This window comes from Hevea brasiliensis, chromosome 8, assembly GCF_030052815.1.
Source record: "Hevea brasiliensis isolate MT/VB/25A 57/8 chromosome 8, ASM3005281v1, whole genome shotgun sequence".
Lineage (NCBI taxonomy): Eukaryota > Viridiplantae > Streptophyta > Magnoliopsida > Malpighiales > Euphorbiaceae > Hevea > Hevea brasiliensis.
Window position 1 is genome coordinate 70160301 of NC_079500.1, and position 72089 is coordinate 70232389.

Here is a 72089-nt window from a genome sequence, read left to right on the forward strand (position 1 = left end):
GAATCAAAATCCCACCATAGAAAATTGTCCTACCATAACTAGATTTTGTTTGGGCAACTAGGAAAGAAGATTCAAGGAAAAGAAAGAAGAAAATTTTGAAGAAAGAAAGAAAGAAAATTATGCACTAAGGTTAGTGATCCAAACTTGAAACTTTTAGTTTAATCATTGTGATTTTAGCTTAAGGAACTTAGAAATGAACATAAAATCAAATGAAAACAAGGGTTGGAGGACTATATGCAAATTTTGGCCAGCTAGGGTTTGAGATAGGAATATACGAATTTGATTGAATTAAATGTGTTAGGAAGCTTGAATGAGTTGAGAAATGGTGTTTGTATGTTTGGAATTAATTAAATGTAACAAAGTAGTGAGTTAGGGTTTGGACCTAGGGTTTTGGAAAACAAAAATTGGAGAATTGGTCAAATGGTGTGTTTGACCTTGTTTGAGCTGAAAAATGGTCATATGTGACCAATTGTGGTATGTTGGAAGTGTTAGAATTAGGTTTAAATTCGGATTGCTTAGGGCCATTATGCAGGCAGCAGGACCAAGGTCCCTTTCAGGAATCAAAACTGAAAATTTACCAACACAATTAGTGTGAGGCTAATTGGGAATGAAACTAGAAATAAAATGACATATTTTTCATTCAGGAATCATGCCTAAAAAGTGACCATAGCATAGTGAACAAATTGGCCAAATCCGGAATTGGGTGTTTTGACCTGTACAAAAATGACTAAATGAACAGTGTTTGTTCATTTGGCCATAACTTGGGCTAGGCAGGTCCAAATGACCTGAAATTTTACCAGTAAAAAGCTGAGATATAGACCTACAACTTTTATGAATAACACAAATCCAAATTATGCTCTTAACCAAGTCATTTAGCCACTCAAAATTAGTGACTTAAAACTGCCAGAACCAGTTTTGGTGCCCAGAAAATCTGGGTTAGGCCAATTCGGCTAGCCATGTTAAAATGGCTATAACTTGAGCTAAAAAACTCCAAATGGAATGATTCAAAAAGGAGAATAAAGTTAAGACAATAAGGAACAATTTCTATGAAGAAAACTTAGTCAAATTCTAACAGCAACATGACCAATGGAACAGTACAAAATAGAACACCAAAACTGAAAATTTGCAATTTTGCCTAAAAGACCTAAGTTTTGAGAAAACAACCAAAATCAACAAAATTGGTGACCAAAATGTGGTATGTCAGTATAGTTGGAATTCTCATATCATTTAAGCATAAGAAAGTCAATATTTTGACTTGAATAGTAACCTCAACATGAAAATTTTCAAGAATGAAACTTAAGCATATATGAATTAATTATTAGAATTATTGTGAGGTAAAGATACTGAGACACTATAAATTTTGTGTTTCAGTTGAAAAAGACCCAGAAGGTCTAAAAGACTGAGTCAAGGCCTAGAGGCGACTCACGTCAGGTTTGTACACAATAAACCTTAATTTATCATTTTCTCATAGAAAACTTGTTCAATTATACATTGTGAAATTATTGTGTTAATTATGGGTTTTGAGAACTACTGTGTTGCCACTTTGAGAATGGAAATTTGACTTTGGAAATTAATTGTGTTTTGCATAAAATATTTGAATAACTTGATTTAAATTGTTTTTAATTCACACTTGGCATGATAATATTAATATGTTCCTCCTCCACTTGTGGGGTGAGTTTGATATTTGATCACTTTCCTCCCTATCTGGCTTCCCAGTCTAAGGGGTGAGTTTGGATGAGTACTCATTAACTAGCTAGCCACCTCCCTCATTGATTTCGATTAGTGGAGTGAGTTTGCCTTGTCATGGTGTGCAACACGGCATGTTTGGAAATTTTGTGTCATGGCCTAAGTTGTGTTATTTATTGGCAACACTATGTTTATTAAATTGTTGGATCAAAGTTGTGTTATATTAAGTTTTGAAAATTATGATTTGTTATAAATGTGATTTGAAAAAAAATTGTGAAATGCAATTATGAGATTTTTGAATTATAAATTGTTCATAAATATTTTATATTATGCATTTTATACTTTATTATGTACCACTGAGTATTTTTATATTCAGCGATAGCTTTAACTTACTGTCGCAGATAGAGAAAAGGACATAGCAGCGAGTGAGCTGCCATAGTCAGAGAGGAGTACAATGAAGAATTTTTGTACGGGTATTTGTCTATACCCTAGTAGTTTAGTTTGATGTAAATATGATAGTATGCATATGTATCTCTGTAGTTTGAGCAATTGTACAGATAAAGTTGTAATAATATTATTTCGGATTTTCTTTCTATATATTAAGATTGTGTATGTAAAATTAATTTTAATGCCACGTTTATGGATAGAATTATTTTAACCATATTTTGAAAAGCGAATTTTGATTTAAATTGTGGTTGACTGTATTGTTTGGGATATTATTGGAAATTGAGGCTGTGAAATGAAATTATTTGGAAGTGTTTTTCGCTGGTTTTGAAGAACTGTTTTCTCAAAATATAGACGGCACTCTGCCGAAATTTTTATAAAATTTATGAAAAATAAAAATGGATAAAAATTTTTACTAGTTTTGAAATTTCAATTAAATATTTTTAATTCCTACCAAAACGCTCACCACTTCCAAAATGTACGAAAATGGTTTTAAAATCCCTTGTAGTGTATTTAATTGGTTATCTGTAGGCGAAGTACGGTAATTCATTAGATGTATTACGGGATCATGTTACATTTTACGGAGGGGTAGGGTGTGACAAAACCGACACTAGGACTTAGGCCAGCGTAAAGCCCTTGAAACTTATAGTAAGCTTTATTGTTCACAAACTCACAACTAGAGCTAGCTTTGTAACTTATCATACAAGACAAAAATAAAATATTATAATTAAAGTTGAGTCATCTTAGCCCAAAAGCCATCATACATACACAACTAAGGGAGCCTAACTCAACCCTAATACACAACATAAATAATCCATTAATTAAAACAATATATTTATACACCAGTGTCATAATAGAGCTCTAAGAATTAAATAAGTAAATCAATAAATAATCTCCATAAAAATTAGTAATTGAGCAGTATAATAACCTGCGGAGGAAAATGCAGGTTAGACTCTAAAATAGAATTTCTCCTCCTGCAAGAGTTTACCATATAATACACATCCAAGACATATAACAAACAATTCACTAATATTAGCACAAAAAGATAATTTGGAGCTACACATACTCATCTTGTGTATTACATCAATACATAAAATATGTGAGTTGATCTCCTATATAGCTTTCTAGTCCAAATCCCATCAGCGAGCTCAACTCAAACAAGACTTTCTCTTAAATTAATGTACAAAAACCAGTGAGATCAACACAAAGCCGTGCCTCACCTCGACTTTCCATAACCATAAAGATCGAGTTCTAACGAGACTAGCTCAAATTGTGACTACCCATTCAATTCATATGCATCATATACCATGTATATATAACACACAGCTCCAAATTATCATTAGGGGTAAACACAAATAATTAACGATAATTAAATATACAATAATAAGAATGCTCTTAATTTATTTAACTAAGTGTGTAAATATATTTATAAAATGCTTGAATATGCCAAAATATAAATAATATAGAAATTACAAAATACAATCAACGTCTAACTCACAGAGCTAATGACCCAACTGTAACTGGTCCAGCTAGAAGAACATAATCAACCTCGATCACCTATCTACACTGACCTTTATTATTTGATTGATAGAATTAACCTATTAATTTAATCTTCAGATCCTAAGATTTTGTCGAAATTTTGGCAAAGTCTCCTCAGTAATTAGACCTAACCCCTTGCAACAAAACTCAACCAAAAGTAATAACAGACAAGGCCTCAAGCCCACAATAACAATTATAATACCCATCCAAGGCCTACAAGAAACTTAATCTAGGTCTAAACGTCCAAACTCTAGCTTAGATCCTTAACACTATAATCCAAATAATTATCTCCAATACTCCAAAAATTATGAAAATATTCCTGGAGGTCTTCTATTTCATTCTTGTGTTAATTAAATTCATTTTATTTAATTTCATTCAACCATAAATATTTTACAGAATAACCAACTAGCTTAACTAAGGTCAAAATTATACAACTTGAGTTTGGGATTACCTTTGCAAATTCTACTACATAGAATGCGTATAGAACGTCTAAAAATATTGTAAACAACTGTAATATTGACAATGTTCCAAAACGGGCTGCTGGACATCTAGATTAGGCCAAAAACTCGATTAGGGCGTCGATGAGTTATCGCCAATCTGAGTGCATATCTAGGATACCCATGAATTACTGGTGATGAATCTGTAGACTGTTCGCCAAAATTCCAATCTAGCTGTTCGATATTGATTTAGTTTAGGCTTTTCGATGAACATCTTCTCCATCTGACATTTGATCAAGGCATAATTGGTGTCAAAACGAAGTTTGAGGAGTGTATATCATGATCCCTAGGTCTGATAATCCAAACTGGTTGCCAATTGGCCAAGATCTGATCAGAGAGTCACGAAAACTAGAAACTTCTCTTCCCTTAATCTCACTCATCCAGCCACCAATCAAAGCAAAATTGGTCCCAAAAGAAAGCTTATAAAATAAGCTTTCCAATGCCATAACAAATGCGTCGATCGAACTTCAGATGAAGCTGGAATCATGCCTGGAAAATGTCTCCCCCGCATGCACGTTAAAGGAGAAAACGCCTTGCTTTTACAGCGCTATTAGCACTGCTCCGGCTAGCCAACGACTTGCTGGCTTTCCTGGGTGGTGGAGTTTCCTCATCGGCCATTGTAGGTGGCTGGATGCTCACCAGTAACAGCAAAATAGAGGGAGAAAGAGAGTGGTGAGAGAGAGAGGAGAGAAAATGTGGGAGGGAGAGAGAGTTGCTAGGTTAATTCTTTTTTGTTTTTCTTTTAATTTCAATTAGATCTTTATACTTTTTAAAACATTTCAATCGAGCCCAAAACTTTTCAATCAAACCCTTTTTCTAATCTAATACATTACAACAATAACAACAACAACAACAACAATAACAACAACAATAATAATAATAATAATAAACAATAATAACAACAACCAAACTAAATTTAGAATCAAAATTAACAATAATGAAATAATATACTTTATTACTTGATTTAATATGAATATTTAAAACTAATCATTTAAATTAAAATTCAAATTATTAAATAATTCATAAAATATGTTTAGAAATAAAACAACATTAAAACAATATATATAATGAAAGTATTACAAAATTGTAAATTAGTTACACAATATTAAAAAAATATTTAAATACTAATAAAATTTGTAAAATTTATATTTTAAAATATAAGTTATTACACCATAGATCTGAAGAGGTCATCCATCCTTTACTGTACCCCTTTGATGACATGCTTATCTCAATCAATGTGTAATCCATTAAGTTAAAAGTCAATGATATGATACATGAAGGCATGGATGCATGAGCATGCATGATATCTATACTAATGAATTTACATGTAAAAGACTGAAAAAGGTCCTAAAAATAAAACAAAATTTGGAACATGGACTTTTCGACCTTTAGATTTTGAAAATTTACTTTTAAAATCCTATAAGAAAGAATAAAATCTTAAACTAGAAAGATTTTGAACCATGAGAAATAAAAAAAAAATTACAAAAAAATTATATAGCTTCACCTCCTTATACCTCTAAATTCTCTTAATAAAATAAATAATCAAGTCCATAAATCTGTTCCTAGGTATTACTACATTAGGCCCAATCAACAGGAGATTAGCCTAAGGTGAACCTTCCCTCACAAACAAAATGGTCTATAAAACCAAAAGTCCAACATGCAAGTGGGCTTTCATTTCCATTTTGGGAAGATAAAACGGACTTAGGCATGAATTTTCCAAAGGCAACAAAGGGACTCAAGTTCTAGCCTAAATCAATCTTATTTTCCTTTAAAATTACATATCTAACACATAGATTTACAAACCAAACACATCACATGTAACAAGCATCCTAGAGCCACATGTTTTTAAGACTAGCATGACTTGAATCCATCCTTATATATTTGTCTTAGGTAAAAAAATGTTCCTAAAAAATAAGAGCTTAACCATTATGTCTCCCATTAACCTTAAGAAAGTCAAAAGTGCAAACAACTTGGTTCATGCATTTTTTATACCCTAAGGTACATGCCATGGGTTGTAGAGATAAGTTGACTTGCCAGAGCTCGAATGAAATAAAGGCCTCCTCAATCTTATCCTCACAGGGCTACATCACATTATGTTGATTATGCTTTTACAGTTTGTGCAAGTGGCGTGCAATGCAAATGAATTTTTTAAAAGAAATAATAACAAACTAAAGAAACTAAGTTGGAGTAACTAAATCCCCAGTGGAGTCGCCAAGCTGTAGAACCCTCGAACGTGATTTAACATTGTCTTCCTTTAACACTATTATAATATTTGGATATTAATATCATAAAGGCAGAGGAAAGGAGTCATTACTCAAGTAATAACTAAGATAAAATCATAAAAGAGACATGAGTGGCAACTTACCTCTTGCAGAGGTCTACTACCTTTCTTTTATTATGAGCCTAACAACTTAAGTTTAGGATAGTAGGTGCAAGAGAGAGAAGGTATTAGGCAACCTCCCTACTTAGACTTACCTTAGAATAAGGGTCAACCCCTACTTGTATTGCTTATAACCTATCTTAGTTTTTCTTTATTAAAGTTCTCGATTATTCAAATGCATATCTAAATTAAACATGCACACTTTGTACATGCAAACACATCACACCTATTACATATGCATATTGTAGCTCTAATCATGCTCGGTTTCTATGTTTAAGATCATGTTACCATATTCTTTTCATGCCTTGGGATTAATTTTCACATATCGAAAAACAAGTAGGAAAGTAAACAGCCCTAAGCATGCATACCATGTAATGAGTTTGTTACTTTTATTTTTTAATATCTTTATTCTTTCATACTTTTGTTATATCAAATTATTTATTTTGTTGCATTTAAGTTAATAATTAAATTAATAGTATACAAAAATAATTAGATTAATTGTACGCATAATATTTTAAAAATTAATAAATATTTTTATAAAATATATTAAATTAACATTAGAATTAATATTTTAATTTAAATTATTATATATATAAAAATAAGGGGAAAAGTAGATCGAGATGTGTAAATAGTGAAAAGGTTGGGGTTGAAAATGTGAAGCTGAAGACGAAAGACGATGAAAGAAACGGAGTTTGCTCATCCTTTCACAGTTCCACTCTCCTGCTCAGGACTCATCACTGCTCCAATCCAACAAATTTCAATACACACACCTTCTGTCCAAACTGAAATTCAAAGGAAATTATAGATTTCTATTTTTTGAAAAAATAAATAATCACAGACCAGCTTGAAGAGGAGAAGAGAAAACTGCTCCCTCTAAGGTCAGTTTCATTTCCTTTGTTCGTTGGTAGAAGATTAGGGCTTTCACTTTCCAATGTTTTTGGTTTCGCCAATTCCTTTATCTTTCTGTTTACAACGCAAATTGATTACTGAATGAGTATTTTGATATGCTGGAAATTGTTATAATTTCATTGCTGCGACGCCAACATTTGCATTTGCCTGCCTTCTACTTTTCTTAAGAAACCCAAGAATGAGAAACTTTTTTTTTGTAAATTTTATTTTGGATTACTGCCAATGATGTACTTATTTTGATGATTTTTGTCGTCTAAAATTTATTGTTTATCGTCTTAGAATGGAATTTAATAAGTCAAACTTGATTGTGCTGAATGGTGATGAAATTCTGGAAACCCAATATCAAAGGTGCTCCAAATGAAGTAAAACCCCCAACCCCCCTCTATGCATATGCATATATCTTATACATAGGTTAGTTTGTGTAATGCAGGCAGTTTTTGGTTCTACTAAAATTGGGACAAGTATGAAGAGCATGCTATAGCCTTCCTGGAGCAAAGGTTTCATATGCTACACGTATGGATGTTGAGGTGGTAGATGTTGAAGGGAATAAAGGAGACGATCATATGATGGTAAATGCTGATTCCAATAAGTCTGAGAAACTTAATGTAACTGAAGATTCTTCAGAAGTAATGGTTGGAAATCAGGATGATGATGGAAGTGCTTTACCACGTGTGGGTATGGAGTTTGAATCAGAGGATGTTGCCAAGGCATTCTATGATGCATATGCCAGGCGTATGGGATTTAGCTCTCATGTTGGTCAATTTAATCGCGCTAAGCCTGATGGGCCGATTGTAACTTGGGATTTTGCATGTTCCCGAGAGGTGCTTAAAAGAAGGAATTTTGAGTGCTGCAATGCCATGCTTAGGATAGAGAGAAAGAATTCAGACACTTGGGTTGTGACAAAATTTGTAGAGGACCATAACCATTCTATGGTGATTCCTAGTAAGGTTCATTACCTTCGACCTCGTAGGCATTTTGCTGGTGCTACAAAGAATGTGACTGAAACACTAGATGCCACTAGTGATGTTTATGTTTCTATTGAGGGGAATCATGTATCTAATGAACAAAATCGTGTTAGGAATGTATCCCTTGGAGAACCTAATCACCCAGTTAGGAATGTTGTGCATGCACCTATGAATTATGTGAGTCCTCCTAGCAGAAAAAGGAACCTTGGAAGAGATGCACAAAATCTTTTGAACTATTTCCAGAAAATGCAGGCTGAGAACCCTGGCTTCTATTATGCAATACAACTAGATGATGATAATCGCATGACTAATGTCTTCTGGACTGATGCAAGATCAAGGATGGCTTATAGTCACTTTGGCGATGCTGTTGTTTTTGACACAATGTATAGACCAAATCAATATCAGGTCCCATTTGCTCCTTTCACAGGTGTTAATCATCATGGTCAGATGGTATTATTCGGCTGTGCATTGCTTCTAGATGAGTCTGAGTCTTCCTTTACTTGGCTATTTAGGACATGGCTATCTGCAATGAATGACCGACCTCCTGTTTCTCTTACCACTGACCAAGATAGAGCCATACAAATGGCAGTTGCTCAGGTGCTTCCAGATACTCGCCATTGTATCTGCAAGTGGCACATCTTGAGGGAAGGCCAAGAAAGGTTGTCTCACATATACCTTTCTCATCCATCCTTTTATGGAGAGCTGTATAGCTGCATTAATTTTTCTGAGACAATTGAGGATTTTGAATCGTCATGGGGCAGTCTTTTGGATAAATATGATCTCCAGAAAAATGAGTGGCTTCAGGCTGTGTATAATGCTCGCAAACAGTGGGCACCAGTTTATTTTCGTGGCACTTTCTTTGCTGCACTTTCTTCAAACCAAGGGGTCAGCTCTTTTTTTGATGGGTATGTAAATCAACAAACCACAATACCTCTGTTTTTTAAGCAGTATGAAAGAGCTCTTGAGCATTCTCTAGAAAAAGAAATAGAAGCAGATTATGATACAATTTGCACCACTCCAGTGCTTAAGACGCCATCACCAATGGAACAACAGGCAGCAAACCTCTATACCAAGAAAGTGTTTGCAAAGTTTCAGGAAGAACTAGTTGAAACTTTTGTATATACAGCAAATAACATAGAGGGTGATGGGGTTGTGAGTAAATATAGGGTTGCAAAATATGAACATGATGACAAGGCATACATAGTGACATTGAACATTTCTGAGATGAAGGCAAGTTGCAGTTGCCAGATGTTTGAATACTGTGGCATTCTCTGTCGGCATATATTAACTGTATTCACTGTAACCAATGTTCTTACCCTTCCATCCCACTACATATTGAAAAGATGGAAAAGGAGTGCCAATTCTTGGGTTGGGTTAGAGGAACGAAGTGCAGATCTCCAAGCTATTGAAACCCTGACCTCACGCTTTAACAATCTATGTATGGAAGCTATTAAATATGCAGAAGAAGGGTCAATTGCTGTTGAGACCTATAATTTGGCAATCAGTGCTTTAAGAGAGGGTGTGAAAAAGATTGCTGCTATGAAGAAAAATGTTGCTAATGTTGCATCTCCTAGCTCTCAGGGCAGTGGTAACAGTCTGGAAGAAACTAACAAGAAAATCCCCTTTTCAGTTCCTGAAATGGTTCCATCAATGTGGCACTGGCAGGATGCTATGCCACATCAGTTTAATCTTAATGATGTGGGAGTACCTGTTACTGATTTGAACCAGCCCAGCATGGCTCCTGTGTCTATCCACCGTGATGGTGGTCTTCCTGATAACACGGTATGGATCACAACTAACTTTTTACCATTTATTGGGCTATGAGTGGTGTTATTGGTAAGAATTGTGTAGCGTGTATCCAAAAAAATTTTGGTGATTGTTATGTTTGAATGATGTAGGTGGTTCTTACTTATTTTAAGTCCATGACTTGGGTAATAGAGAATAAGACTTCAACGCCAGCTGGAAAAGTAGCTGTCATCAACTTGAAGGTATTTATGTATTTCCTTTTTGTTAGTGATGAAGCTAATTTCTTTACATTCTTCTATAGACTTCTTCAAATTTCTAAAACAATTAGTTGTTGCAAGTTGATGTCATTTGAAATAGATTAGTGTTATTGTTAGAATCCCTTAATTAGTGCATTAGTTGTAAATTAGAATGTAAATTAGTGATATTAGGGATATTTGTATTTATTAGCTTTTATTTTTTTCTATTAAGGTTTTAGTTTTTGTGTATAAATTTGAACCATTGTAAAATCAATTGATATATTGAAATACATATAGAAATTCTTCATTTCTCTCTAATTTCAACATGGTATCAGAACTTTAGCCATTTTATCTGGTAATTTTTCGCAGAGAGAGAACAATGAGAAATAGTTAGGGTTTGTGTGGGTAAGCCTTGAAAGCGGATCTGTCGAGGGAGGTAGTTGTCACCGCCCCTTTAGGAAGGAAGAGCACCTCATCGCCGGGCCTCTCTTGGAGTCTCGCCGCCATCTGGTGAGGCTTGTGATCCCATGCGCCGATAGAAGGTTTCTGCCCCGTGTGCACGCGCCGACGCGTAAGCCTGTTCTTGGTTAGTTTTTCTGGCTGCACCTTTTTCAGACGACATTTCTCGTGTAGTGCGCCTCTGCCCAGCCCATTCCTATATCTTGGTTTGCAATTTTTGTTTTTGGGTATTTGTTTTGTCTATTATTTCTTTTAATCAGTTCTCTGAATCATGTTGGATAAAAAAAAATTCAGTAATTGAAGGAAAAATGACTACTGTAACTGAAAATCCCTCATTAATTATTATCCCCGTAAAGCTTGATGGGACAAATTACTTTGCATGGTCTAGATCGTGTCTCCTTTTTATTCAAGCTAGAGGGTTGCACGATTATCTTACTGGAGATAAGCAAAAATCAGAAAAATCTTCTTCACCTACAGGTAGTGGTAGTCAGAAAATTCTCTTATCATGTCATTGCTTATCAATTCCATGCAACCACATATAGCTCGTGGGTATTTACTGTTGTATAGTGCAACTGCCATTTAGAGTGTAGTTTCTTAGACTTATTCTCAAGTTGGGAACGATGCACAAGTGTATGAGCTTCGAAACAAGGTTCATGGTGTGAAACAGGGTGAGCTAACTATTGCTCAATATTATGCGGAATTGAGTGGTCTATAGCAGGAGCTGGATTTTTACTAGGACTTTTAGGCCTCATGTCCTGATGATGCTATTAAATTTCAGAAGTTGATTGAGAAAGAGCAGATCTATGATTTTCTTGCTGGGTTGAATATGAAATATGATTAAATTAGGGTCCAAGTACTTGGGAAGGATCCTTTACCCACCTTAAGATAGACATACTCTCATGTTCAACAGGAAGAGAGCTGGAGAAGTGCCATTATTCATTCTATGTCTGTTGATAAGGCAGGGCTAGCTGCTAATTCCACCCATGAACAATCACATGTTCATCAGATAAGTATCAGCTACACTGTGACTATTGTGGAAAAAATCGGCATACTAAGGAACACTGTTGGAAACTGCATGGACGGCCCACTAAAGGGCGTGGAGGAAAAAGGATGGGCTCTGTTAGACCACAAGCTAATGTATCCGAGGCTGTGAATCTATCTGGAGATATTGTCACCACTGGGATGTTTTTCAATGAAGAGGTACAGACTTTAAGGCGTTCGCTATTACAACTTGAATCGCAATGCACCACAGTTGCCTCTTCTAATTTCGTCAACTCAGATAATGTTTTTCTTGCCAATCTTAATAATTCTTTTTGGGTTATAGATTCTGGAGCAAACAAGCATATGACAGGCTCTTCAAATAAATTCATATCCTATTCTCCATGTTAAGGAAAAGAAAAAGTCCGCATTGTGGATGGATCCTTATCTAGTATTACTGGAACAGGTTCTGTTAAATGCATTCATAATATAAGTCTTAGTTCTGTTTTACATGTGCCTAGCTTTCCTATTAACCTCTTGTCTGTTAGTTGAATCACAAAAGCTCTAAACTGCAAAATTAAATTTTTTCCAACTCCATGTGTATTTTAGGAATTGACTACAGGGAGAACGATTGACGGTGGTAGACTACAAGATGGGCTATATCTCTTGAATAATTATGTTGGCCAGGCCATGTTAGGGTAATCTATGGGTGCTGAGGAACAAATTATGATGTGGCATAGGAGACTAGGACATCAATCATTTACTGTTTTAGAGAAACTTTATCATTTTCTGTTTAAACAATGCAAATCTGAATTATTAGTATGTGATGCTTGTGAGTTTGCTAAACATACTAGACAATCTTATCCTGCAATAAATAATAAGGTTTCAGTTTCTTTTATGACTATCCATTTTGATGTATGGGGGCCTACTCAAACTGTGTCGTTTTCGGGTTATAGATAGTTTGTGACCTTTATTGATTGTTGCAGTAGGTTAACTTTGGTATATTTGATGAAAGGGAAAAATGAAGTTTTCTCTTGTTTCCAACAGTTCCATAAAATGATTAGTACACAGTTTGATACTCATGTTAAAATATTAAGAATTGATAATGGTACAGAATATATGAATAGAGTCTTTCAGGAGTTTTTGAAGTCATATGGGATTTTACATCAGATTTGTTGTGTTAATATTAGTTCACAAAATGGGGTATCTAAGAGGAAAAATAGACACTTACTTGAGGTTGCTAGGTCTTTTATGTTTACCTTGAATGTTCCTAAACCTTACTGGGGGGATGCTATTCTTTCTGTTGCATATCTTATTAACAGGATGCCTTTTCAGACACTGAAGTTTAAGAGTCCTTTAGAAGTTTTGCAGGGTAAAAATTCATATACCGTTCCTCCAAAGGTATTTGGTTGTGTTTGCTTTGTTCATAAGCATAATAGTGGGAAATTAGAACCTCGGGCCTTGAAATGTGTTTTTGTTGGTTATTTTAGTACTCAGAAGGGATATAGGTGTTATCATCCTCCTTCACGGAAATATTTTGTGAGTATGGACGTTAACTTCTGGGAATCTAAATCTTATTTCCATCTACCTCTTCATGGGGAGCATAGGAAGGAAGAGGTGTATTTTCCTTTATCCTTATCCTCTCTCAACCTTCAACTTCAGGGGGAGAATTTGGGTTTAGAGCCTATACCTAATAATGATACCCAGTAGGAGTCACCTAAATCTCAAGAAAGACTGAAAAGGCCAGATTTGAGAACATATACTTGGCGAAACAAGACAAATATAGCCATTTAGTAGGGAGACTGTTGATCAACCGGAATCCCTGGATTCAATTCCTGGACATCTTGAGGTATTTGATGAGTCTCCTTTGACTCTTGATGAGTCTAATTTTGATTCTCAATTTGTTCTTCATTCTTCTGATAATGATCTTGATATTCCTATTGCTCTCAGGAAAGGTGTTGGGATCTGTAATAAACATCCAATTTCTAATTTCATCTTCTATAATTCTCTGTCTCCATCTTACATGGCCTTTCTATTGTCTGTTTCCTGAGTCTCTATCCCACAGGATTAGAAAAAAGCTTGTCTTGATCCAAAATGGAGGGCAGCTGTGGTGGAGGAGATGAAAGCTTTGGCAAAGAATGAGACATGAGATTTGGTTACTCTTCCATCGGAAAAGAAGCCAGTTGGATGCAACTGGGTGTTCACTGTGAAGTATAGAGCAAATGGTTCAATTGAGAGGTATAAGGCCAGACTGGTAGCAGAAGGCTTTACACAGACGTATGGAGTAGATTACCAAGAGACCTTTGCTCCTGTTGCTAAAATGAACACTATCAGAATTTTGCTGTTATGTGCAGCGAATCTTGAGTGGGACTTGTAGCAGTTTGATGTTAAAAATGCCTTTCTACATGGTGACTTGGAGGAAGAAGTGTATATGGAAATTCCTCCGGTTTGAGGATGAGAAGACCAAAGGAAAAGTTTGCAGATTGAAAAAGCTTTGTATGGTCTAAAACAGTTATTTAGAGCATTGTTTGATAGGTTCAGTAAAGTGATGATCTCCTTTGGATACTGTCAAAGGAATGCTGATCATACCTTGTTTATGAGGCATCGTAGAGGCAAAATCGCACTGCTTATTATCTATGTAGATGATATTATGGTAACTGGTGATGATAAGGAAGAAATAGCTCTTTTAAAAGAGCGCCTAGCACAGGAGTTTGAAATCAAAGATTTGGGAAGGTTTAAGTACTTTCTTGGAATAGAGGTTGCCAGATCAGATAAGGAAATCTTTATTTCTCAAAGGAAGTATATCTTAGATCTATTTGAAGAAACAGGAATGCTGGGCTGCAAACCGGCAGAGTCTCCCATTAAGGCCAATCATAAATTGCAAGTTGGAGTTGGAAAATCAGTAGATTTAGGGAGATATCAGAGATTAGTTGGTAGATTAGTTCGTCTTTCACACACTAGACCAGACATAGCATATGCAGTTGGTTTAGTGAGCCAGTATATGCATGATCCTCGTGAATCTCATTTGGAGGTTGTTTTTCGCATCTTGCGATACTTAAAATCTACACCTGGGAAATGAATTCTTTTCTCAAAGCATGGTCACCTTCAGATTAAAGCATTTGTAGATGCAGATTGGGCTAGGTCTCTTGATGATAGGAGATTGACATCAGGATACTGTACTTTTGTTGGTGGTAATTTAGTTACCTAGAGAAGTAAGAAGCAAAATGTGACAACTAGATTCAGTGCAGAGGCCGAATTCAGGGCAATGACTCAAGGTATCTGTGAGTTATTGTGGTTACGGAAATTGATGGATGAATTAAAACTGTTTGAAGTTAATGATTTGTTTTTGTTTTGTGATAATAAAGTTGCAATTAGTATAGTTCATAATATAGTTCAGCATGATCAGACCAAGTATATAGAGATTAACAGACACTTCATACTCAACTCTACTCAACTCAACTAAGCCTTTATCTCAAAAATTTGGGGTCGGCTAACAGACACTTCATAAAAGAAAAAATTGTAGATAGTTCTTTAAGTGTCTCTTATGTAGGTTCAAAGATCAGTTAGCTGATGTGTTCACTAAGGGATTAAGTTGTAAGGTGTTTCATACCCTAATTTGCAAGTTGGACATGTGCAACATACATGAACTAACTTGAGGAGTATTAGAATCCCTTAATTAGTGCATTAGCTATAAATTAGAATGTAAATTAGTGATATTAAGGATATTTGTATTTATTAGCTTTTATTTTTTTCTAATTAAGGTTTTAGTCTTTGTGTATTGTTATGGAAAGTCAATCACTATGTTATGGAAAGTCAATCACTATATTATTTCTCTATATATTTTGTATTCTGTATTCCTATTTAGGATTTCTTATTTAGGATTTATTCCTAATTAGTAGAACACAATTATAGGAATTAATTGTATATATATACCCATGTACAGATTAATTGAAATCAATGAGAATCATCTCTTTCTACATGGTATCAGAGCAGGTCATCAATCTAGGGTGACTATTTGTTCTCACTACCCATCTCAGGAGAGACCTTGACCGCCGTACTGTTTCAACCCGATCAACATCGCGGCGTCGTCTCAACCCCTCATTCCACCAGCGTGTCTTTGTTGCACGATCCAAGATAACCATTAAAGGACTTCTGAGGTTTGGCTCTCAGATCCTATTTTGGTATTCGCTTGATTTGTGATTTTGGGTTATTTTGCTGCTATAAGCACTTTGGATTAGCGTTTCGGTTAGTTTTCTTTGTCTCAACAAATGGCAGACAATAAGAATGTTATTTCTGATGTGATTCCGGTGATGACTAAGATCACGGAAGACAAACTTAATGGTTCGAATTACCTGGAGTGGAGTAAGACTATTAGGGTCTATTTGCGTAGCATTGATAAGGATGATCACCTTATTAAAGATCCACCCACTGATGATACACGACAAACTTGGCTAAGAGAGGATGCTCGGTTGTTTTTGTAGCTTCGGAACTCGATTCATAGTGAGGTAATTAGTTTAATTAATCACTGTGAATTTGTTAAGGAATTGATAGATTACTTAGATTTTACGTGATTCAGTAAAGGAATATCTCCCATATTTATGATGTTTGTAAGGCATTCTACCGTGCTGAGAAAGAGGATAAGTCTCTCACGGCTTATTTTATGGATTTTAAACGGGTATATGAGGAACTTAATGTATTGTTGCCTTTTAGTCCTGATGTGAAAGTTCAAGAGCCCAACAGAGCAAGCGGTTGTTATGAGTTTTCTTGTAGGCCTTCATTCAGAGTATGAGACTGCTAAATCTCAGATCCTCTCCAGTTCTGAGATTTCCTCTTTGCATGAAACGTTCACACGGGTCTTTCGTACAGAGAGTACTCAATCTTCACAGCCTGCCAGTAGTGCTCTTATTAGCCGTAATCCAAATGGACAACAGGGTAATAGAAGAGGAAGTAGAGGAGGAATTACAGGCAACAGAAGTAATCAGCGTAATGGAGAGGCTAGTTCTAATCAGGACTCAAGAGGAGTCATTTGTTATTATTGCCATGAGCCTAGCCATGAGCCTAGCCATACAAAATATAATTGTCCGCAACTTCAGAGAAAAAATCAGCGATCACAGATGGCAAATATGGCAGCAGAGAATTCTACAGTATCTTCCTCTGAGAAAACTATTTTGGTATCTGCAGAGGATTTTGCACAATTTTCCCAGTATCAGGCATCTCTAAAGCCTACCAGTTCCCGTCACTGCGATCGCTGAGTCAGGTAAATCCACTACATGCCTTGTGTCTTCTTCATCCAAATGGGTTATTGATTCTGGTGCGACAGATCACATGACAGGTAATTCTAGTCTTCTATCTGCTTTTCAGTCTAATCTCACTTCCTCTACTGTTACTTTAGCTGATGGTTCTACTTCTTGTGTCATGGGTTCTGGAACTGCGAACCCGACTTCGTCAATTTCTTTGTCTTCTATTTTGTGTCTACCAAAATTCTCTTTTAATCTACTTTTTGTTAGTAAACTTACTCGTACCTTAAATTGTTCTGTTTCCTTTTTTCCTGACCAGTGTTTGTTTCAGGATCTTACGACGAAGCAGATTATTGGTAGAGGACGCGAGTCAGGTGGTCTCTACATTCTGGAAAATCATGTACCGCGGTCGCTTGTTTGCTCCAGTACCTTAACACCTCTTGAAGCTCATTGTAGATTGGGTCATCCTTCTTTGTCTACCATGAAGAAGCTGTGTCCTCAATTTCAGTCTTTATCAGTACTAGAATGTGAGTCGTGTCAGTTTGCAAAACATCATCGTTTGCCTTCTGTGTCTAGAGTCAATAAACGGGCTTCATCTCCTTTTGAGTTAGTTCATTCTGATGTTTGGGGTCCTTGTTCTGTTACATCTAAAACTGGATTTCGTTATTTTGTTACTTTTGTTGATGATTACTCTCGTGTTACCTGGTTATATTTAATGAAGAATCGTTCTGAGTTGTTTTCTATCTTTTGTGCCTTTTGTAATGAAATCAAAACTCAATTTAATATTTCTGTGCGCATATTAAGAAGTGACAATGCCAAAGAATTTTTTTCAGCACAATTTCAGCCTTATATGACACAAAATGGCATTCTTCATCAGTCTTCCTGTGTGGATACCCCATCCCAAAATGGCGTGGCCGAAAGAAAAAATCGTCATCTTCTTGAGGTAACTCGTGCTCTTCTTTTTCAGATGAAAGTACCTAAACACTTTTGGGCGGATGCAGTTTCTACGGCATGTTTTTTGATCAATCGTATGCCGTCTTCTGTCCTTAATGGGGATATTCCTTATACTACTTTGTTTCCTACAAAATCTTTGTTCCCTATTGAACCCCGTATTTTTGGTTGTACCTGTTTTGTGCGTGATGTTCGTCCACAGGTTACTAAATTGGATCCAAAATCTCTCAAATGTGTCTTCCTTGGGTACTCTCGGCTCCAAAAAGGGTATCGTTGTTTCTCTCCTACTCTTAATCGTTATCTTGTTTCTGCAGATGTCACATTTTTTGAGTCCACTCCATTTTTTCCTCTATCATCTATGTATGAGAGTCAGGGGGAGGAGGATGATCTCTTAATGTATACTGTCCAATCAATGTCTAGTCCTCTCCCACAGCCTGTTCCTTCTGTCTCTAGACCTACTCGACCTCCCATTGTTCATGTTTATTCCAGGAGATTGGAGATTCCTGACTCAGATCCTCCACCAGCTATTTCGTTGGGAGATCCTGTACCTCATATTGATCATGATTCTGATCTAGACTTACCCATTGCTCTTCGTAAAGGTAAATGTTCATGTACTTACCCTATCTCTTCTTTTGTTTCTTATAATCAATTGTCTTCTTGTTCTCGGTGTTTTGTTACTTCTTTAGACTCTGTTCCTATCCCTAATACTGTTGATGAGGCCTTTGTCTCATCCCGGTGTGTGATGCTATGAAAGAGGAAATGGAGGCTTTAGATGCTAATGGTACATGGGAACTATTGCCTTTGCCCACTGGTAAGAAAGCTATTGGTTGCAAATGGGCATTTACAGTAAAGGTAAATCCTGATGGCTCTGTGACTAGGTTAAAAGCACGCCTTGTAGCAAAAGGATATGCTCAGACATATGGAGTTGATTACTCAGACACTTTTTCTCCTGTAACTAAACTTACTTCTGTTCGCTTGTTTATCTCTTTAGCAGCTACTTATGATTGGCCCCTGCACCAATTGGATATCAAGAATGCTTTCCTTCATGGTGATCTTCAGGAGGAGGTGTATATGGAGCAACCACCTGGGTTTGTTGCTCAGGGGGAGTTGGGTAAAGTTTGTAGGCTTCGGAAGTCTCTTTACGGCTTGAAACAAAGTCCTAGAGCCTGGTTTGGGAGATTCAGTGAAGCAATACAGGAATTTGGTATGCAAAAGAGTAAGTGTGATCATTCAGTATTTTATAGGCAATCTCTGGTCTAATTCTCCTGGTAGTCTATGTGGATGACATTGTCATCACTGGGAGTGACTTTACAAGTATTTCATCTCTTAAAACCTTCCTCCAAACCCAGTTTCAGACCAATGACTTGGGATTGTTAAAGTATTTCTTGGTATTGAAGTTATAAGAAGGGTATTTTCTTGTCTCAAAGAAAATATGTCCTCGATTTATTGACATAGACAGAAAAATTAGGTGCTAAGCCTTGTAGCGCACCAATGACTCCAACTTTACAATTGTTAGCAGGGGATAGTGAGTTGTTTGAAGATCCAGAGAGATACAGGAGATTGGTAGGAAAATTGAACTACCTTACAGTCACTCGTCCTGACATTGCTTATGCCGTTAGTGTGGTAAGTCAGTTTATGTCTTCCCCAACTGTTGCTCATTGGGAAGCCTTGGAACAAATCTTGTGTTATCTGAAGGGCGCTCCAGGAAGAGGTTTGCTATATGGTAATCATGGGCATTTGAATGTTGAATGTTTTTCAGATGACGACTGGGCTGGATCTAAAGTTGACAGGAGGTCAACTACTGGATATTGCGTTTTTATTGGAGGAAATTTGGTGTTTTGGAGAAGCAAGAAGCAGAGTGTAGTTTTTCGATCTAGTGCTGAATCCGAATATAGAGCCATGGCACAATCAGTATGTGAAGTAATGTGGATACTTCAATTACTAGATGAGACAGGTTTTAAGACCTCCCTGCCTGCGAAATTGTGGTGTGATAATCAAGCTGCTCTTCATATTGCTTCTAATCCGGTGTTTCATGAGCGGACCAAACATATTGAGATTGATTGTCACTTTATTCGTGAAAAGATTCAACAACAGATCATCTCAACAGGACACATCAAAACTGGAGAGCAGTTAGGAGATATTTTCACAAAAGCTCTGAATGGAGCTAGGATTGACTACATTTGTAACAAGTTGGGCATGATTAACATCTATGCTCCAACTTGAGGGGGAGTGTTATGGAAAGTCAATCACTATGTTATGGAAAGTCAATCACTATATTATTTCTCTATATATTTTGTATTCTGTATTCCTATTTAGGATTTCTTATTTAGGATTTATTCCTAATTAGTAGAACACAATTATAGGAATCAATTGTATATATATACCCATGTACAGATTAATTGAAATCAATGAGAATCATCTCTTTCTACATGTATAAATTTGAACCATTGTAAATTTCAATATAGAAATTCTTCAATTCTCTCTAATGTCAACAGTTATCTCCACCAAACCTGTTGACCACATGATGTTTTTAACACCCACACTTCTAAGGTTGCTTAGCTTATTTTTCTTTCCTTAATTTTTCCAAATTAAATTAGTTTAATTGACTGTAAATGTAGGTTACTAAAATAAGTTTTCCCATGGGTAGTTTCTACTTCGTGGATGGGGACTTTTCTGCTAACATTTGTTATCATTGCTGTAGCTGCAAGATTATGGCAAGAATCCATCAGGGGAAACAGAGGTGCAGTTTAGGCTAACAAGGGTCACACTGGAACCTATGTTGAGATCCATGGCTCACATAAGTCAGCAGCTTTCAACACCAGTCAATCGAGTTGCTGTCATTAATCTGAAGGTATTTAGACTGAGAAATTTCAACTTTTTTTTTTCTTCTTCCTCTATTATTATCATTTCCTTAACAATTTTAGGGTAATAGTATTGGTGAAATTTCATCTGGCAAAAATTTCATCTGATAAAGTCCAATTATATTTAGTTGTTTTGATAAATCCCATATCAGAAAAATTGGTGTTTTTCAACAACATTTATTCCCTTGAATTTTTGCACATTTCTTTGGTTTACAATATTAAGTGCTTATATGGAAGCCATCAAACTGGTAATGTCATTCTAAGTGTAAGATGGCTGGCTTTTCACTTTATAATATTTGACAAAAAACTATACAGATGTTCATGTGTAACAAAACTAATGCCTCAAAACTTGAAACATTAATTGGATATTAGTTTACTTTAAAATCTGAGTATCTTTTTTTTGGTACTTCTGAAATTCATAAAAGGGATGGGGGCTGTCAGGATTTAACCGTGACCTTCTGCATTGCAAGGCAAGCACTCAACAACTAGGCTACTAGCCCAATAGATTAAAATCTGGTTATCTAATTCTCAGTTATGACTAATTTTTGGTCATTGTCATTCAGATAATAAATTGTATGACATACTGATTTAGAACACAAAAGAACCATGGAGAGAAGAAGCATAATTAAGAGAAATGAAAATCCAAGAAGAAAAAAATTCAAATGTAATCAGTTCAGAAAGCATTCATCCCAGGAATTGCACAGCACTCTCATTTGGACATCATTTTGCTCATACTCAATTTATTATGCACATCTGTGTTAATACTCAATCTCCTTTACTTTCCTTATGATCTCATTGGTCTTGACTCTTGCGATGCAGCAGAGGAGTTTAAATTTTGATTTAGAAGGGTCAAAAGACTCAAAACCTTGTTCTGCTACGATTGGGTTATTTATATTTTATTTGTGTTATACTTTATTTAGAAGGCTCAAGTACTTATTCTATTACGATTTGATGTTCAAGACTTTGTTTGAAAAGGATTTGAGGCTATAAACAGGGCTGTAGTAATCAGTTCCAGAAGCACACTTCTGAGATAAATAAAACCAATTATTGGTAGATTTTTTTTACCTGGTTTTTGTTATGGTAGAAACCCTAATAGAGATTGATAAGAAGAATAGAACAGAGAAAAGAGAAAAGAGAGAATTCAGGAGAGAAGAAAAGAAGAGATTGTATTATTGATTCAGATTCTTGAATGAATAGTACAGGAGGTATCTCATCTGTTATATACTGCAGTTCCCGGCTTCCCGCCAAATAGGTCACTGCTTCTACTAACAAACCTCTTAACAAACTTTAATTGAGTTTCCCTCCATTCACTAACTATTTGATTTGACTTTTCTTACTACTTTTTACACATTATCCCCTACCTTCTTGAACTTTCTCCTATAATACGTGTAGAAAGAGATGATTCTCCTTAATTTCAATTAATCTGTACATGGATATATATATACAATTGATTTCTATAATTGTGTTCTATTAATTAGAAAGAAATCCTAAATAAGAAATCCTAAATAGGAATACAGAATACAGAATATACAGAGAAATAATATGGTGATTGACTTTCAATAACGCTCCCCCTCAAGTTGGAGCATAGATGTTAATCATGCCCAACTTGTTACAAATGTGGTCAATCCTAGCTCCATTCAGAGCTTTTGTAAAAATATCTCCTAACTGCTCTCCAGTTTTGATGTGTCCTGTTGAGATGATCTGTTGTTGAATCTTTTCACGAATAAAGTGACAATCAATCTCAATGTGTTTGGTCCGCTCATGAAACACCGGTTTAGAAGCAATATGGAGAGCAGCTTGATTATTACACCACAATTTCGCAGGCAGGGAGGTCTTAAAACCTGTCTCATCTAGTAATTGAAGTATCCACATTACCTCATATACTGATTGCCATGGCTCTGTATTCGGATTCAGCACTAGATCGAGAAACTACACTCTGTTTCTTAAAATTTCCTTCAACAAAAACGCAATATCCAGTAGTTGACCTCCTGTCAATCTTAAATCCAGTCCAGTCGGCATCTGAAAAACATTCAACATTCAAATGTCCATGATTACCATATAACAAATCTCTTCCTAGAGCGCCCTTCAGATAACACAAGATTTTCCCCAAGGCTTCCCAATGAGCAATAGTTGGGGAAGACATAAATTGACTTACCACACTAACGGCATAAGCAATGTTAGGACGAGTGACTGTAAGGTAGTTCAATTTTCCTATCAATCTCCTCTCTCTCTGGATCTTTAAACAACTCACTATCCCCTGCTTACAGTTGTAAATTTGGAGTCATTGGTGCACCACAAGGCTTAGCACCTAATTTTTCTGTCTCTGTCAATAAATCGAGGACATATTTTCCTTGAGACAAGAAAACACCCTTCTTATAACTTCAATACCAAGAAATACTTTAACAATCCTAAGTCATTGGTCTGAAACTGGGTTTGGAGGAAGGTTTTAAGAGATGAAATACTTGTAAAGTCACTCCCAGTGATGACAATGTCATTCACATAGACTACCAGGAGAAATAGACCAGAGATTGCCTATAAAATACTGAATGATCACACTTACTCTTTTGCATACCAAATTCCTGTATTGCTTCACTGAATCTCCCAAACCAGGCTCTAGGACTTTGTTTCAAGCCGTAAAGAGACTTCCGAAGCCTACAAACTTTACCCAACTCCCCTTGAGCAACAAACCCAGGTGGTTGCTCCATATACACCTCCTCCTGAAGATCACCATGAAGGAAAGCATTCTTGATATCCAATTGGTGCAGGGGCCAATCATAAGTAGCTGCTAAAGAGATAAACAAGCGAACAGAAGTAAGTTTAGTTACAGGAGAAAAAGTGTCAGAGTAATCAACTCCATATGTCTGAGCATATCCTTTTGCTACAAGGCGTGCTTTTAACCTAGTCACAGAGCCATCAGGATTTGCCTTTATTGTAAATGCCCATTTGCAACCAATAGCTTTCTTACCAGTGGGCAAAGGCAATAGTTCCCATGTACCATTAGCATCTAAAGCCTCCATTTCCTCTTTCATGGCAGCACACCAGCCAGGATGAGACAGTGCCTCACCAACAGTTTTAGGGATAGGAACAGAGTCTAAAGAAGTAACAAAACACCGAGAACAAGAAGACAATTGATTATAAGAAATAAAAGAAGAGATAGGGTAAGTACATGAACGTTTACCTTTACGAAGAGCAATGGGTAAGCCTAGATCAGAATCATGGTCAGTATGAGGTATAGGATCTCCCAACGAAGTAGCTGGTGGAGGATCTGAGTCAGGAATCTCCAATCTCCTGGAATAAACATGAACAACGGGAGGTCGAGTAGGTCTAGAGACAAAAGGAACAGGCTGTGGGAGAGGACTAGACATTGGTTGGACAGTATATATTAAAAGATCATCCTCCTCCCCCTGACTCTCATACACAGATGATGGAGGAAAAAATAGAGTGGACTCAAAAAATGTGACATCTGCAGAAACAAGATAACGATTAAGAGTATGAGAGAAACAGCGGTACCCTTTTTGCAGCCGGGAGTACCTAAGGAAGACACATTTAAGAGACTTTGAATCCAATTTAGTAACCTGTGGACTAACATCACGCACAAAATAGGTACAATAAAAAATACGGGGTTCAATAGAGAACAAAGATTTTGTAGGAAACAAAGCATTATAAGGAATATCCCCATTAAGGACAGAAGACGGCATACGATTGATAAAAAAATATGTCGTAGAAATTGCATCCGCCCAAAAGTGTTTAGGAACTTTCATCTGAAAAAGAAGAGCACGAGTTACCTCAAGAAGATGCCGATTTTTTCTTTCGGCCATGCCATTTTGGGATGGGGTATCCACACAGGAAGACTGATGAAGAATGCCATTTTGTGTCATATAAGACTGAAATTGTGCTGAAAAGTATTCTTTGGCATTGTTACTTCTTAATATGCGCACAGAAATATTAAATTGAGTTTTGATTTCATTACAAAAGGCACAAAAGATAGAAAACAACTCAGAACGATTCTTCATTAAATATAACCAGGTAACACGAGAGTAATCATCAACAAAAGTAACAAAATAATGAAATTCAGTTTTAGAAGTAACAGAACAAGGATCTCAAACATCAGAATGAACTAACTCAAAAGGAGATGAAGCCCGTTTATTGACTCTAGACACAGAAGGCAAACGATGATGTTTTGCAAACTGACATAACTCACATTCTAGTACTGATAAAGATCGAAACTGTGGACACAACTTCTTCATGGTAGACAAAGAAGGATGACCCAATCTACAATGAGCTTCAAGAGGTGTTAAGGTACTGAAGCAAACAAGTGATCGCGGTACATGATTTTCCAGAATGTAGAGACCACCTGACTCACGTCCTTTACTAATAATCTACTTTGTTGTAAGATCCTGAAACAAACACTGGTTAGGAAAAAAGAAAACAGAACAATTTAAAGTACGAGTAAGTTTACTAACAGAAAGTAGATTAAAAGTGAATTTTGGTAGACATAAAACAGATGACAAAGAAATTGACGAAGTCGGGTTTGCAGTTCCAGAACCCATGACACGAGAAGTAAAACCATCAGCTAAAGTAACAGTAGAGGAAGTGAGATTAGACTGAAAAGCAGATAGAAGACTAGAATTACTTGTCATGTGATCTGTCGCACCAGAATCAATAACCCATTTGGATGTAGTGGATTTACCTGACTCAGCGATCGCAGTGATAGGGGAATTGGTATGCTTTAGAGATGCCTGATACTGGGAAAATTGTGCAAAATCCTCTGCAGATACCAAAATAATTTTCTCAGAGGAAGATACTGTAGAATCCTCTGCTGCCATATTTGCCATCTGTGATCACTAATTTTTCCTCTGAAGTTGCGGACAATTATATTTTTGTATGGCCAGGCTCATGGCAATAATAACAAATGACTCCTCTTGAGTTCTGATTAGAACTAGCCTCTTCATTACGCTGATTACTTCTGTTGCCTGGATTTCTTCTCTACTTCCTCTTCTATTACCCTGTTGTTCATTTGAATTACAGCTAATAAGAGCACTACTGGCAGGCTGTGAAGATTGGGTACTCTTTGTACGAAGGACCCGTGCGAACGTTTTATGCAAAGAGGAAATCTCAGAACTGGAGAGAATCTGAGATTTAGCAGTCTCATACTCTGAAGGAAGGCCTGCAAGAAAACTCATAACAGCCAGTTGCTCCCGTTGGGCCTGCTGAACTTTCACATCAGGACTAAAAGGTAACAATACATTAAGTTCCTCATATACCTGTTTAAAATCCATAAAATAAGCCGTGAGAGACTTATTTTCTTTCTTAGTACGGTAGAATGCCTTACAAACATCATAAATGCGGAAGATATTCCCTTTATCAGAATACAGAAAATCTAAATAATCCATCAATTCCTTAACAAATTCACAATTCCGAAGCTGCAAAAACAACCGAGCATCCTCCCTTAGCCAAGTTTGTCGTGTATCATCAGTAGGTGGATTTTTAGTAAGGTGATCATCCTTATTAATGCTACGCAAATAGACCCTAACAGTCTTACTCCACTCCAGGTAATTCGAACCATTAAGTTTGTGTTCCGTGATCTTAGTCATTACCGGAATCACATCAGAAATAACATTCTTATTGTCTGCCATTTGTTGAGACAAAGAAAACTAATCGAAACGTTAATCCAAAGTGTTTACAACAGCAAAATAATCCAAAATCACAAATCAAGCAAATACCGAAATAGGATCTGAGAGCCAAACCTCAGAAGTCTTTTAATGGTGTACTGGATTAGGTTGTGCACAATGGTGGAATGAGGGGGTTGAGGTGACGCTGGCGATGTTGATCAGAGTCGAAATGGCCGGTCGGCAGCCAAGGTTTGTCCTGAGCTGGGTGGTGAGAATAAATAGTCACCCTAGATAGATGATTTGCTCTGATACCATGTAGAAAGAGATGATTCTGCTTAATTTCAATTAATCTGTACATGGGTATATATATACAATTGATTCCTATAATTGTGTTCTACTAATTAGAAAGAAATCCTAAATAAGAAATCCTAAATAGGAATACATAATACAGAATATACAGAGAAATAATATGGTGATTGACTTTCCATAACAATACGTAACAAATACCTCCCCCTTGATTGCATTCTTGTCCTCAAGAATGTTGGAAGTCAGGAAATTGGCCTTGAATAAAAGCTTTGCCTTCCCAAGTAGCATCGTCCATTGGCAAATTGGTCCACTTAATGAGGTCCTGAACCAGACTGGTAGTTTAAGATAATAGTCCTAGATTGAAGGACTTTTTTAGGAGTCACTATAATTTCCTCTTCCTGAAAAGTTAGCAGCTGCAACTGAGGAGCCACTTGATCTCCTAACTTCTTTAATAAGGAGACATGGAAAACAGGGTGAATTGCTGCTGTAGGAGGCAACTGCAGTTTGTAGGCCACCTTTCCAATCTTCTGTAGAACCTGAAAAGGGCCATAATACTTGGCAGCTAGCTTCAAATTCCTTCTTGTAGCAATGGAAGTCTGTTGATATGGCTGGAGCTTCAGATATACCTAATCCCCTTCTTGAAATTCCCTTTCACTCCTATTTTTATCAGCCTGCTGTTTCATTCTACGTCTGGCTTGCTCCAAATTTTCCTTAAGTAAACCAGTAACATGCTGCCTCTGCTGAAAGAACTTTGCCACATCTCCAACTATAGAATCTTCAACACTGACATCAGGAAGAGTTGGAGGAGAATAGCCATACAAGGCCTCAAATGGAGACATCCTAATAGCACTGTCATAACAAGAATTGTACCACCATTAAGCAAGTGGCAGCCATTCACTCCAAGAATGCTATTGCTGGTGTACCATGCATCTCAAGTATGCCTCTAAACATTGATTCAAATGTTCTGTTTGACCATCTGTTTGGGGATCATAGGCACTACTGAAGGAAAGAGTAGTACCTATTAGCTTAAATAAATCTTTCCAAAAGAGGCTTGTAAGAATCTTATCCCTGTATGAAATAATAGAAATTGGTGCTCCATGCAGTTTATAAATGTTGTCCACAAACAATCTAGCTACTGTAGCCGCTGTGAAGGAGTGAGCTAATGGCAGAAAATGGCCATATTTAGTAAACTTGTCGACCACCACTAAGATAGTGTTCTTGCCATTTGATTTGGGCAACTGTTCAATGAAATCAAGAGAGATATGCTGCCAAGCTTGAGATGGCAAAGGCAAAGGTTGGAGCAAACCGGGATAAGGAACATGTTTTCCCTTACATCTAGCACAATTTGAACACTGCTGTTACCCATTTCAAAACATCAGAATGCATCTTAGGCCAATAAAAGTGTCTCTGCAGCCTATTATAGGTATATGATTGCCAGAGTGACCCCTTATTGGACTACCATGATAAAGGCTCAATAGTTGCTGTCTCAAGGTGCCAGTGTTGCGAACATAGAGCTTGTTATTGAAATAAAGTAACCATTTCTTATACTAAAGCCTTCCTAGAACGACGTAGAAGCTTGACCCAAAAAAAATTAACCAGAACTATACTGTTCACGCCAATAAATTTTGGCACTACTCTGATACCATGTAGAAAACAGAGAATTTGAAAATTTTTCTTTTATATTTCTTTATACTAAAATGATTTACAAGCATTCTAATTTATATATAAAGGCTAGGACTAACTAGAAAACTAATAATAGCCAATAAATACAATGATTCTTAATTATATTCTAATTTACAACTAATTTACACTGATTAAGGGATTTACACTGATTGAGGGATTCTAACAGCAACCTTTGTTCTAACAGGTATTTTATACTCTCATGATCGATTTTAATATAAAAGGTTCCTCGTTCAAGGTAATGCCTCCACTTCCCCACAGCAAATGTGATAGCTAAAAACACTTTATCGTTCACGAAAATTCCTTGATTTCTCACACCGAAAGCTTTAGAAGAAATGCTATTGGATGCCCTTCCTGGTTTAAGACAGCCCCAATACCCAAACTGCTAGCATCTGTCTCAACAACAAATTCTTTAGTGAAATCAGTTAAGGCCAAGACAGAGGCATAGGCCATAGCCTTTTTGAGAGTGTCAAAAGCCTGTTGTGCAACCGTAGACCACTGAAATGCTTCTTTCTTCAATAAGTCTGTAAGTGGTTTACTGATAAGGCCATAACCCTTGATAAATTTTCTCTAACAACCTGTAAGCCCAAGAAAACTCCTCAAATCTTTGACAGATTGTGGAGTAGGCTAAGAAAGCATAGCCTTTATCTTTGCAGGATTTGTGGAAGCCCCTTCTGCAGATATGATATGTCTCAAATATTCTATTGTTCACTTCACAAAACAACATTTAGACATCTTGGCATAAAGTTGCTGCTCCTTTAGAATTTCAAAGACTGATTCCAGGTGTTTGAGGTGGCTTTCTAAGTCTTTACTATAGATGAGAATGTCATCAAAGAAAACTAGCACAAATTTTCTGAGAAAAGGTTGAAAGACATGGTTCATTAAGGCTTGGAAAGTTGCTGGTGCATTAGTAAGACCAAAGGGCATGACTGTGAATTCAAAGTGACCATGGTGAGTTCTAAAGGCAGTTTTAGGTATATCAGCTGGGTTCATCCTTATTTGATGGTATCCAGCTCTTAAATCAATTTTAGAAAACCAAGATGCCCCGTGAAGCTCAACTAGGAGGTCATCTATCATTGGGATAGGAAATTTATTCTTCACAGAACTGTCATTCAATTTTCTATAATCAATACAAAACCTCCTTGATGCATCCTTCTTTTTAACTAAAAGGACTGGTGAAGAAAAGGGACTAGAGCTGGGTTGTATCACTTTGGAATGTAATATTTCAACAAGAAGCTTCTCAATTTCTGTCTTTTGATAATGGGGATGGGGTCTAACATTAATAGGTTTGGTGTTTGAAAGCAGAGGAATACTATGGTTATAATTTCGAAAGGGTGGAAGTGTTTTAGGTTTCTCAAACACCATAGAATATTTGCTTAAAAGTTTCTGAATCTCAGGAGCAATATTACCTCTTGAAATACTTACCAACTACTGACTAGAACCCTCTGAATGCACACCATGTTGCTGCCCTTGCATAGTAATGAAATCAATGCAAAAGAGCTGAGAATGAAAATCAATCCCTTTCTTCTGCATTAACTGTTGCAATTCCTCAAAAATCATCGTCTTATCAGTTACACACCCTTCATTGATGCCTTTTTGAGTGATTGGGTTCCCATCCTTCAACAAAGTAACTTGCAGGTTTTGGAAATCAAATAGGATTGGATTGAAACTTTTCATCCAATCCACTCCCAATATCACATCAAAACCCCCCCAAATCCAACACCTTCATTGAAAAAGAAAATTTGTGTTTCCCCATTTTCCATTGGAATTCAGAACATATAGTAGAGCATGGTATCTTCCTGCCATCTGCAACTGTAATTACTAACATTGGAATATGAACCAATGGTAATTTCAAGCCTTCAGCCAATTTCTCATCAACAAAACTATCAGTGCTCCCACTATCTGTCAAAATCATCAACTGCACCAATGACTTTTATGGTATCAATGCCCTGCCTTCCTTCCATGGCATGAATTGATAGTGTAATTTCCTGTTGCACATATCCTATTTTTTCCCCTTCCTCAGGAACATACAAGTCTTCTCCAACTCTTCATTTTTTGCCTTGTCAGCATGCATACTCATCACAGATTTCTGCTTGCACTGATGGCCTGGAAAATATCTCTCTCCACATCTGAAACAAGGCTTTGGAGTTCTGTTGAAATTGGTTTGCTGCATAGGCTTAGACTGAGATGGGTTTGGATTAAGAAATGAGTTTTGGTTACTGGTGGTGATTGTAGGAGTTTTACTGGCTATAGTGATTGGTTTAGTACTTTGGGTCGAGTCATTTGGGGTTTTGGTCATGTAGAAAGAGATGATTCTCATTGATTTCAATTAATCTGTACATGGGTATATATATACAATTGATTTCTATAATTGTGTTCTACTAATTAGGAAGAAATCCTAAATAAGAAATCATAAATAGGAATACTGAATACATAATATACAGAGAAATAATATAGTGATTGACTTTCCATAACATAGTGATTGACTTTCCATAACAGGTCACATAAGGGAAATTTTGATGCAATGGTGATGTTTTATAGGTTATGGAAGAGCCATAGGTTGAAATGATAGATTTGAATTGACTTGAAGTTCTGAGGTGGTAATTGGACTTCTCAGTATTCAATATGAGTAGTTCTTGAAGTTTGGCTGCTTCAAATGCATGAATAAGGTTGGTAGGCTTCAACATTCTTACCACAGGTCTAATCTCATCCTTTAATCCACCAATAAATCCTGACAGAAAATAAGATTCCCCCAAATAAGGTAAAACCCTTTCCATCCTTGCCCTAGATCCTTAAATTTATCTTGGTATTCATCTACACTCCCCTTCTGCCTCAATTCATGAATTCCTCTACAATATCCTCCAATGCTTGATCCCCAAATCTCCTACACAGTGCTTCCTCAAAAACCTCCCAAAAACTATCCTTATTACTCCTAACCCAGTTATTAAACCAAGAATCTGCCCTCCCAGACACGTAAAGGCTTGCAATTCCCACCATTTTTTCCCTAGGCACCCCATACACCTCAAAATATTTGAGATATTTCCTAATCCATATACTTGGATCAACACCATCAAAAGTACTAAGTTCAATTTGAGGTAAAATATTGTCAAGATTACCTGAATGCCCAAAAGATTCTGAGCTGGCTTGGTCCCTCCTCAAATTAGGCAGATTTGTCTTTGGAGGATTTGGCAGAATCCCTTTACTAATTGCCCTGGTGTCTTCTTGATAACCAAAACAGCTTTCCTTTCTAAGATCCTTCCTCAGGCCCCAAATTAGGGTTTTCAAGTCGTCCATAGAAGCTTCCATAGAATTAACTAAAGCTTTCCACACCTCCATCTCAGATCTGAGCACAATTTGCAAGCTCTTGAAATCAACCTTTAATACTTCTATTTCTTTCCTTGTATCCCAAGAATTCAGTTGAACATTCCGCCAGCCTCACACCTTCTTAACTCACAACAGCAGATCTTGTCATCCTTGTGACCCCAAAGAAACATTCAACACATAGTGCCCACCCAAAACAAGGCTCTGATACCAAATGTTAGGGTAGAAAGTGGAAACCCTGAAAGAGACTGATAAGAAGAATAGAACAAAGAGAGAATTAGGAAGAGAGAGTTTAGGAGAGAAGAGATAGTATAATTGATTCAGATTCTTGAATGAATAGTACAGCAGCTATCTCATCTCTTATATGCTACAGTTCCTGCCAATAGGTAACTGATTCTAGTAAGAAACCTCTAACAAACTCTAACTGAGTTTTCCTCCATTCGCTAACTAGTTGAATTGACTTTTCTCACTGCTGTTTACACATTATCCAGTACCTGCTTCTTATACCTTCTCCTATAATGCGTAACAGTTTTGTAATCAAATTCAAGCCTATTTGGTTGATTGTTGATCTATTATTTTATTTCTCTCCTTTTCATTATTCTCCTTTCAAAAATACAACCTAATTTAGAGTTAGGGTTACTAGCTACATCAATTTTTGTTTTGGAGCAAACTTTTGATCCACACTGCAATGGAAGCAAGAAGAGCAGAGTGGCAAGGTATGCATTGGTTGATGGAAAAATATAATAAGTATAAACACTAGTGTAGAAATCATGCGTGAGCTTGACTGGCGGTGCTGGAAGGCTATCATGATTCATGACCCCTTGAGCCTAGGATTGGAGGATGAAGTAGAATATATAAAGGAGAACATCAACTTGTTTCATTATCTTGTGATTCTTGAACAACCTGAAGGCAGTGGATTGGAAGAACGCATGTTGGTAGCTCTTGATCTTGATTCAATAGTTCAAATTTAAGTTCTTGATTTCTATGTTGAGATGCACACGTAGGATTTCCTTGTTTGGGAATCTAGTTTAAGGACTTATTTCGAGTGGAATTCAATGCCTAAAGAGTGTGAACTGTGAAGTACCATTTGTAAAGTTGAAATTGAAGGGATTTGCATTTCCATTGTGGAAAAGGTTAGAGAAGAATTGTACTTGGGAATTGATTTCTCTTAACTGATTATTTGATGAGTTTATATGAGTGATTTCACAGATTATAACAATAGTTAGCAATTGAGTGCGGATGAATATAATTGTGAATTTTATAATCTGTTTATAAGAGTGGGTCTTAATGAAACAGATGAGCATCTAACAGCCTGCTATTTGTTGAGGATGAGATTGGTTATTAGAGATTATATGGGTACTAATGGACTTTCCAACCTGATGCATAACAACATGCCATCTAAGCAGAAGGAAAAGGTACCTTGTTATGGTGTTAATTAGTCTTTACCAGGCCAAAGGTATTCAGCTGCTGTTTTGTTCAAATTCAGCTTCTAAAATAGATCGGAATTGTCACAATTGGGGAAGACTGACATGTAAAGATGTTGCGTACTTTATGAAGGGTCATAAATGAAGGCAAGTCTCTTGTTTTTGTGCCTCAAAGCAACAAATCTGCAATTTGTTGTTAAGGTGCAGTGAGTATGGGCAAGCTTCCTATTCATGCCCTATTTTTCAAGTTAGCTTATCGGAGGCAGAACCTGATGAGATATTGATTTAGAGCCAATGGAAGAATTGGGGGGAGAAACAACTTCTCAATTTTATAGAAAAAGGTTTCTTTAAACTACCTATAAGACGGGTATTTATAGAGTATTTGTTGAATATCTGCAATGTTACTGGTATTAGGATGTGGAACCTTAAACAAGAAAATGGTAAGCAAATTCTGATTAAGAATCCAAAACAAGATAACTTCCTAAATAAATAAAACTACACTTCCTATATTTTTTCCTAAAAAAAGTAGTCCTGAAATCTCTAGAAGATCCTGCATCAGATATTATGATGGGGAAGAGGAAGAAGAAGAAATTCATTCATTACCTTTGCAGGTTGAAAGTCTTCTTGTTCTACAGGGTCTCACTATTCTGTTAGTGGAAGAACAGGAACATTGGAGAATGTGTAGCATTTTTCATGCCTAGGTAAATTGTGGAGGTGTATCATTATATTTGATAATGGTAATATGGAGAATATAGTGTCAAAGGAGGTAGTAGGGAAGTTGAATTTGGTAGCTTAAAAGCCTTCTTGCCCTTCCAAAATATCATGGATTTGAAAAGGTGATGAAATTCTTGTCACTGCAAGGTGCTTGGTCAGTTTGACATGGGTGATGATTGTAAGGATGAATCTCTGATAGAGTGTTTTAAGGGAGACACATTTACTTGGACTCACAAAGCAGTTCTCAAATAAATCATAACAGCCATGACAAACCTGTTCTAGTACTGCCATATTTTGAAAAGCTGTTTGGAATGTGATGCATCCCATGTTGAATAGGAGTTGTTCTCAACCAGGACAAACCTGTGGCGTGTTTCTATTATTTTATCTAATCTTTATTTATGGCTGTTGCACAATTTTTTTTTTTTTTTCTGGAGGGGGGTTGGGGTGGAGGGAATTGACAGCTCCTTTTTTTTTTAAAAAAAAAAAAAAAAAAGAAAGAAAGAAAGGGTTTCAAGAATCTGTGTTTAAAAGGCTCATGAAAGTTGTATCTAAGGTTTATCTAAGGTTTGGCTTGATATAGAACAAAATAAAATGACAGTAAGAAACAATGTTAAGAGAAGATACTTTAGAATAAAAATAACAGATTAAAAGAGCATAAGAAGGGAAAACTCAATATTGATAAGCTCTTATTTTTCCTAAACTCTGTCCTAATTGTATTGGTTGTATATTTCTTCTAACATACTAAATTGCTGTTTATTTTTTTTACTGACCTACTACATGATAAGCCTTAATAACAAAAATTTCTTCAATAATAAAATCTATGTTCCTACAATTAAAATATAGCTTGAAAAGTCAAACAATTAAAAAATTGTTTGATCCTCAATCACATGCATTAAACTATGATAGTTATCCAATAGCCAAAGCTGCACAACCATCATTGTCCTCTGCTTGCTTGCATGCCCTGGAAAGTACTTATTCCCACACATATAACAAGGTTTTGGAGGTCTTTTAGACTTGATTGCAAGGGAGTTTTGCTCATAGGTTGGTTGACAGAAGTAAAGCTATTGGTAGAGTGTGCCCTGGTTGTTGTGGGAACTGATTTCAAGTTTTGATTGGAGTCAGTGTTAGGGGGTTTAGGTGGGTAGGGATAAACCTGATTAGCTGGGGCTCTGTAAGTTGACTTTAGGCTATGGCTATAACTGCCTGCAAAGGAATTGAAAAAGGGTCTTGTTTTCTTGGTATTTTCAACAAGCTTCTCTTCTCATCTGGCATTTTCAAAGGCTTGATACAAAGTGACTGGCTTCAACATCCTTACCATTGGCCTTATATCATCCCTAAGGCCTCCAATGAACCCAAAGAGGAAATGGCCTTTCCCCAATCCTGGCATCAACCCTTCCATCCTAATCCTCAAGTCTTCAAATCCATCTTGGTCTGCCTTATCTTCATAAATTCCTTCACTACATCATCTAGCCCTTGTTCTTAGGCTTCAAGCATACCACACAATCCCTTCTCAAATTCCTCCCAGACATTAGTCATTTCTCCTCTGTACCAATTGTGAGACCAGGCATCTGCCCTATCCACCAAAAACGGAATTGCAATTCCCTCCATTTGCTCTTTTGGAACTTGATAAAATTCATAATACTTGATACACTTCCTAATCCATGCCCTAGGTTCCTTCCCATCTAAGGTAACTAACTTGATTGGAGAACTCTGTGCAAACCTGCAGACTCCATAACGGATCTGGATCCAGAACTCTCCTGTTCCTTAGTGTTGGCAGAAGTCCTCTACTCTCTGTTCCTACAATTTCCCTTTCCCCATTATTGATTCCTTTATCTTTGTGTTCCCCATAATATTGGTTATTAGGGCTCACTGGAATTGCATTCTTGGTCTCCACAGCATTTAGCTTCATCTCCTCTTGCATACTTTTGATTTCTCACCTGATTGCATCAATGCTTTTCCTGGAATCCTCTTACAAAATCCTCAGCTGCTTCACTAATTCTGCCAATCTTTCAGCCTCTTGGCATACTACCATTGACCTAGCCATATGCAACCCCAATGAAGCAAAATGCAGGCAAAGCCCACTCAATCCTAGCTCTGATACCAAATGTTTGAGTTTAGAGTCCCCAGCAGCTCTGCTATGGGAAATTAGAAGGAGAAAGAAGGGAAATAGAAAGAAATAAAAAGAAACAGAATTGAAATGAGAGATATTAGAGCAGAAAGAGAGAAAGGAATTATTAGAATTCTTGATATTTCTGGAATGCCTCACTTCAAGTTCTGTTAGCTCTATTTATACAGCTTATCAACTAATTCCAGCTGAGATAAGTGGTCCTGCCAAAACTAATCTCTACTAAAACTTTCTGTTACAATTTTCTGACATCTAAAACTACCTCTAACTGCTACTAGACTTCTTCCTACACCTAGTTTTCTTTTGTGTAACACATTACTAATGATCTAGTTCATGCTTTAGAAGTTCTGAAACTAATTTAAGCCACTATCAGTAGGAATTGCTCAGCAATGCTCTTTCAAGCGTAAAATAATATGGCATATTTAATGTACAATAGTTCTAAAGGTCAAGCAATGTGTGATATTGAGATTATATACACAACACACATTAGTAAATGCTAAGTGGTAAAAGTACCCGAAAAAGTAATTGTAACTCTATTACATGGGAAATATGCAAGGCAAGTGGGATTACACATTATTGGATATATTTTTCTCATTTTTATTTTTTTATACAGCTGTATTACAAATGTAGTGTATTTTATGTGTGTAGAAAGAGATTATTCTCATTGATTTCAATTAATCTGTACATGGGTATTTATATACAATTGATTCCTATAATTGTGTTATACTAATTAGGAAGAAATCCTAAATAAGAAATCCTAAATAGGAATACAGAATACAAAATATACACAGAAATAATATAATGATTGACTTTCCATAACACTCCCCCTCAAGTTGAAGCATAGATGTTAATCATGCCCAACTTGTTACAAATGTAGTCAATTCTAGCTCCATTCAGAGCTTTTGTGAAAATATCTCCTAACTGCTCTCCAGTTTTGATATGTCCTGTTGAGATGATCTGTTGTTGAATCTTTTCACGAACAAAGTGACAATCAATCTCAATATGTTTGGTCCGCTTATGAAATACCGGATTAGAAGCAATATGGAGAGCAGCTTGATTATCACACCACAATTTCGCAGGCTGGGGGGTCTTAAAACCTGTCTCATCTAGTAATTGAAATATCCACATTACCTCACATACTGATTGTGCCATAGCTCTGTATTCGGATTCAGCACTAGATCGAGAAACTACACTCTGCTTCTTGCTTTTCCAAGACACCAAATTTCCTCCAACAAAAACGCAATATCCAGTAGTTGACCTCCTATCAACCTTAGATCCAATGATCGGCATCTGAAAAACATTCAACATTTAAATGCCCATGATTACCATATAACAAACCTCTTCTGGAGCTCCTTGGATAGCACAAGATTTGTCCCAAGGCTTCCCAATGAGCAACAGTTGGGGAAGACATAAACCGACTTACCACACTAACGGCATAAGCAATGTCGGACGAGTGACATGAAGGTAGTTCAATTTTCCTACCAATCTCTGTATCTCTCGGATCTTCAAACAACTCACTATCTCACGCTTGATTTGTAAATTTGGAGTCATTGGTGCACTACAAGGCTTAGCACCTAATTTTCTGTCTCTGTCAATAGATCGATGACATATTTTCTTTGAGACAAGAAAATACCCTTCTTACTTCTCATAACTTCAATACCCAAGAAATACTTTAATAATCCCAAGTCTTTGGTCCAAACTGGGTTTGGAGGAAGGTTTTAAGAGATGAAATACTGCAGAGTCACTCCCGGTGATGATAATGTCATCCACATAGACTACTGGAGAATTAGACCGACCTCAGTTGCTTATAAAATCTTGAGTGATCACACTTACTCTTTTGCATACCAAATTCTGTCTTGCTTCACCGAATCTCCCAAACCAGGCCCTAGGACTTTGTTTCAAGCCATAAAGAGACTTAAAGCCTACAAACTTTACCCAACTCCCGAGCAACAAACCCGGTGTGGTTGCTCCATATACACCTCCTCACGAAGATTACCATGAAGGAAAGCATTCTTGATATCCAATTGGTGCAGGGCCAATCATATGTAGCTGCTAAAGAGATAAACAAGCGACAGTAAGTTTAGCTACGGAGAAAAAGTGTCGAGTAATCAACCCCATATGTCGAGCATATCCTTTTGCTACAAGGCGTGCTTTTAACCTAGCCACAGAACCATCAGGATTTACCTTTCATCAGAATACCCATTTGCAACCAATAGCTTTCTTACCGGTGGGCAAAGGCAACAGATTCCCATGTACCATTAGCATCTAAAGCCTCCATTTCCTCTTTCATAGCAAAGACACCACCAGGATGAGACAAAGGCCTCACCAACGATTAGGGATAGGAACAGAGTCTAAAGAAGTAACAAAACACCGAGAACAAGAAGACAATTGATTATAAGAAACAAAAGAAGAGATAGGGTAAGTACATGAACGTTTACCTTTACGAAGAGCAATGGGTAAATCTAGATCGAATCATGATCGATGAAGTGCAGGATCTCCCAACGAAGTAGCTGGTGGAGGATCCGAGTCGGAATCTCAATCTCTGGAATAAACATGAACAACGGGAGGCCGAGTAGGTCTAGAGACGTAAGAAGCAGTGTGAGAGAGGACTCGACATTGGTTGGACAGTATATATTAAGATAGAATCCTCATCCCCCTGACACTCATAAACCGATGAGTGAGAAAAAATTGGAGTGGACGCAAAAAATATGAAATCTGCAGAAACAAGATAACGATTAAGAGTAGGAGAGAAAGCAGGTACCCTTTTTGAATCCGGAGTACCCAAGGAAGACACATTTGAGAGACTTTGGATCCAATTTAGTAACTCATGACGAACATCACGTACAAAACAAGTACAACAAAAATACGGGTTCAACAGAAACAAATATTTTGTAGGAACAAAGCAAGATAAGGAATATCCCCATTAAGGATGTAAGACGGCATACGATTGATCAAAAAACATGCCGTAGAAACTGCATCCGCCCAAAAGTGTTTAGGAACTTTCATCTGAAAAAGAAGAGCACGAGTTACCTCAAGAAGATGCCGATTTTTTCTTTCGGCCACGCCATTTTGGGATGGGGTATCCACACAGAAGACGATGAAGAATGCCATTTTGTGTCATGTAAGACTGAAATTGTCTTTGAAAAATATTCTTTAGCATTGTCACTTCTTAATATGCGCACAGAAATATTAAATTGAGTTTTGATTTCATTACAAAAGGCACAAAAGATAGAAAACAACTCAGAACGATTCTTCATTAAATATAACTAAGTAACACGAGAGTAATCATCAACAAAAGTAACAAAATAACGAAATCCAGTTTTAGAAGTAACAGAACAAGGACCCCAAACATCAGAATTAACTAACTCAAAAGGGGATGAAGCCCGTTTATTGACTCTAGACATAGAAGGCTAACGATGATATTTTGCAACCGACACGACTCACATTCTAGTAATCGATAAAGATCAAATCGAGGACACAACTTCTTCATGGTAGACAAAGAAGGATGACCCAATCTACAATGAGCTTCAAGAGGTGTTACTGATCTTGGAGCAAACAAGCGACCGCGGTACATGATTTTCCAGAATGTAGAGACCACCTGACTCACGTCCTCTACCAATAATCTGCTTCGTCGTAAGATCCTGAAACAAACAATGATCAGAAAAAAAGGAAATAGAATAATTTAAGGTACGAGTAAGTTTACTAATGTAAAGTAGATTAAAAGAGAAATTTGGTAGACACAAAGCAGATGACAAAGAAATTGACGAAGTTCGATTCAGCCTGCAACCCATGACACAAGAAGTAGAACCATCGCTAAAGTAACAGAGAGGAATTGGGATTAGACGAAAGCGGATAGAAGACTAGAATTACGTCATGTGATCTGCATTGCACCGTAATCAATAACCCCTTTGGATGATGAAGACACAAGGTATTTAGTGGATTTACTCGACTCAATGATCGCAGATGATAGGAACTGGTAGGCTTTAGAGATGCACGATCTTCGGGAAAAGCGTGCAAAATCCTTTGCAGATACCAAAGCAGTTTTCTCAGAGGAAGATCTTGTAGAATCCTCTCACGCCATATTTGCCATATGTGATCGTGATTTTTCCTCTGAAGTTGCGGACAATTATATTTTGTATGGCTGTGCTCATGACAATAATAACAAATGACTCCTCTTGAGTCTGATTAGAACTAGCCTCTCCATTACGCTGATTACTTACATTGCTGTAATTCCTCCTCTACTTCCTCTTCTATTACCTGTTGTCCATTTGGATTACGGCTAATAAGAGCACTCCGGCAGTGTGAAGATTGGGTACTCTGCACGAAGGACCCGTGTGAATGTTTCATGCAAAGAGGAAATCTCGAATCGGAAAGAATCGAGATTTAGCGATCTCATACTCGAAGGAAGGCACAAGAAAACTCATAATGACCAGTTGCTCCGTTGGGCTCTGAACTTTCACATCGTAACTAAAAGGCAACAATACATTAAGTTCCTCATATACCGTTTAAAATCCATAAAATAAGCCGTGAGAGACTTATTCTCTTTCTCAGCACTGTAGAATGCCTTACAAACATCATAAATACGGGAGATATTCCCTTTACCAGAATACATAAAATCTAAGTAATCCATCAATTTCTTAACAAATTCACAGTGATTAATTAAACTAATTATCTCACTGTGAATCGAGTTTCGAAGCTGCAAAAACAATCGAGCATCCTCCCTTAGCCAAGTTTGTTGTGTATCATCAGTAGGTGGATCTTTAGTAAGGTGATCATCCTTATCAATGCTACGCAAATAGACCCTAACAGTCTTACTCCACTCCAGGTAATTCGAACCATTAAGTTTGTGTTCCGTGATCTTAGTCATCATCGGAATCACATCAGAAATAACATTCTTATTGTCTGCCATTTGTTGAGACAAAGAAAACTAACCGAAACGCTAATCCAAAGTAATCGACAAAGAACAAAATAATCCAAAATCACAAATCAAGTAAATACCGAAATAGGATCGAGAGCCAAACCTCGAAGCCCTTTAATGGTGTCTTGGATCGTGCAACGACACACAATGGTGGAATGAGGGGATTGAGGCGGCCGGCAATGTTGATCGGAGTCGAAACGCGGCCGGTCGGCCAAGGTCTCTCCCGAAATGGTGGTGAGAACAAATAGTCACCCTATATGGCCGGCTCTGATACCATGTAGAAAGAGATGATTCTCATTGATTTCAATTAATCTGTACATGGGTATTTATATACAATTGATTCCTATAATTGTGTTATACTAATTAGGAAGAAATCCTAAATAAGAAATCCTAAATAGGAATACAGAATACAAAATATACACAGAAATAATATAATGATTGACTTTCCATAACAATGTGGAATGTAATTCTTCTCAAATACTTAATGAGACATCTACCATTTACTAGAGTTGATCATTGACTCACTGTTTTCAGAATGGCGACATGCCATCAGCTCCAAAGAACTTCGTCGATTTTTTTTTCTTTTGGCATTGGGCTTTCTCTTCTTTGTATTTTTTAATACTTAAGGTTTTTAACTATTTTTTAATCGTATTTATGCTAACTATTATTATTGTTACATATAATAAAACTCAACTGTCCCATCTACTAAATATTGTTGGATATTCAGGTATTTTAGTGTCCAGAAGGGAGAAAAATTACTTCCATTATGTCCCCGATTAATAGTTCTTTAAAAATAGTCTAAGGATAATATTAGTGCACAATCAAGACAATATTGCTTAAACATTTTTTATAATGCCTGCTTATATTAATTTTTATAACTCAATTTATATATTATTACAATTTATACATTTATAAATTTATCTGATTGTACACCTATGAATTCAGTTTATAATTAATTAAGATTCTAAGATTTTATCACTTATATTTGTTAATTTTAAGCTAAAACATTTTGAAATAATTCATGTGCAAGAATGATTGTTGTGAAAAACTAAATTTAATTTCAATATTTTAATTAATTGTTATTTTACTGTTAATAGAAGCTGTTTTGACAGTTAGTTATATAAGTATATTTGTTTTGATTTATAATATGAAAACATATTAGATTACATGTACAAAATTTGTAATTAAAATTAAATCATAAAATTAATACAAGATGTTACATTTTACAAAAGTTATAATGTATATAACAGTACTTCTATAACTAGCAAGGGGAGTGTTATATATATGAGTTTGCAATCCTTCCCTTACAAGTTGGCTTTTAAGATAGAGTTAGATAAATTTATATCATTTGGTATCAGAGCCTCACCTTGTCGGTTCTCTGTACGAGGACATACAGTCTTAAGAAGTTAGAAATAATGCATCCCACATCGGTTAGCCAGCAAGGTATTGGTGTTATGCATATGGGTTTGCAATCCTCCCCTTACAAGCTAGCTTTTAAGGTGGAGCTAGGCAAGTTCATATCAATAACTTTTTAAAAATATTTGAAATTTTTAAACTGCAGTTGCTTTTAGACATTGCATGACAAGAATTGGTTTTTGTGATCTTTAACTTTTATTAGAAATGCTTCAAATTCATGTTACAATAGGTCAATCCATAGCAATGCTAGGGTTGGTGCATGTCTAAAATACTGAAACTGCTTCTGTTTTGATATGTGCTTAATGATGTTTAGATATATTGGTTAAATAGATTTTATACTAAGACTAGTTTGCTGTGGACAATGGCGTTTCTAAGTACAGTTATTAATTAAGAGACAGGAACAATTCATAATGTGCATTTTAAGTAATCACTTGGAGAAGTCCTCATAGGCTCCTTTATTCCTTTCTTGCCTACAATGAAGTCCCATCTTTCTTTTGAAAACTGTTAATTTATTGAAATGGACCTATGCACACAAATGGCTACCTTCCGAATTCCATCATATCATAAATCAAATACAACAACTCTTTCTTTTTGATAAATCAATCCTTGGATTTCAATGCTTCTAAGCAGTTATGATATAGGTTGTTCCTTCCTGAAATATGTTTTTGCTCGAGTTGTGTTTCTCTGACTTTGTAGTGAGGCTGTCTTGATGACCAATGACTTGATATTTTTGACTTATAATTTGTTGGCTTATACTTTGTAGCTCCAAGATACCAAAATAACAACTGGAGAAACAGAGGTGAAATTCCAGGTTTCTAGAGATACACTGGCTTCCATGTTGAGATCAATGGCATATATCCGTGAGCAATTATGACACCAGTAAGCATACTTTCCCCAAAACACCATGTGTATTATTCAATGTCATGATTGAAGTCTTTTGAGGAGTTACTGTGCAATGCTTTATACATATGAATAAACTGGAGTAGTTAGTATTAAATTAACTGTTTGAGAGTCTTGTTAGTTGATGTTAAGAGGGTTATTGTGATTCTAAGGGACAACAGGTGGCTTTAGCTTTATTGTGTCTACTGAAAGATAGTACTAGTTCCACCATGCTAAATTGAGAAGTATGCATGAAGGTTTCACAGAAAAAGTTGTGTTTGTTATGAGGTGAGGTTATTTTTCAAGTTTGTTGGAGAAAAATAAATTGTTAGAAACATATGTTCTAGTTTTACATTTACTCAATTGTGTAATGAATGAAACTAGTAAGATTGTTGCTGAGGTTTGAGCTTGGTACAGCTTCATGGAATGGTAGATATTTTCCTTAAAAAAAAATGATTGAGCATGCTTACGCACCTTAATCAGATTGATCCACTCCTTCAGTTCATGCATTTGAGTGTATATTTAGTTTCACATGTTGCATGGTATTGGTAAAGTAATACTTAGCTAACAAGCGTGTTCTGCAATATTTCTAGGTTTTGCTGAGCACTTCATTCTAATGATGAATCATGTAAGCAAAGGGTATAGTGAGTGAGAATTTCTTTTGGCAAGGTGAGCTTAAATCGGCTTCACAAAGCTGGCAGCATTAGAGGCACCAAGGGCGTAATCCTTTCAGTTGATACACCATTGTGTATTATACAAATGTTACGTTGACATAGTTTGGATGTAGATGTAGTTAGGTATGGGATTTCTATTTTATTGAGCGAACTTGGTTTAGCTGAGTCTATTCTTATCTCTAACTTCTAGATAGTGCAAGATTCGCTTTACCTATGTGCTGGAAAATCTATTTGTACATGTAAGTTTCCAACACATATTTACTGATTGAGCATTGCATATATGTTGTATTTAAACTTGGAACATAGTGCCTCTTTCTATGTTTTGAACTTTGGTGATTCGTTAAGTTCTTTTTCTAATTTTGTATCGCACAATCGTGCCTGCGAAAACAGAAACCTTTGAGACGTTTCTTTACCATATTTTATTTTATTGTATTTTTTTTTAAATTCTGCATAAGACCTCTAAACGTGTTTCGATTATCAGAGTAGTGTTGTTTCTTTCCCATATTTTTATTTTTATTTATTTTTTTATTTTGCCTAAGACATCTAAATGTGTTTGAAACTTCGATCCTCGTTGTGTCCTCTTGGTTTACCCATCTTCATAAAGTCTATAATTGATTTAAAGAACCTATCAAGATTCGAGAAATTGCAGATAATATAATTGATAAGTGAAAATTATTATTTAGTTTTATTTTAATGAAATTAATTATTTAATTTTTTTTTATTTTAAATAATATATTATTGAATCTACTTTTGTTCTTTTCACTCTTTAATTTTTTTTATCTCAGTTTAAATTAAGTTTTTTGATAGTTAATGCATTCGAAAAAGAGAAAAATGACTGTTACTAGAACTAAATAACTCAAGGCTTTATTTTTAAATTATAGGAATTAAATGAAATTCAAATTAAAGTCTAAAATGACAAGTGGAATTAAAGAGAAAGGAATAAAAATATATAAATTAACTAATATAGTTTTCAAAATTAGAGGATTAAATAATTAATTTATTAAAATAGAGAGATTAAATAATAATTTTTTTAATAAATAAATATGTTACTAGTTTAGAAGGAATTATTCTTTTTTTAAAGTAAATATGCTACAAGGCTTGCTATGACCTATACTTCTATTTAATAAATAGTTTTTCCTTTTTTTTTTAATTAAAGATAAGCAAGCAACGACCACGACTAAGTAGTCGAAAGTATTGAAGCAAAAAAGCACTTGCTCCAAGGGGTTGCATAGGAATGACAAGTTTCTAAGAGCATGACAGATGATGGAATGAGCTGCCCTATTGTACTTCCTTTTAACAAAATTGAAGGATATAGGCTTGAAGGCTGTAGATAACACTATTATATTTGAAATAATGCCTTAGTCACTGGCAGATCACTTCCTTGGAGTGTTTTGATGATAACTTGTGAGTCTACTTTGATCACAGCCTTTCAAAAGCCTTTGGCTTTGACAAGCTACTAGTACAACTTCTTTGCAGATGAGACCTTCTAGAACGAGGGGATTTGACATAGCCTTAGGATTTGCAACTCCAATTGTAAGGGTAACTATGATGATCCCTAATAAAACTAGAAACTGGGGGAATCCATAAGGATGCCTCCCTTTGATCTTGTCGGGGCTTAACATTCAATGGAAAGCCTTACATATGCAATTGAGCTTCTATAAAATCCTCATGATGATTGATAGCCATAGCAATAGCTTGATGAGTCAGCAAAACTTCCTGATTAAAGACAAACGAGTTCTTGCTTTTCCACAGATGTTAAAGGACAAACACCATCAGGAAGATAAAAGACGAGCCTTCTCTGTGGGTAGACAAATGGATGTTGCCTCCAACCATATATCCATAATAGAAAACACTTGAAGCATATGAGATCTCAATTGAAAGGGCAATTGAAACCAAAATTCCTTGGCTTTTGGACAATAGAAAAAGGTGTGTTTGTGAGTTTCTGGCTTGCCACAAAGGTCATCATAATCCCTCGGCACATGCGAAAGACTTTTGTTAATATTATCTTTTGATGGGAGCTTCTCCTTAAGCATAGTGCACATTTCTAGGATACCTAATGCATTTTTTTTTCTTCCTTTGACTGTCCCCACTAGAAGTTAGCATTCATATTATTGATTTCCTAGCAAAAAGATTTAGGCAATTTGAAGCAGGCCATAACACACACAAGAATGGCAGTGGTTACTACTTTAATTAACACATCCTTTCCACCTTTGGATAGGAACTATTCTTTCCAACCTGCAATTTTATGTTGGATCCAATCCTTAATTTAATTAAAAGATTGCTCTTTTGATCTAGGAATAACCTTAGGAAGGCATGGGAATTTATCTTGCCCATCGATGTTGGAAATCTAAAGAGATGATGAGATCTTAAGTCAAACCTTCCTTGGAGTATTTCTATTGAAGGTGTAACACCCCTGATTTTTTATATATTATTATTGGGCTTCGTGTAGGTATCTTCAATTCGCGGAAATTCGACAGTTGTCCGGATCTGTGAATTTCCAGCCAGACAGACCCGTTACCGAAAGTCTCCGAATTGCACCGAGGTTTTGGCTAGCCCCCCATTGTTAGACGTCCCGAGCGCGTCCCTGAAGTCGGAATCGGCAAAGGTAAACCCGAACCTTGCTTTTTCGTAATTTTCTAGTGCTTAAATAGGATTAAAAATCTATAAAATATTCGTGGTAGCTTAGAAAATTATGATTCTTTTTGCAATAGCTTAATAATATTGCTAAGGACCGCGGGGCAAAGTTTTAGAATTTTTAGAGCTTATTTGGGCAGTTTTTGCAAAAATGGTCAATTTTAGGGACTAAATTGAAATTTTACATGTTGTGATGGATGATTGAATTGATGGGCCCAGGAGGGGCTGTGTGATGGGATTGAGTTGTGGACATATGGATTGTGAATATAGAAGTGTGTTTTGAGCCCTTTTACAGGTTGGGTAGGTCCTAGGTATAGGGGAGACTCTGCCGGATTTTCGGCATGACTTAGGACGTATTGGGTCTTTTCTTAATTTGTATTGAGTCATTTGTATTAAATGATTGTAATAAAATTGTCAGGTGAGCCGGGACAGCCTTCTTCCTCCGCCCAGCCGCCTCAGTGACCACCGTCAAGTCTGTGAGTAAAATATTAATTTTAATTGTAATTTCGATATTATTATATGTTCAGCATGCCCATGCATCACTTATATGCATATATTTATGTAGTTAAACTCTAGGCACGATTTATGATGCAGTCCAATGGTGTCAATGGATTAAATCCATACACAATCTAAAATGGTGAAAATCCGGTAGAAGAATGCACTACTCTGTTATAAGCAAACTCAACAAAAGGAATGCAATCTTCCCAAGATTTCAAGTTTTGTTTAACCATCACACGTAATAAAGTAGTTAAGTTTCTATTCACTACTTCTGTTTGTCCATCAGTCTGGGGATGACAAGTAGTTGAGAACAACAGTTTAGTACCTAACTTACCCCACAACACCCTCCAAAAGTGACTTAGGAACTTAACATCTCTATCACTCACTATAGTCCTAGGTATACCATGTAACCTGACTATCTCCTTAAAGAACAAATTGGCTATGTATGTGGCATCATCTGTTTTGTGACACGGTATGAAGTGTGCCATCTTAGAAAATCTATCAACAACCACAAATATAGAATCATGACCTCTCCTAGACCTAGGCAAACCCAAAATAAAATCCATAGAAATATCAGTCCAAGGTTCCTTAGGAACAGGCAAGGGTGTGTAAAGACCATTTGGCATTACTCTAGACTTTGCTTTCCTACATTCAACACACCTAGAACACATTCGATCAACATCTTTCCTCATATGTGGCCAAAAGAAGTGTTCTTGCAATATGTTTAAAGTCTTAGCAACACCAAAATGTCCCATCAAACCACCACTATGTGACTCCAAAACAAGCAAGTCCCGCATAGAGCATTTAGGCACACACAATTTATTCTCCTTAAACAAGTATCCATCATGCCTATAAAATTTCTGAAATGCACTTTTCTCACAAGCAGCATATACATTACAAAAATCAGCATCATCAACATACAATTCTTTCATGAACTCAAAACCAAGCAATTTAGCATCAAGTGTAGACAAAAGTGCATGTCTCCTAGAAAGTGCATCAGCTACAACATTCTCTTTTCCTTGCTTGTATTTAATCACATATGGAAATGACTCTAAAAATTCAATCCATTTAGCATGCCTTCTACTCAACTTATTTTGACTCTTAATATGCTTCAATGATTCATGATCTGAATGTATGACAAACTCTTTAGGCCACAAATAATGTTGCCAAGTTTCCAAGCCCTAACTAATGCATACATCTCCTTATCATAAGTAGAGTAATTCAAGGCAGCTCCATGCAATTTTTCACTAAAATATGCTATTGGTCGTTTCTCTTGCATGAGAACCGCACCAATTCCTACACCACTTACGTCACATTCAATTTCAAAAGTCTTATCAAAATTTGGCAAACTCAACAAGGGTGCAGAACACAATCTATCTTTAAGTTCAGAAAATGCATGTTCATGTTTCTTTTCCACTCAAATGCAACATTCTTTTCTCCAATTCATTCAAAGGAGCAGCAATTGTACTAAAATTAGGCACAAATCGCCTATAGAAACTAGCCAATCCATGGAAACTCCTAACCTCAGACACATTCTTAGGAATTGGCCAATCTCTAATGGCTTTGATTTTCTCTTCATCAACCTGTACACCTTTACTACTTACAACAAAACCAAGAAAAACAACCTTATCCAAGCAAAATGAACACTTTTTCGCATTCGCATACAATTTCTCATTTCTCAACACATCAAAAACAAGTCTCAAGTGATGCAAATGCTCGTCTATGTTACTGCTGTAAATCAAAATGTCATCAAAATACACAACAACAAATTTTCCAATGAAATTCCTCAACACATGATTCATCAAACACATAAAAGTGCTAGGAGCATTTGTGACCCCAAATGGCATCACCATCCATTCATACAACCCATATTTAGTTTTGAAAGCAGTTTTCCACTCATCACCAATTATCATTCTTATTTGGTGGTAACCACTTTTCAAATCTATCTTAGAAAACACACTTGCACCATGCAACTCATCAAGCATATCATCAAGGCGAGGGTTGGGTGTCTATACTTGACAGTGATTTTATTGATGGCTCTGCAATCCACACACATGCGATAACTCCCATCCTTCTTTGGCACTAGCAACACAGTACAGCACATGGGCTCATGCTCTCCTAACATAGCCCTTCACAATAAGATACTCCACTTGCCTTTGTAACTCCTTAGTTTCTTTAGGATTTGTTAAGTATGCTGGTCTAAACGGTATTTGTGCTCCGGTACTAAGTCAATCTGGTACTCAATCCTTCTTATAGGTGGCAATCCTGGTGGCAACTCATTGGGGAAGACGTCTTCATATTCCTGTATAAGAGACAAAGCGTCACTAGGCAAATGTGAATCAAGGTCAGTAACACATAAATTAACCTACTTGTACATAAGTACACAAAGAGGTCTTCCTGAATGTAAAGCCTCTCTAACTTCTCTTTCCTTCACATACAAACTCATTCTCTTCTCTCCACTCTCCTTTTGCCCCGAGCTTTCCTTTTTCTCATTTTCTCTCATTTTCTTTTCTTTTGTTTCTCTTTTTCTCTCTTTTTTTCTCTCTTCTCTTTCTTTTCACTCTCATCCAGCTCGGCCTCTCTAAGTTTTTCTCTCCAAGTTTCTTTCTTTTCTTCAATGGATCTAAGAATCCTTATTTGATCTTCATGCACTTGAGCTGGTGTCATAGGAAGCAATGAGTATGTTCGACCTTCCTTAGTGACCGTGTACCTGTTCTTCCTACCATCATGCACAACACTTCTATCATACTGCCATGGACGGCCCAACAAAAGATGCGTAGCAACCATAGGCACAACATCACAAAGTACCTCATCATTATACTTGCCAATGGTGAATGGCACCACCACCTGTTTTGTAACCCTCAACTTCCCACAATCATTTAACCATTGCAAGCCATATGGTTTTGGATGTGTAGTAGTAGGCAAACCCAACTTGTCCACCAAGAGTGAACTAGCCACATTACAACAGCTCCCACCATCTACAATCATACTACACAACTTGTCATTCACCAAGCACCTAGTATGGAAGATGTTCTCCCTTTGCATTTCATCACCAAACTCCATACTCACTTGTGCACTAAGTGTGCGCATGGTGACAAGGATATTGCCATCCATAGGTGGCTGATCTCCTCATCGTGGCAATCATCCTCATGCTCATCAACATTATTAGATTCTTCCTCCCTTTCCTCTTCACTTTCTAACTCTCCATTTTCCCTAACAACCATCACTCTTTTATTTGGACATTGTGAGGCATAATGTCCATTTCCCAAACACTTAAAACACTTCAATTCTCTAGTCCTAGTAGGAACTCCCTTGTTCTTCTCCTCTACTTTCTCCTTTCCTTTCCATTCTTTTTTCTTGAATTTGGGAACTTCTTTCTCCACCCTTAAAGGAGCAGACCAATTTGACTTCCAATTACTCCTAGGAGCCGAATGGTTGGCTGGTGCATATCTAGCCACACTTTTCCTTTTTAGTTGCTTCTCCACTTTAAGTGCCATTTGTAGCATATCCTCCACCTCCACACAAGGTTGCAGCTCCACAATATTAGCAATTTCAGGATTTAACCCATTTAAAAAGCGAACCATTGTAGCTTCCCGATCCTCCTCAACATCAGCTCTAATCAACGCTATCTCCATGGCCTTGTAGTATTCTTCGACACTTTTAGTACCTTGAGTGAGTTTTTGTAACCTTTGAAGCAGCTCTCTGTGGTAGTAAGGTGGCACAAACCTGTTTCTCAAGATTCCCTTCATTTCGTCCCATGTCTCCACGGTTCGTTGCCCATTTCTCCTCCTCCTACTCAACAACTGATCCCACCATACAATTGCATACTCTTTGAATTCTACAGTTGCTAACTTCGCTTTCTTTTCTTCAGAATAATGGTGGCACTCAAAAATCAACTCCACCTGTCTCTCCCACTCCAAATAAACTTATGGATTATCCTTCCCATGAAAAGGTGGAATTTGCATTTTTATACTAGCTAAATTCCCATCAACTCTCTCCTCATTCCCATCTCTATCCCAATGATCACCGAACCTAAAATTTCTGCCACCCCTTCTTCCCCTAGGCCCTCTACCCCTAGGTGGTCTATGCCCTCTTCCACCATAATGGTAGTTGCCATAGTCATAAGCTTCATCATACTCATCATCATTCCATTCAGCTTCTTCATACCCTTCATTCCTATGTTCGGCCCGAAATCTACCTTCATTTCTATTCTGATTTCCCACCTTTGCTTCCCCATCATTCCTCCTATTTCTATCTTCTCTGTCCCTTCTCATCTCTTCCATAAACCTGGTCATCTCATTTCTCATTCCCCTCAATACATCCAATTCATCTCTGAAGTCATTCATTTGCAAATTCATCCTTTCAAAGCTTTGTGCTACGGATTCTTTAAAAATTCGATCATCAGGAAACTCCCTTTTTTCTTCATTACCTCCACTACTACCACTTGTCTCTTGGAATTGAGACATGATTTGGCTGCAAGAAAACGAAGTTAGTAGAAATGGCTCACCCTCTCAAGTGTTTAGCTCAAGTGTTTTCGCACAAATTTCAGGCTCTTACCCTCTTTTGGCACTCACACACTCTTGCCTTTTACCACTCAACAGTTTGCTTCCCTTGTTCCTTTGGGAACTAAAATTCACAAACAAGCACAAATACTTGCTAATTTTATAAAAAAAACAATCAACAAATGAAACTGGAAGAAACGAAATAGCAATAACCAGAAAGTGTGACACTAGAGCCAAAGAAATGGAAGACACCAAAAGTAGAAGCAAATGTGAACTAAATGGTATGATTTTTGAAAACTGTATGAGAGACAACCCAATAGAATGATATCAAGCTCAAACTTCCAATTTCATAGCCAACTTTGCACAAATACCAGCAGTTCACACAATTAACCAAAAATATGCAACAATTTTGGTTCACCACACAAACGAATATATTTTGATCTGAAATTTGGTAGACATAGGCATCCCAATACTGAATAACTATTGGTAAAATTTCAGGAGTTTCTGGATGAGTTTACTAGGTGAACGAAATTTGACTAGATCTGCCGCAAAATTTTGGTTCGGTAGGCAAACAATGTCACAAAACCCTGAAAATTGACACAAAAGCTACTGAGATGGAGTATAATCAGCCTGCAAAATTTCGGAGCTTTCTGGGTTGGTTTGGTGTGTTAACTCAATTTGATCAGGTTTGCCGCAAATTTTGGTTCGATAGGCAAACAGTGGAATTTTCACATCAAATATGGCATGTGATTTGTCTAGTAATACCCAAAGTTGTTGGTAGATTATCAGGCTCAAATTCAATGTTTAACTCCACAATTCACAATTTCATCACTTATGTCAGCTTGTCAATTTTTTTTTTCAGCACAACACAACTCAGCTTACAATCCAATCTCCTTTTCTTTTTTTTTTTCTTTTTTTTTTTATACTGATGCAAAGAATAAAAATTGCAGAATCAAATACTGATACCACTCAAGTATTTTGGCAATCCAAATCAAGCTCTACCCACTAGCACACAGGCACATCCCAAGCATTAATTACCCAATTTAACATACTCAGACTTGATATCATATAATCTCAAGAGGCAAATAGCTAGTGTCAAAGATAGGTTTCAGCTTGATTAACTCTAATCCTACAGACAAACTCAAAGAAAACAAGATGAACAAGAGATTTAATCTAAGATTAAGCAAAATCCTACACTAAAATTAAGACTACCAAGTTTCAGCCAGCAAGAGTTCAAACAAAAAAAAAAGAAGAAAAATCAGTACCCTAAAATGCAGATTTGATTTGGCTACAAAGAACAAGGTACTAGATGATGAAACTAATAGATATCTAAAGGTCCTACAATGGCTGACTATTATAGTTAACCAAACAGAAAAGAAAAAGAAGTTTTAATGGATAAATACCTTGTTAGATGCCAAGGCTCTGATACCAAAATGATGAGCACTCCTAGGATGCCAAGAAACACAACATCTAAATATTGGAACCAAGATCTTTAATCATCCAAACAAGGCAGAATTTCAGATTGAAAACCCAAGTGTCAATACACAAATAGTAACAAGCTAAAGCATATTGATCATCAAAATAAGACTAGCAAGGGGTTCATGCTGCTAGAATCCAAGTTCTTTCAAGAAACATGGAAGAAACATAGAACTAACTCAAGCTCCAGCAATGGAGTTCTCTCCCTAATGCTCACACTTAAACTAGAAAAAATGAAGGCTGCAATACAATCTGAATATCTTGGGTTATATATAGCATCTCTAAAACCCTAAAAGTGTGCCAACATGGCTAAAAAGACAAAAATGCAAGGCTCATCCATCGGATGGGGCGTCTCCATAGGGGGGGGGGGGACCATTTGGGACCACTTGCTTTATGGCAGCCCTTTATGTAGTGGGGACCATAAGGTGGCAGCAACACTTTAGGTGGTAGCAGCCTTTTTTTAATGTAGTGGGGACCAATAAAAGGTGTCAGCACATGGCAAATCCAAATAAGCATAAGAAGCTCCTCCAATCCACTTGGCCGAATGGTCTTGTGCCAAGTCATGCTGATGTGGCGAAGTCACGCTGATGTGGCGCCACTTGTCAAGTCTCCCATGCCAACTTGTGTGAGAACGATCCACCTAGATTCCAACAATATGCAAGAAAGTTCAATATGGCAATTTTGATCCCCCTTGTGCTCACAATGCTCCAACACCAATGCTTGCAGCTCTCTAGCTTTGGCTCTGGTGATGGGTCCTCTAAATAATGGCATAGGCACTGGTGCTTCTTCATCACTAGTGTTCTGTTTACATCTGTAATCTTTTAAAAGGCAAAACCTAATTTTCTACTTGATAGAAAAAGCTTTAGAAGCTGTTTAAGGGGCTGCCATAGGTGATCTTGGTGTCGACAAGCTAGAGGGACAACATCTGGTGTCCTAGGCGCATCCCAAAGGTGCCAAACACATTGCAGTGCATCAAAAAGGTTAGTGCACTTATTCTTAATCTAATCTAGGGTTCTAAAGAATTAATATATTAATTCTAAAATCTTGAATGGCAAATATAAATCCAAAAATATATTAAAAGAGTTTTAATGTGCTGTTTATCATTGAAATCAAATAGATAAAAATGAATCTTGCATGATGCATGTGACCCTAGATGAAAAATTTTTGAATTTCAATGATCTAAACTTGTATTTTTCATGCTTCTGCTCCTTTAATTAGCATCAGAGCCACTATATTTGCCATTTAGATTGTTGATTATATGATTTAATTTTGTTGTTTGATCATGAGATGATAGATCCATTGCTGGTTGCAAAGGAAAGGTGGCGGCACGGTGATGAACACCAATGGTGCGCACACTTTGTGGTCTCAAATGGTGTGCGCAAGGTTTGGGTTTTTGAATATGCAATTGTTGTATGATCTAAGGTTCATCCTATGACTAATTAAAATATTTAATTAGTTATTTTAATCACACAATTAAATTTTTATTCAAATCTGAATTTTAAAAGTTGTTTGAATGTAATTCAAATCTGAATTTTTTAAAGTTGTTTAAATGTGATTCAAATATGAATTTTAAAAGTTGTTTGAATGTGATTCAAATTTGAATTTTTAAATTTGTTTGAATGTGATTCAAATCTGAATTTTTAAATTTGTTTGAATGTGATTCAAATCTGAATTTTTAAATTTATTTGAATGTAATTCAAATCTGAATTTTTAAATTTGTTTGAATCATATTCAAATCTGGATTTTTAAGTTGAATATGAGATATTCAATTTAATTTAAGTATTTATGTTTTATTTAATTGTTAAATAGTGAAATGCATGATGGATGATCATGGACTATAAAAGACAAATGTGATTGGATTTATTTCTTTTATATTTCTTTGGGCTGTAAATTAATTAATTTATTTTAATTTATTTTGGCCATGTATTATTAAGGTTGTAATAATTTTTGGTTTGTAATTTCATTTATTTAGTTCTTATAAATTCGCCTTGTTATGCCAATGATTACTCTGTAATTGGATTGCAAGAAGAACAAGGAGGTCAAGAGCATTGGTGAGACCAGTGGGAGGAATACAAGATCAAGTGTTGATTATGTACTCCTTCAGCAACTCTTGTAATATGAATGAATGAAATACAACTAGGAATACCCTGATTCAATTCTTGGTGGCTCAGAATTGAATCCCTTAGAAAGACCATGATCATACCATATTTATTATCAATGAATGCATGAGATGTATGGGAATGAATACAAGTATATGATATATGCATGCTAATTGGATAATGTGCAAAGTGAGACCTTAATAGTAATTAGGACGATCGCAAAATCTTCCAAACAAATAATTAAGTTAAGTTGAATATGAGATATTCAATTTAATTTAAGTATTTATGTTTTATTTAATTTTTAAATAGTGAAATGCATGATGGATGATCATGGACTATAAAAGACAAATGTGATTGGATTTATTTCTTTTATATTTCTTTGGGCTGTAATTAATTAATTAATTTTAATTTATTTTGGCCATGTATTATTAAGGTTGTAATAATTTTTGGGTTGTAATTTCTTTTATTTAGTTCTTATAAATTCGCCTTGTTATGCCAAGGATTACTATGTAATTGGATTGCAAGAAGAACAAGGAGGTCAAGAGCATTGGTGAGACCAGTGGGAGGAATACAAGATCAAGTGTTGATTATGTGCTCCTTCAGCAACTCTTGTAATATGAATGAATGAAATACAACTAGGAATACCCTGATTCAATTCTTGATGGCTCAGAATTGAATCCCTTAGAAAGTCCATGATCATACCATATTTATTATCCATGAATGCATGAGATGTATGAGAATGTATGCAAGTATATGATATATGCATGCTATTTGGATAATGTGCAAAGTGAGACCTTAATAGTAATTAGGACGACCACAAAATCTTCCAAACAAATAATTAAGTTGGAAATGGTATAATTAAAGTAATTATAACATGGGCCCTCCATTGAGGCAATTATTTTAAGAAATTTTAAATACTTGCATAAAATGCAATTAATTTAAGGGATTTTCTTAAGAATAATTGTTAAGTATGAGATGTTGTAAATATGTAAATAGGTTTGGTGATCAATATTGGATGTACCTGAGGACATTAAAATTATTCGCATAATTATTGGCTCAATGGGATCAACTTAACTAATGCAAGATAAGTCAATAATGGATGTACCTGAGATTTTGAGCATTAGGGGCTAGGTAAAGTATTGAACCTCACATGAGATGTGATGGGCGAGGAGTTGCTCACTTATAGTTTATTGTAATTCCAATAATGGATGTATCTGACAATGATCAACAAAATTATAAGAATTCAATCACCCACTAGAAATCCATCCAACTAGGATTTCCGTTTTCTACTTTGGAAGTGTAGGATTCGCTAAGTTAGTGGGAGGACTAATTTGATTAAAAGGTCATAATCATTTTGGTTAATTATATGATACATTTACTAATTAATCTGATTATTTTCTATAGTTAAATTTTTTGATAAAAATAAGCATAGAATAACCACCACCATCCAATATCCTTACAAGCATATTTGATCGCAATAGGTTGACAAGACCTAATTTATCTGATTGGCCAAGAAATTTGAAACTTGTCCTGAACCTTGAACATATAGGATATGTTCTAGACTCAAATGTTCCTGGTTCTTTACCTCCAGAGGCCACACAAGAGGAACATGAAACTGTGGACAAGTGGAAGGAGCATGATATGAGAGTCAAGCATTACATGATATGAGAGTCAAGCATTAGAATCAGCTTTGTATATTCTGAATAGGATTCCAATAAAATCAGTATCTTCCACACCTTATGAGATATGGCATGGAAAAAAACCAAGTCTTAAGCATGTTAAGATTTGGGGTTGTCCAGCTTATATCAAAAACAGAATACTGATAAATTGGAAACCAGATCAGAAAAGGGTCAATTTGTTGGATATCCAAAAGATAGTTTTGGATATTATTTTTATTTGCCTACATCACAAAAGGTTATGATAAGTAGAGATGCCACGTTTCTTGAACAACAGTTTGATGTGAACCTTCAAGTAATTGGTAACTTGAAAACCCACATTCAAGAATTAAATGAACAATATGGAAAGCACCAAATCAAGATGTATGAATTTGAATCTTTGAATCAGCACAATCAGATTGTTGTGTAATTCAAAGAAAATATCAGAATTCGGATTCTTGACCTAATTCATATGGAGAATGAATAAACCAAGAATATTATGCACATTAAACCTTGCAAGATAGAATCTCAGCAAGTTAATGAGCTTCACAAGAACAAAGGCAACAGCCAATTTACTCACTAGAGGAGCAGAAACAATCTCTTATTAATATTCAAGTGTGTCCTCCACTCTCTCATTACACTTGTATTTATAGCCTCTTGGCTTCAAAACTAAAGACAAAAATATCCCTACTTTAGTAACAGCTGTAAGGAGCTTTAAGTCCAAACAAAAATTAATCTATCAAAAGACTAAAAACTCCTTACAAAAAGTACATTTAATACAGCAGCAAATAAGGGCATTTAAGTCCAAAAGAGAGGTGGTTATAACAGATGGAATATTCCTTGAGAAAGGTGCCAGCAGATACATGTACATGGGTTGGATCTGGTACATGCATGTCCACAGGTTATTCCATGTAATCTAATGCTCCACATGATACCTGGTCACTTCTAAGCATAATTTTCACCAAATTTAATCCTTTACATTTTTCTTCATGCCATTCCAGCTTATAATCCTTGCTCCTTATGATTTCACAAATTAAATTCTGAAGTGATTTAGCTCTAGCTCTAGTAATTGGACCTTGGATGAAATCTTTTGTCGTGGATGTAGCTTGATTCTCATCATTCCCCTCCGCTTCAAAAGGTTTGGTCCTCGCTTCTGTTACTGCATCATCAGAAGGAGATACATCATCAACATTGAAGGTGGCAATGACATTATACTCACCGGCAGGTTTATTTTGTAAGCGTTATCATTAATTTTGGTCAGCACTTGGAAAGGTCCATCACATCTTGGTTGTAATTTTGATTTCCTTCGAGAGGGAAACCTTTCTTTCCGCAAGTGAACCCATACCCAATCTCCAGGTTGACATGTGACTTTCTTCCTTCCTTTGTTGGCTTGACTAGCATATTTTTCATTGTTCTTTTCAATTTGAAGCTTGGCTTGTTCATGGATTTTCTTCACCAATTCTGCTTTTCTTTTTCCATCTAAACTACTCGTTCACAGGCAAAGGAAAAAAATCCAAAGGAGTTGAAGGATTGAAACCATACACAATTTCAAATGTAGAATAGCCAGTAGAAGAATGCACATTTCTATTGTATGCAAATTCAATAAGTGGAATGCAATCTTCCCATGACTTCAAATTTTGCTTAACCACAGCACGCAAAAGAGTAGTTAGTGTCCTATTTACTACTTCAGTTTGACCATCGGTTTGTGGGTGACAAGTGGTGGAAAATAACAACTTGGTGCCCAATTTTCCCCACAAAACCTTCCAAAAGTGACTAAGGAATTTAACATCCCTATCACTAACTAAATTCTTAGGTATGCCATGCAACCTAACAATATCTCTAAAAAATAAATTTGCAACATTTGTAGCATCATCAGTTTTATGGCATGGAATAAAATGTGCCATTTTTGAAAACCTGTCAACAACAACAAAAATTGAATCATGGCCTTGTTTAGACCTAGGTAATCCCAACACAAAATCCATAGACAAATGAACCCAAGGATCACTAGGGGTACGCAAAGGTGTATACAAACCTTGTGGCAAAACTCTAGATTTAGCCTTAGCACACACAATGCACCTAGCACATACTCTTTCAACATCTCTTTTCATATTCGGCCAATAAAAATGTTCCTTCAATACATCTAAAGTTTTGGCAACACCAAAATGACCCATTAATCCACCAGCATGAGACTCATTCACAAGTAATTCTCGCATGGAACTCTTAGGCACACACAATCTATTTTCTCTAAACAAATATCCATCATGCCTATAAAACTTCTCAAAAGCATTCTTTTCACAAGCTGCATACATTCTAGCAAAGTCATCATCTTCAGCATATAATTCTTTCACATATTCGAATCCTAATAACTTTGCATCAAGAAGGGCAAGAAGGTTATACCTTCGAGATCCAAGGCATCAACCACCACATTTTCTTTCCCATGTTTGTATTGAATCACAAATGGGAAGGTCTCAAGGAACTCAACCCATTTTGCATGACGCCTACTTTACTTATTTTGCCCCTTGATATGCTTCAATGACTCATGATCTGTGTGGATGACAAATTGCTTTGGCCAAAGGTAATGTTGCCATGTTTCCAAGGCACGTACCAATGCATACAACTCCTTGTCATATGTAGAATAGTTTAAAGCTGCTCCATTAAGCTTCTCACTAAAGTATGCTATTGGTCTCTTTTCCTGCATTAAAACGGCTCCAATACCTATTCCTGATGCGTCACACTCAATCTCAAAAGTCTTAGAAAAATCAGGTAAAGCCAACACAGGAGCGGAACATAACATGTCTTTAATTTTGTGAAAAGCATCATCTTGTTTCTGTTCCCAAACAAAATTAACATTCTTTTTGACAAGATCATTCAATGGTGCTGCAATGGTACTAAAATTCTTAATAAATCTTCTATAGAAACTAGCTAGTCCATGAAAACTACGTACTTCAGATGCAGTCTTTGGAATGGGCCAGTCTCTAATAGCTCTAATTTTTTCATCATCAACTTCAACACCATTAGCACTAATGACAAATCCTAAAAAGACAACCTTTTCCATGCAAAATGAACATTTCTTCAAGTTAGCATATAATTTTTCCTTTCTTAACACATCGAATACAGCTCTTAAATGATGCATATGTTCATTCATGCCTCTACTGTAAACCAATATATCATCAAAATAAACAACAACAAATTTTCCAATAAAAGCACGCAACACATGATTCATCAATCTCATAAAAGTGCTAGGAGCATTAGTTAGCCCAAAAGGCATCACTAACCACTCATATAGTCCATGTTTTGTTTTAAATGCAGTCTTCCATTCATCACCTACTTTCATGCGAATTTGATGATATCCGCTTTTCAAGTCAATTTCGGTAAAAACACAAGCACCACAAAGTTCGTCCAACATATCATCCAATCTAGGTATAGGATGGCGATACTTTACAGTGATTTTGTTGACCGCCCTACAATCCACACACATGCGCCATGTGCCATCTTTCTTTGGTACCAAAAGGACGGGTACAGCACAAGGGCTCATACTTTCTCTCACATATCCCTTAGCTAGCAATTCCTCAACTTGCCTTTGTAATTCTTTGGTTTCTTCAGGGTTAGTTCTATAAGCTGGACGGTTGGGAATAACCGCTCCAGGTACAAAATCAATCTGGTGCTCAATCCCTTGAATAGGTGGTAGTCCAGCTGGCATCTCCTCAGGTAGTACATCCTCATATTCCTGCAAAAGGGAGACAACAACACTAGGTAAATTGGGGTCAAGGTCAGATGTGGATAAACAAGAGTCCTTAAACACAATTAATAACATTTGCTTGTTGGCAAACATGGCATTCCTCACATCTCTTCCTTTAGCATACAAGCTTAATTTTCTCTCCCCTCTTTCCGCACAGCTCTCCTTTTGCGCCGAAGATTCACCTTTTTCAAGCACTCTTGGAATGTTTTCTTTACTCTCTTTTCTTTCCTCACAACCACCCTTGTCTTGCTCACTCACAACATTTTCACTCAATTTCTTTTCACTCCTTCTTTTCTTCTCTGCTCTCTTTCGCCACTCTTGATTTTTCCTCACCCATTGCTTGCTAAAGCCTTGTTTTGTCTTCATAAATCTTTTTTGGGGTCATAGGTGCCAAAATGATTTTCCTTCCATTCATTTCAAAAGAATACCTATTTTTATACCCATCATGGATCACCTTTCTATCAAATTGCCATGGTCGGCCAAGTAATAAATGGCCAGCTTGCATTGGAACCACGTCACACATAACCTCATCTTGATACTTTCCTATTGCAAAGGAAATCAGTACTCGTTTTGTTACTTTCACCTCACCACATTCATTCAACCACTGCAATTTATAGGGTCTAGGGTGTTTCGAAGTCCTCAACCTTAGTCTCTGCACCAAAATAGTACTAGCAACATTGGCACAACTTCCCCCATCAATGATGACACTACAAGCTTTGTCTTGGATAAGACACCTTGTATGAAAAATTGTTTCTCTTTGCAATTCATCACCAACATCCTCCTTTACTTGAGTATTTAATGCTCTCATAATTACTAGAGCACTTCCTTCAGCAGCATATTCTACTTCTGCATCCTCTTCCCCTGAAGATGTGGAGTCACTCACAATTTCCTCCTCTGTTTCTATCTCACCATTTTCTCTCATGACCATGACTCTCTTGTTAGGGCATTGAGAAGCTATGTGTCCACTGCCCAAACACCTAAAACACTTCACATCTCTATTTCGGGTAGTAGTTGCAACCTCCTTTCCTTTACTTTCTACAAATTTCTTCTCCACCTTCTTTTCCTTATCCTTATCCTCATTTTTCTTATAGTTGCTAAAAGCCTTTTCCCTATCCTCCTTCTTCCAGTTAGACTTCCAAGATGAAGAAGTACCTGCATTTCCTCCAAATTTTGACTTGCTTTTAAGTTGCCTTTCTACCTTCATAGCCATGTGGACCATATCCTCCAACTCAACATAGTGATGTAACTCAACAATATGAGCAATCTCCTTGTTTAGCCCATTCAAGAATCTAGCCATGGTGGCTTCTCTATCCTCCTCCACATTTGCTCTAATCATAGCAATTTCCATTTCTTTATGATAATCTTCAACACTTTTAGAACCTTGAGTCAATCTTTGTAACCTCTGATGTAGCTCTCTATAGTAATGACTAGGAACAAATCTCTTCCTCATTATAGTTTTCATCTCACCCCAGGTTGCAATTGATTGCTCATAATTTGTCCTTCTACTAATCAACACTTGATCCCACCATACCAAAGCATAATCAGTAAATTCTACTGCTGCTAACTTTACTTTCTATTCCTCTGAATAGTGATGACAATCAAACACAGCTTCTACCTTCCTTTCCCATTCAAGATACACATCCGGATCATTTTTCCCTTGGAAAGAAGGGATGCTCATTTTAATACTTTTGATATTGTCATCTACCCTATTCCTCTCTCTTTCCTCTCTTCTTATCCTCCTATACCCATTCCTCCTATCTTCAGCTCTTCTCTCATATCTACCCCTCCTAGGTCTTTCAACCTCAAAATCATAGTTATCAACCTCAACTTCATCAGATTCAACTACTGGAGGTACAAGATCCCTCCTATTTGGCCTTCTCTCATTTTGCCTATCTATTTGCTCCAATCTTTCCAACCTATCTATGATTTCATTGCACACAACATTCATTCTTTCAAATTGTTGTCTGACAGCCTGCATGTAGAATGGATTTTCACCTTCCCCCTCACTACCATCACCCCTTCTAGACATGTTTTCAGACCTGCAAGAAAATGGTTAGTGTAAAGAAAACATCTCACTCACTCCCTTACGTGTTTACACTCAACAGAGGACACTCCACTCGTGTTTAACTCAACAAGGCTTTTTCCCTCTTATGAACTCACCACTCTGTGCCTTTTACCTCTCTTGGCTATGTCCACAAGTTCTTATCAAACTCAAGTAACTCAAACCAAGATTGTACCCACAAAAATTTAACACACAATAAAATTCTTGAATGTGACGGATCAAAACGAGTAAAAGTCAAGAAAAGAAAAGCTCAAGTATGGAAATGTAATGCAATAGGAATCAAGAAAGAAGACACCAAAATAAAAGAGTAGCAAGCTGGAAAAGAGACAACCTAAAGTAGAGATATCAAGCTTAAATATCCAAGTTTGCCATCAACTTATTACAATTACCAGCAATTCACACAATACACCAAGAATTGCATAAATTTAGGATCACCAAGCAAATGAGTGTATTTTGATCTGAAATTGAGTAGGCAAATGCAACCCAATACTGACTAATTGCTGCAAGAATTTCAGCCTTTTCTTGACAGACTTACTATGTAAATCAAATATAATCGTGTTTGCCGCAAAATTTTGGTTCCCCACACAAACGATTAAATTTTGAGCTGAAATTTAATTTGAGAATAGCTCAAATGTGGTACAAATGGCCTGTAAATTTTCAGGAATTTCGGGGCTGATTTGCTATGTGAACTTAATTTGATCGATTCTGCCACAAAATTTTGGTTCCCTATACAAATGGTTGAATTTTAAGCTGAAATTTAATATGGGAACTACTGATATGGGGTATAAACACCTTGTAAATTTTCAAGAATTTCTGGGTCTATTTGCTATGTGAACATAATTTGATCGGGTCTGCCGCAAAATTTTGGTTCAGCAGGCAAACGATATCAAACAACCCCCAAAATTTACACCCAACGTCTTAAACACACCCAGATATTGCTGGTACAGTTTCAGGCCAAATTGGTAAGTCGAACTCAATGAACCAGATAATCTCTCATGCTTAATATCAAAATGAAGGAAGCAAAATGGATGGCTAGAATAATCGCTTTGGCTTGATTAACCCAAAACCCTAAGAGAAACCCAACAAAACAAATTTTTAAACAAACAGGTCCAACTAAACCCCAAGAGCCAAACAGCAAATATGAAGAAGGTAAGAAACACAAAGAATAAAAAGCAAATAGAGAATCTACCTTGTTTGGACGTCCCTTTGCTCTGATACCAAAAACTGATGTGAACCTTCAAGTAATTGGTAACTTGAAAACCCACATTCAAGAATTAAATGAACAATATGGAAAGCACCAAATCAAGATGTATAAATTTGAATCTTTGAACCAGCACAATCAGATTGTTGTGTAATTCAAAGAAAATATCAGAAATGGGATTCTTGACCTAATTCATATGGAGAATGAATAAACCAAGAATATTATGCACATTAAACCTTGCAAGATAGAATCTCAGCAAGTTAATGAGCTTCACAAGAACAAAGGCAACAACCAATTTACTCACTAGAGGAGCAGAAACAATCTCTCATTAATATTCAAGTGTGTCCTCCACTCTCTCATTACACTTGTATTTATAGCCTCTTGGCTTCAAAGCTAAAGACAAAAATATCCCTACTTTAGTAACAGCTGTAAGGAGCTTTAAGTCCAAACAAAAATTAATCTATCAAAAGACTAAAAACTCCTTACAAAAAGTAAATTTAATACAGCAGCAAATAAGGGCATTTAAGTCCAAAAGAGAGGTGGTTATAACAGATGGAATATTCCTTGAAAAAGGTGCCAGCAGATACATGTACATGGGTTGGATCTGGTACATGCATGTCCACAGGTTATTCCATGTAATCTAATGCTCCACATGACACCTGGTCACTTCTAAGCATAATTTTCACCAAATTTAATCCTTTACATTTTTCTTCATGCCATTCCAGCTTATAATCCTTGCTCCTTATGATTTCACAAATTAAATTCTGAAGTGATTTAGCTCTAGCTCTAGTAATTGGACCTTGGATGAAATCCTTTGTCGTGGATGTAGCTTGATTCTCATCATTCCCCTCCGCTTCAAAAGGATTCGTCCTCGAATCTGTTCCTGCATCAACACAAGGAGATAAATCAGCAACATTGAAGGTGGCACTGACATTATACTCACCGGGCAGGTTTATTTTGTAAGCGTTATCATTAATTTTGGTCAGCACTTGGAAAGGTCCATCACATCTTGGTTGTAATTTTGATTTCCTTCGAGAGGGAAACCTTTCTTTGCGCAAGTGAACCCATACCCAATCTCCAGGTTGAAATGTGACTTTCTTCCTTCCTTTGTTGGCTTGACTAGCATATTTTTCATTGTTCTTTTCAATTTGAAGCTTGGCTTGTTCATGGATTTTCTTCACCAATTCTGCTTTTCTTTTTCCATCTAAACTAGTAAGCTCGTTCACAGGCAAAGGTAAAAGATCCAAAGGAGTTGAAGGATTGAAACCATACACAATTTCAAATGTAGAATAGCCAGTAGAAGAATGCACATTTCTATTGTATGCAAATTCAACAAGTGGAATGCAATCTTCCCATGACTTCAAATTTTGCTTAACCACAGCACGCAAAAGAGTATGGTGGGATCATGTGTTGATTAGTAGAAGGAGAAATTATGAGCAATCAATTGCAACCTGGGGTGAGATGAAAACTATAATGAGGAAGAGATTTGTTCCTAGTCATTACTATAGAGAGCTACATCAGAGGTTACAAAGATTGACTCAAGGTTCTAAAAGTGTTGAAGATTATCATAAAGAAATGGAAATTGCTATGATTAGAGCAAATGTGGAGGAGGATAGAGAAGCCACCATGGCTAGATTCTTGAATGGGCTAAACAAGGAGATTGCTCATATTATTGAGTTACATCACTATGTTGAGTTGGAGGATATGGTCCACATGGCTATGAAGGTAGAAAGGCAACTTAAAAGCAAGTCAAATTTTGGAGGAAATGCAGGTACTTCTTCATTTTGGAAGTCTAACTAGAAGAAGGAGGGTAGAGAAAATGCTGTTAGCAAATATAAGAGAAATGAGGAAAAGGAAAAAAAGGTGGAGAAGAAATTTGTAGAAAGTAAAGGAAAGGAGGTTGCAACTACTACCCGAAATAGAGATGTGAAGTGTTTTAGATGTTTGGGCAGTGGACACATAGCTTCTCAATGCCCTAACAAGAGAGTCATGGTCATGAGAGAAAATGGTGAGATAGAAACGGAGGAGGAAATTGTTAGTGATTCCACATCTTCATGGGAGGAGGATGCAGAGGTGGAATATGCTGCTGAAGGAAGTGCTCTAGTGATTATGAGAGCATTAAATACTCAAGTAAAGGAGGACGTTGGTGATGAATTGCAAAGAGAAACAATTTTCCTTACAAGGTGTCTTATCCATGACAAAGCTTGTAGTGTCATCATTGATGGCGGAAGTTGTGCCAATGTTGCTAGTACTATTTTGGTGCAGAGATTAGGGTTGAGGTCTTTGAAACACCCTAGACCCTATAAATTGCAGTGGTTGAATGAATGTGGTGAGGTGAAAGTAACAAAACGAGTGCTGATTTCCTTTACAATAGGAAAGTATCAAGATGAGGTTATGTGTGACATGGTTCCAATGCAAGCTGGCCATTTATTACTTGGCCGACCATGGCAATTTGATAGAATGGTGATCCACGATGGGTATAAAAATAGGTAATCTTTTGAAATGAATGGAAGGAAAATCATTTTGGCACCTATGACACCAAAACAGATTTATGAAGACCAAACAAGGCTTAAGCAAGCAATGGGTGAGGTAAAATCAAGAGTGGCCGAAAAGAGAGCAGAGAAGAAAAGGAGTGAAAAGAAATTCGAGGACGAATCCTTTTGATGCAGAGGGGAATGATGAGAATCAAGCTGCATCCACACCAAAGGATTTCATCCAAGGTCCAATTACTAGAGCGAGAGCTAAATCACTTCAGAATTTAATTTATGAAATCATAAGGAGGAAGGATTATAACTGAAATGGCTTGAAGAAAATTATAAAGAATTAAATTTGGTGAAAATTAAGTTTAGAAGTGACCAGGTGTCATGTTGATGAAGAAGCACCAGTGCCTATGCCATTATTTAGAGGACCCATCACCAGAGCCAGAGCTAGAGAGCTGCAAGCATTGGTGTTGGAGCATTGTGAGCACAAGGGGGATCAAAATTGCCATGTTGGACTTTCTTGCATATTGTTGGAATCTAGGTGGATCATTCTCACACAAGTTGGCATGGGAGACTTGACAAGTGGCGCCACATCAGCGTGACTTCGCCACATCAGCATGACTTGGCACAAGACCATTTGGCCAAGTGGATTGGAGGAGCTTCTTATGCTTATTTGGATTTGCCATGTCTTGATACCTTTGTTGGTCCCCACTACATTAAAAAGGCTGCTACCACCTAAAGTGTTCTTTGTAACTTATGGTCCCCACTACATAAAGGGCTGCCATAAAGCAAGTGGTCCCAAATGGTCCCCCCCCCCTATGGAAACGCCCCATCTGATTGAGGAGCCTTTTATTTTTGTCTTTTTAGCCATGTTGGCACACTTTTAGGGTTTTGGCACACTTTTAGGGTTTTAGAGATGCTATATATAACCCAAGATATTCAGATTGTATAGGTAGCCTTCATTTTTCTAGTTTAAGTGTGAGTATTAGGGAGAGAACTCCATTGCTGGAGCTTGAGTTTCTTCTATGTTTCTTCCATGTTTCTTGAAAGAACTTGGATTCTAGCAGCATGAACCCCTTGCTAGTCTTATTTTGATGATCAATATGCTTTAGCTTGTTACTATTTGTGTATTGACACTTGGGTTTTCAATCTGAAATTCTGCCTTGTTTGGATGATTAAAGATCTTGGTTCCAATATTTAGATGTTGTGTTTCTTGGCATCCTAGGAGTGCTCATCATTTTGGTATCAGAGCCTTGGCATCTAACAAGGTATTTATCCATTAAAACTTCTTTTTCTTTTCTGTTTGGTTAACTATAATAGTCAGCCATTGTAGGACCTTTAGATATCTATTAGTTTCATCATCTAGTGCCTTGTTCTTTGTAGCCAAATCAAATCTGCATTTTAGGGTACTGATTTTTTTCTTTTTTTTTGTTTGAACTCTTGCTGGCTGAAACTTGGTAGTCTTAATTTTAGTGTAGGATTTTGCTTAATCTTAGATTAAATCTCTTGTTCATCTTGTTTTCTTTGAGCTTGTCTGTAGGATTAGAGTTAATCAAGCTGAAACCTATCTTTGACACTAGCTATTTGCCTCTTGAGTTATATGATATCAAGTCTGAGTATGTTAAATTGGGTAATTAATGCTTGGGATGTGCCTGTGTGCTAGTGGGTAGAGCTTGATTTGGATTGCCAAAATACTTGAGTGGTATCAGTATTTGATTCTGCAATTTTTATCCTTTGCATCAGTATAAAAAAAAAAGAAAAAAAAAAGAAAAGGAGATTGGATTGTAAGCTGAGTTGTGTTGTGCTGAAAAAAAAAAAATTGACAAGCTGACATAAGTGATGAAATTGTGAATTGTGGAGTTAAACATTGAATTTGAGCCTGATAATCTACCAACAACTTTGGGTATTACTAGACACATCACATGCCATATTTGATGTGAAAATTCCACTGTTTGCCTATCGAACCAAAATTTGCGGCAAACCTGATCAAATTGAGTTAACACACCAAACCAACCCAGAAAGCTCCGAAATTTTGCAGGCTGATTATACTCCATCTCAGTAGCTTTTGTGTCAATTTTCAGGGTTTTGTAACATTGTTTGCCTACCGAACCAAAATTTTGCGGCAGACCTAGTCAAATTTCGTTCACCTAGTAAACTCATCCAGAAACTCCTGAAATTTTACCAGTAGTTAGTCAGTATTGGGATGCCTATGTATACCAAATTTCAGATCAAAATATATTCGTTTGTGTGGTGAACCAAAATTGTTGCATATTTTTTGTTAATTGTGTGAACTGCTGGTATTTGTGCAAAGTTGGCTTTGAAATTGGAAGTTTGAGCTTGATATCATTCTGTTGGGTTGTCTCTCATACAGTTTTCAAAAATCATACCATTTCGTTCACATTTGCTTCTACTTTGGCGTCTTCCATTTCTTTGGCTCTAGTGTCACACTCTCTGGTTATTGCAATTTCGTTTCTTCCAGTTTCGTTTGTTGATTATTTTGATAAAATTAGCAAGTATTTGTGCTTGTTTAGAATTTTAGTTCCCAAAGGAACAAGGGAAGCAAACTCTTGAGTGGTAAAAGGCAAGAGTGTGTGAGTGCCAAAAGAGGGTAAGAGCCTGAAATTTGTGCGAAAACACTTGAGCTAAACACTTGAGAGGGTGAGCCATTTCTACTAACTTCGTTTTCTTGCAGCCAAATCATGTCTCAATTACAAGAGACAACTGGTAGTAGTGGAGGTAATGAAGAAAAAAGGGAGTTTCCTGATGATCGAATTTTTAAAGAATCTGTAGCACAAAGCTTTGAAAGGATGAATGTGCAAATGAATGACTTTAGAGATGAATTGGATGTATTGAGGGGAATGAGAAATGAGATTACCAGGTTTATGGAAGAGATGAGAAGGGACAGAGAAGATAGAAATAGGAGGAATGATGGGGGAGCAAATGTGGGAAATCAGAATAGAAATGAAGGTAGATTTCGGGCAGAACATAGGAATGAAGGGTATGAAGAAGCTGAATGGAATGATGATGAGTATGATGAAGCTTATGACTATGGGAACTACCATTATGGTGGAAGAGGGCATAGACCACCTAGGGGTAGAGGGCCTAGGGGAAGAAGGGGTGGCAGAAATTTTAGGCTCGGTGATCATTGGGATAGAGATGGAAATGAGGAGAGAGTTGATGGGAATTTAGCTAGTATAAAGATGCAAATTCCACCTTTTCATGGGAAGGATAATCCAGAAGTTTATTTGGAGTGGGAGAGACAGGTGGAGTTGATTTTTGAGTGCCACCATTATTCTGAAGAAAAGAAAGTGAAGTTAGCAGCTGTAGAATTCAAAGAGTATGCAATTGTATGGTGGGATCAGTTGTTGAGTAGGAGGAGGAGAAATGGGCAACGAACCGTGGAGACATGGGACGAAATGAAGGGAATCTTAAGAAACAGGTTTGTGCCACCTTACTACCACAGAGAGCTGCTTCAAAGGTTACAAAAACTCACTCAAGGTACTAAAAGTGTCGAAGAATACTACAAGGCCATGGAGATAGCGTTGATTAGAGCTGATGTCGAGGAGGATCGGGAAGCTACAATGGTTCGCTTTTTGAATGGGTTAAATCCTGAAATTGCTAATATTGTGGAGCTGCAACCTTGTGTGGAGGTGGAGGATATGCTACAAATGGCACTTAAAGTGGAGAAGCAACTAAAAAGGAAGAATGTGGCTAGATATGCACCAGCCAACCATTCGGCTCCTAGGAGTAATTGGAAGTCGAATTGGTCTGCTCCTTCAAGGGTGGAGAAAGAAGTTCCCAAATTCAAGAAAGAAGAATGGAAAGGAAAGGAGAAAGTAGAGGAGAAGAATAAGGGAGTTCCTACTAGGACTAGAGAATTGAAGTGTTTTAAGTGTTTGGGAAATGGACATTATGCCTCACAATGTCCAAATAAAAGAGTGATGGTTGTTAGGGAAAATGGAGAGTTAGAAAGTGAAGAGGAAAGGGAGGAAGAATCTGATAATGTTGATGAGCATGAGGATGATTGCTACGATGAGGAGATCAGCCACCTATGGATGGCAATATCCTTGTCACCATGCGCACACTAAGTGCACAAGTGAGTATGGAGTGTGGTGATGAAATGCAAAGGGAGAACATCTTCCATACTAGGTGCTTGGTGAATGACAAGTTGTGTAGTGTGATTGTAGATGGTGGGAGCTGTTGTAATGTGGCTAGTTCACTCTTGGTGGACAAGTTGGGTTTGCCTACTACTACACATCCAAAACCATATGGCTTGCAATGGTTGAATGATTGTGGGAAGTTGAGGGTTACAAAACAGGTGGTTGTGCCATTCACCATTGGCAAGTATAATGATGAGGTACTTTGTGATGTTGTGCCTATGGTTGCTACGCATCTTTTGTTGGGCCGTCCATGGCAGTATGATAGAAGTGTTGTGCATGATGGTAGGAAGAACAGGTACACGGTCACTAAGGAAGGTCGAACATACTCATTGCTTCCTATGACACCAGGTCAAGTGCATGAAGATCAAATGAGGATTCTTAGATCCATTGAAGAAAAGAAAGAAACTTGGAGAGAAAAACTTAGAGAGGCCGAGCTGGATGAGAGTGAAAAGAAAGAGAAGAGAGAAGAAAAAGAGAGAAAAAGAGAAACAAAAGAAAAGAAAATGAGAACAAATGAGAAAAAGGAAAGCTCGAGGCAAAAGGAGAGTGGAGAGAAAAGAATGAGTTTGTATGTGAAGGAAAGAGAAGTTAGAGAGGCTTTACATTCAGGAAGACCTCTTTGTGTACTTATGTACAAGGAGGTTAATTTATGTGTTACTGACCTTGATTCACATTTGCCTAGTGATGCTTTGTCTCTTATACAGGAATATGAAGATGTCTTCCCGAATGAGTTGCCACCAGGATTGCCACCTATCAGAGGGATTGAGCACCAGATCGACTTGGTACCTGGAGCACAAATACCGAATAGACCAGCATATAGAACAAATCCTAAAGAAACAAAGGAGTTACAAAGGCAAGTGGAGGAGCTTATGGAGAAGGGCTATGTTAGGGAGAGCATGAGCCCATGTGCTGTACCTGTGTTGCTAGTGCCTAAGAAGGATGGGAGTTATCGCATGTGTGTGGATTGCAGAGCCATCAATAAAATCACTGTAAAGTATAGACACCCAATCCCTCACCTTGATGATATGCTTGATGAGTTGCATGGTGCAAGTGTGTTTTCTAAGATAGATTTGAAAAGTGGTTACCACCAAATAAGGATGAAAATTGGTGATGAGTGGAAAACTGCTTTCAAAACTAAATATGGGTTGTATGAATGGATGGTGATGCCATTTGGGCTCACAAATGCTCCTAGCACTTTTATGCGTTTGATGAATCATGTGTTGAGGAATTTCATTGGAAAATTTGTTGTTGTGTATTTTGATGACATTTTGATTTACAGCAGTAACATAGACGAGCATTTGCATCACTTGAGACTTGTTTTTGATGTGTTGAGAAATGAGAATTTGTATGCGAATGCGAAAAAGTGTTCATTTTGCTTGGATAAGGTTGTTTTTCTTGGTTTTGTTGTAAGTAGTAAAGGTGTACAGGTTGATGAAGAGAAAATCAAAGCCATTAGAGATTGGCCAAATCCTAAGAATGTGTCTGAGGTTAGGAGTTTCCATGGATTGGCTAGTTTCTATAGGCGATTTGTGCCTAATTTTAGTACAATTGCTGCTCCTTTGAATGAATTGGTGAAAAGAATGTTGCATTTGAGTGGAAAAAGAAACATGAACATGCATTTTTGAA

The 72089-nt window shown here is 36.6% G+C and overlaps 2 protein-coding genes across 5 annotated transcripts in view; both read left to right on the forward strand.

The window, feature by feature from the left end:
• Nucleotides 1-7145: 7145 nt before the first annotated feature.
• Nucleotides 7146-44284, forward strand: LOC110672098 (protein FAR1-RELATED SEQUENCE 3). 4 transcript variants are annotated; one of them, XM_021834767.2, is made up of 6 exons: nt 7147-7424; nt 7872-10202; nt 10319-10408; nt 20729-20878; nt 43168-43283; nt 43877-44284. In XM_021834767.2, exons 2-5 carry the CDS (start codon nt 7971-7973, stop codon nt 43276-43278), a joined length of 2583 nt encoding a protein of 860 aa, XP_021690459.1. In that variant the 5' UTR covers nt 7147-7424; nt 7872-7970; the 3' UTR covers nt 43279-43283; nt 43877-44284. The 4 variants fall into 4 exon arrangements, 3 of the variants coding, with proteins under 3 accessions (XP_021690460.1, XP_021690459.1, XP_021690458.1); XM_021834766.2 differs by having other exon boundaries at nt 7886-10202; XR_009150682.1 differs by lacking the exons at nt 43168-43283; nt 43877-44284 and adding an exon at nt 10772-10988 and having other exon boundaries at nt 7146-7424; nt 7886-10202; nt 20729-20867.
• A 26113-nt stretch (nt 44285-70397) lies between these two features.
• LOC131182136 (uncharacterized) overlaps nt 70398-72089 on the forward strand; it is a 3329-nt gene continuing 1637 nt past the window's right edge. The window contains exon 1 of the mRNA XM_058150785.1: nt 70398-71463. Coding sequence (XP_058006768.1) covers nt 70406-71463 — 1058 coding nt within the window. The 5' untranslated portion in view covers nt 70398-70405. The remainder of the gene's footprint in view (nt 71464-72089) is intronic.

Excerpts from the sequence above, each read along its gene's own strand:
- LOC110672098 (XM_021834767.2), top strand. The coding sequence starts at position 7,971 with ATGGATGTTGAGGTGGTAGATGTTGAAGGGAATAAAGGAGACGATCAT. Across the intron at positions 10,203-10,318 it reads GTGGTCTTCCTGATAACACG|GTGGTTCTTACTTATTTTAA; the intron begins GTATGGATCACA and ends TGAATGATGTAG. Across the intron at positions 10,409-20,728 it reads TAGCTGTCATCAACTTGAAG|CTGCAAGATTATGGCAAGAA; the intron begins GTATTTATGTAT and ends TCATTGCTGTAG.